This window comes from Aegilops tauschii, chromosome 4, assembly GCF_002575655.3.
Source record: "Aegilops tauschii subsp. strangulata cultivar AL8/78 chromosome 4, Aet v6.0, whole genome shotgun sequence".
Lineage (NCBI taxonomy): Eukaryota > Viridiplantae > Streptophyta > Magnoliopsida > Poales > Poaceae > Aegilops > Aegilops tauschii.
Window position 1 is genome coordinate 525,085,001 of NC_053038.3, and position 72,089 is coordinate 525,157,089.

The window sequence follows — 72,089 nt, forward strand, 5'->3', positions numbered from 1 at the left end:
CGACTTGATTCTGTCTGAGGAAAATCGATCCGACTCCGAATCCCGACTCTGACTACCTTGGATGGTGTTGGATCATCTCTTCGAATGACTTTGTTGTCTTTGCTGCTGGTTCTGGATGGGTAGTTCTTTCTTTTGTTATGCATATTCCTTGTCATTTGGTCATCCTCGTCTATGTCACTCTTACTATGTAATAGTTGCTTCTGTTTAGAATGTCATTCTCGTCTGGATCACGAGAGTCTGAGCGCTGCAGATGGGTGCGTTTGGTGGTGTAGCAAGACTTCTTATGAACTATCATGTCTTGCTATTTATGTTAGTAGTAGTCACTAGTCAGTGTTTGAATGTTGAATATCTCGTTGTTTCGAACTGTTTATTGTCTCGAACTACTGGTGGGCTAAATGAGGGCATCACCATTCTCCAGTGTTCAGAGTATATCTCCTTTTTTCAAGTTATATAATTTGAGCTCAGTGTCTTTTCGATGATTTACACTTGTTTGGGCCAGTGAGGTGTCGTTGAATATGGGCCGAGTAGTAACGCAATGCCAAACAGGTCAATTATGACTCTCAGGCCGGGCTCTCAAAAGATCCTAAAAAAAAGACCGGGCTCTCCAAAAAAGAAAGAATAAGGACTCTTAGGCCGGAATGTGGGCGCCACCGGTGTTTTCGTGCGCTTGAGCGCCGAGAGCATATTGGCGCGTGCTCGAAATTCATGCTACCTTTTCATCCCCAGTCTCCCGCCCCTCCCCCACCTCTGGAATCTCGATTCCTACTCCAGTTCCCCCAAATCCCCCTCATGTACTCCCTATACTCAAGCGCACTATCATGTTGCCGGTCAACATGGATCTCCGAGCCAGAGATCCTGAGGTCCGTCCTGCCTTCGGTCGCTGCGTGCTGTCGCTCAACAGTGGCATGGCGGCGCTTGACGACCAGTTTGCCGGCAAAGTGCTGATGGTAACCATCAACGGCGACCGGCCTCCCGTCTCGCCGGACGACCTTGTCAAAGCTCTTGGCATTGCGCACGGCATCCAAATAAGTGACTTGCTCGTCGAAGTCTGTCTGCCACCGGCTGATTTCTTCATCAGGTTCCGGACAACTTTCGACTGCAGTCGTGTGTTCGAATCTTCCCGGCGTTTGTTCTGCGATGGCGCGCTGGTGAGCTTTGATCGGTGGCACCCAGGATGGGCCTCGGTGCCCTCTGAGCTTGAGTTTTTAACAAAGCTTACCTTCCACGGCATGCCTCGACGTGCTTGGAACAGCGAGTCCATGAACGAGCTTATCAACGACCTTGGAGGTGAGCTCGTAAGTATGTTTGTTCCTCCAGACAGCTGGGCTCTGACAGTTATGGCATGGATGAAGAAGCCGTCCACCATACCGAAGGTGATTGGTGTTGAGATACCGGTGCAGGAACCGGGGTTGTACTATTCGTTGCCACCAAGGCCGTCGCGGACCACGTTAGGGATGTACCTGTATTGAGTGTCCGTGCATGTCAAAGAAGTGGTCAATCCATCAATCGAAGTCCTGCCGCCGCCGCTGGTGCCAGGGTCCGTCGACGACGTCCATTACAGGAGTCAACGTCAGACTTTCCCCGTGTTGCTCGGAACGATGGATGGCACAGGGCCTACTCCATCGCGCGGCGGAGGCCACTGCTTCTTTGGGAGAAGAGGCAGGGCTGGCTGCCTGGATGTGCTCTAATTTGAGGTAACAACTGAATCTTGTCAGATACTAGTTAAATCCGAGCTATGGGTGTGAAGCACTGATATGCCAGTACATTTGATTGTGACCTGTTCTAATTTTGTACCTGAACTTTTTTTAGAAAGGGTTGTACATCAACTTAATGTGCTAGCAGAACTTATTGTGTTGTCTGTCTGTTTTCTTTGCACAGCATTCAAGATATTTCCCCGTCATTGATAAAGACGATGAACCGTTATGTACGACTTCGTTGGTTTCAACATAGCCCTACCCGTAGCGATCCACTGCTTCCATCCTGATTGTGCCGCCTGCGTGAAATTTTTGTATGCAAGTTCAGTGTGCTATGATGTTCTATATGATTGTGTCAACTATATAAGTTTTTACTGAGCATCAGCAATGCATATGGCTGAAAGATGTATTTACGAGCATCGACCGATGGGTCTCTCTCTCTCTCTCTCACACACACACACACGCACACACACGCGTACACACACAAGTGGGACCCGTTGAATTATTTATTTGCTCGTGACAGCTTTTAATTAGGTTCCACTGTAATCTAACTTTTTTCTTAAGTTATTAATTGAGCTCAGTGACTTCAAAAAGTTGTGCAGAAGCTTTGTTTGGGCCTTTCCGGCGTTGCTGAATGTGGGCTGAGTAGCTATGTTAGGTTGTACTGTACTACACAGGCCTTTTTTTCAACATCAGCAATGCAACTGGGCCGACAGTTGTACACAATATCCAGGTCAACTTGTTATTCTCCGCCCCGTTGAGCTACAAACTTTCCTAGGAGGTATGCATTAGGCTTAACAAGAAAATGGACTTTAAGAAATAATAAATGGGATGTAATTATAATAACTGGGTAGTAACTATGCACCAAACGCGTAATTAGTTTAAAAATATATTATTTTTGGAATTTGAAAATTTTAATTTCATTACTTGTTGCGCGCGCAATATTTCGTTGGTTTTAATGTAATACAACTTTATTTTGAAATTATATTTAACCTGACTAGAAATTTCGGATAAAAATATTTCGGATCCCATCAAAATGTGGGAATTTTTTTTGAATTCTGTTTTGAGCGGTTGTTTGAAATTATTAATCGTTGCCCTAGCTAGAAGTTGGGCTATACTTTTAACAAACTGTAAATGGGCTGTAGTAAATTCCATTAGAATTAAAAAATGGGTTGTACATTCTTACAAATCGCAAATGGGCTATATGTTCTCTGCCAAATCCGAGCTGTGGGCCTACTAAGTTGACGCGTACCAAGGGCTTTGTCAACTTAGTCAATATAAACGATTCTAGCTGCAGTGATCGTACGATGTCCATCCAACGGCCGTAGTGCTTCTTCAACCTCTGGTCTTCTTGCTCCAACCGCCCAAAGCAGCGCCGGTCGTGCCGCGTGCTCCTGCCTCCCGTGGCCGGCTGTGATGCCGCGGAGGCCTCACCGCCCTGTACTACTCCCACCGCTGGCCAGGCCATCCCTCTACTCAGGCACACCCCCTGTTATTCTGCGGCGACGGCAACCTCACACTGCAGCCGAACCAGTGAACCCTCGTACTCCTCTCCGCACGGGCTTCCACTGTTGCGTCTTCCCCGGCTCCGCGCCGTCCCCTTCCTAGGCCTCGCCGTCGTCCACCGCCCTGGTGCTCTCGGTGCGGCGTGGTCAACGTGGTCAACGACCGACTTCCATCGGAAGGGTACTGTACGTGAAGAGGCTGACAGCTGGGTCCAGGCGGCCGCAAGGAAGTGCCTCCTTATTACGCGCAAAATAATTATTCCTCCACCTGACAGCACGGACCCACCGGACGGGCCACCTTATTTCGCGAAAAAAATGTTTCCCCCCTGACTGCTGGGACCCACCGGACGGGCCACCGTATTTCGCGAAAAAAACGTTCCCCCCGCTGTCAGCTCGGACCCACTGGAAGTGCCTCCTTATTACGCACAAAAAAATGAATACTCCCCCTGCTAGCTGGGACCCACCATGGTGGGAGGCTGACTTGTGGGCCTACTAAGTTGACTGGGACGGGGGCCTTTGTCAAATTTAGTCAATATGAACGATTCTAGCTCCAGTGACCGTACGATGTCCATCCAACGGCCGTAGTGCTTCTTCAACCTCTGGTCTTCTTGCTCCAGTCGCCCAAAGCAGCGCCGGTCGTGCCGCATGCTCCTGCCTCCTGTGGCCGGCTGTGCTGCCGCGGAGGCCTTACCGCCCCCTACTATTCCCACCGCTGGCCAGGCCCTGCGGCGATGGCAGCCTCACACCGCAGCCGAACCAGTGAACCCTCGTACTCCTCTCCGCGCGGGCTTCCACTGCCGCGTCTTCCCCGGCTCCGAGTCGTCCCCTTCCTAGGCCTCGCCGTCGTCCACCGCCGTGGTGCTCTCGGCGCGGCGTGGTCAACGTGGTCAAGGAACGACTTCCATCGGACGTGGACTGTACGTGGAGAGGCTGACAGTTGGATCCACGGCCGCAGCAAGGAAGTGCCTCCTTATTACGCGGAAAATAATGATTCCTCCACCTGACAGCAGGGACCCACCGGACGGGCCACCGTATTTCGTGAAAAAAATGTTTCCCCCCTGACTGCTGGGACCCACCAGCTACATCTTCGCACGCAAGGAAGTGCGTCCGGGCAAAAAAACGATTCGCCTCCCTGACTGCTGGGACCCACCAGCTACATCTTCGCACGCAAGGAAGTGCCTGACAATCGGGACCCACCTGGTCGAAGCGTACGTAGCGTTGTCATTCTGGTCGCGAACGTGTACGTACATATATACTGGTCGATGTAGAGGCGCGCGCGTGTCGTAGTAGAGGCGCGTACGTGTCGTAGTAGAGGCGCGCACGTAGCATGTACACGTACGTACATCGGCCAGTGTGCAAGAAAGAAAATACGGCCATGTATGTGTACATACGGGCGGGGTCTCGAACGCCTACTCGCACATACGTAGGGTCAGGGCTCGTGTACATGGCTGGGTCGGAACGGAGAAACAGCGTCGTCGTCGTGTTCATGGGGAGGCAACGGAATGCGTCGTGTTCATCGGGAGGCAACGCAACGCGTGGGAGCCAACCGGCTGGGTCGGAACGGAATGCGTCGTCGTGTTCATCGGGAGGGCTTGGACGGAACAGGCAATGGAAACGAGGCCTGGCGTACCGCAGAACGGAGGAAACGTCCTTGTGTTCGACCGGCCACGTTCGAAACGGGATCCTGTTCATCGGGAGGGGTCTGGCGTACCGCAAAATGGAGGAAACGGACCTCCTACGGTCGAAACGGGGGTCCTGTTGATCGGGAGGGGTGTGGCATACCGCAAAACGGACGAAACGGACTTGTGTTGGAGCGCTATGGTCGAAACGGGGGTCCTGTTCATCGGAAGGGGTGTGGCGTACCGCAAAACAAACGAAATGGACTTGTGTTGGAGCGCTACGGTCGAAACGGGGGTCCTGTTCATCGGGAGGGGTGTGGCGTACCGCAAAACGGGACTCCACGGAATACTGTTCATCTCCACCGTCGACCTCCTGCAGCCTCCACGTGCTACCGTCGACCTCCTCCAGCCTCCACGGGCTCCTGTTCATCCAGCCTCCACCGCGCGCTACTCCACCGGCTACTGTTCAACCACCCCTCCACGGGCACCCCTCCACCGTCTACTGTTCATCCAGCCCTCCACGGGGTCGTCCTGTTCATCCAGCCCTCCACACCACGGGGTCCTGTTCATCCAGAGGCAACGCCACCGCTCACTGTTCATCCAACCCCCCCCCCCCCCCCCCGCAACGCTCACTGTTCATCCAGAGAGGCAGCATCGATCGGCTTCAGTTAGCAGCAGTAGCGAAGGAATCGCTCGATCGGGTTCAGTTAACAGCCATCGATCGATCGCTCGGGTTCAGTAACGCATAGCCTGCAGTGCAATCGCTCGGGTTCAGTTAGAGCCCAACGCCTCGCTCGGGTTCAGTTAGAGCCAACGCCTCGCACACACGCGCATACGTGTACGAGAGAAACGAGCATCTCTCGGCTCCCGACTGCCCACCGTAACCGGGAACTCCCCGAAATTTTCCTCGCCCTTGCTTCTACCACGGTTTTTTCCGTCATGGACGACCCAAAGAATGTCATGCAGCTGCATCTCCGGCCCGCCCAGGACGAAAAGCCCATTTTCTGTCATGATTTTTTGTCATAGAAGTAGGAGCCCACCACATCTATGATGATACTGGGTTTTGTCACAATTATCGTCATAGAAGTGTGATATGTATGACAGAAAATATTTCGTTCGGCCCAAAATGTCACGGATGTGTCTTTTTTTGTAGTGAATAGATCTGGTATACAGCATGGCATACTTTATAAAACCTATGGCTGAGGCATAGGGAATGACTTTCATTCTCTTTCTATCTTCTGCCGTGGTCGGGCTTTGAGTCTTACTCAATTTCACACCTTGCAATACAGGCAAGAACTCCTTCATTGACCGTTCCTTTTTGAACTACTTCAAAAAATTGTCAAGGTATGTACTCATTGAAAAAACTTATCAAGCGTCTTGATCTATCTCTATAGATCTTGATGCTCAATATGTAAGCAGCTTCATCGAGGTCTTTCTTTGAAAAACTCCTTTCAAACACTCCTTTTATGCTTTCCAGAAAATTCTACATCATTTCCGATCAACAATATGTCATTCGCATATACTTATCAGAAAGGTTGTAGTGCTCCCACTCACTTTCTTGTAAATACAGGCTTCACCACAAGTCTATATAAAACTATATGCTTTGATCACACTATCAAAGAGTACATTCCAACTCCAAGATGCTTGCACCAGTCCATAAATGGATCACTGGTGCTTACACACTTTGTTAGCATCTTTCGGATTGACAAAACCTTCTGGTTGCATCATATACAACTCTTCTTTAAGAAATCCATTAAGGAATGCAGTTTTGACATCCATTTGCCAAATTTCATAAAATGCGGCAATTGCTAACATGATTCGGACAGACTTTAAGCATAGATACGAGTGAGAAACTCTCATCATACTCAACACCTTGAATCTTGTCGAAAACCTTTTGCGACAATTCTAGCTTTGTAGATAGTAACACTACTATCAGCGTCCGTCTTCCTCTTGAAGATCCATTTAATCTCAATGGCTCGCCGATCATCGGGCAAGTCAATCAAAGTCCACACTTTGTTCTCATACATTGATCCCATCTCAGATTTCATGGCCTCGAGCCATTTCGCGGAATGTTGGCTCATCATCGCTTCCTCATAGTTCGTAGGTTCGTCATGGTCTAGTAACATGACTTCCAGAACAGGATTACTGTACCACTCTGGTGCGGAACGTACTCTGGTTGACCTACGAGGTTCGGTAATAACTTGATCCGAAGCTTCATGATCATCATCATTAACTTCCTCACTAATTGGTGTAAGCATCACTTGAACTAATTTCAGCGAAGAAATACTTTCCAATTCGGGAGAAGGTACAATTACCTCATCAAGTTCTACCTTCCTCCTACTCACTTCTTTCGAGAGAAACTCCTTCTCTAGAAAGGATCCATTCTTAGCAACAAAGATCTTGCCTTCGGATCTGTGATAGAAGGTGTACCCAACAGTCTCTTTTGGGTATCCTATGAAGACACATTTCTCCGATTTGGGTTCGAGCTTATCAGGTTGAAACTTTTTCACATAAGCATCACAGCCTCAAACTTTAAGAAACGACAACTTGGGTTTCTTGCCAAACCACATTTCATAAGGTATCGTCTCAACGGATTTAGATGGTGCCCTATTTAACGTGAATGCAGCTGTCTCTAATGCATAACCCCAAAACGATAGTGGTAAATCGGTAAGAGACATCATAGATTGCACTATATCCAATAAAGTATGGTTATGACGTTCGGACACACTATTATGTTGTGGTGTTCCAGGTGGCATGAGTTTGTGAAACTATTCCACATTGTTTTAATTGAAGGCCAAACTCGTAACTCAAATATTTGCCTCTACGATCAGATCGTAGAAACTTTATTTTCTTGTTACGATGATTCTCTACTTCACTCTGAAAATCTTTGAACTTTTCAAGTGTTTCAGACTTGTGTTTCATCAAGTAGATATACACATATCTGCTCAAATCATCTGTGAAGGTCAGAAAACAATGATACCCGCCGTGAGCCTCAACACTCATTGGACCGCATATATCGGTATGTATTATTTCCAATAAGTCAGTGGCTCACTCCATTGTTCCGGAGAACGGAGTCTTAGTCATCTTGCCCATGAGGCATGGTTCGCAAGCATCAAATGATTCATAATCAAGTGATTCCAAAAGTCCATCGGCATGGAGTTTCTTCATGCGCTTTACACCAATATGACCTAAACGGCAGTGCCACAAATAAGTTGCACTATCATTATTAACTTTGCATCTTTTGGCTTCGATATTTATGAATATGTGTATCACTACGATCGAGATTCAATAAACCATTTACATTGAGTGTATGACCATAAAAGGTTTTTATTCATGTAAATAGAACAACAATTATTGCTTGACTTAAATGAATAACCGTATTGCAATAAACATAATCCAATCATATTCATGCTTAACGCAAACACCAAATAACATTTATTTTAGGTTCAACACTAATCCCGAAGGTAAAAGGAGTGTGCGATGGTGATCTTATCAACCTTGGCATCATTTCCAACACACATCGTCACCTCGCCCTTAATTAGTCTCTGTTTATTTTGCAACTGCCGTTTCGAGTTACTACTCTTAGCAACTGAACTAGTATCAAATACCGAGGGGTTGCTATAAACACTAGTAAAGTACACATCAATAACATGTATATCAAATATACCTGTGTTCATTTTGCCATCCTTCTCATCCGCACAGTATCTAGGGGCAGTTCCACTTCCAGTGACCATTTCCTTTGCAGTGGAAGCACTCGGTTTCAAGCCTGAGTCTAGCTTTGGATTTCTTCACGGGAGTGACAACTTGTTTTTCATTCTTCTTGAAGTTCCCTTTCTATTCTTTTGCCATTTTTCTTGAAACTAGTGGTCTTGTAAACCATCAACACTTGATGCTCTTTCTTGATTTCTACCTTTGCCAATTTCAACATCGCGAAGAGCTCGGGAATTACTTTCGTCATCCCTTGCATATTATAGTTCATCACGAAGTTCTAGTAACTTGGTGATAGTGACTAGAGAACTTTGTCAATTAATATCTTATCTGGAAGATTAACTCCCACTTGATTCAAGCAATTGTAGTACCCAGACAATCTGAGGACATGCTCACTGGTTGAGCCATTCTCCTCCATTTTGTAGGCAAAGTACTGTCAGAGGTCTCATACCTCTCGACACGGGCATGAGTATGAAATACCAATTTCAACTCTTGGAACATCTTATATTCTCCATGGCGTTCAAAACATTTTTGAAGTCCCGGTTCTAAGTCGTAAAGCATGGTGCACTAAACTATCAAGTAGTCATCATACTGAGCTTTGTCAAACGTTCATAACGTCTGTATCTGCTCCTGCAATAGGTCTGTCATCTAGCGGTGCATCAAGGACATAATTCTTCTGTGCAGCAATGAGGATAATCCTCAGATCACGGACCAAGTCTGCATCATTGCTACTATCATCTTTCAACTTAGTTTTCTCTAGGAACATATCATAAATAAAACGGCGAAGCTATTTGCGAGCTATTGATCTACAACATGGATATGCAAATACTATCAGGACTAAGTTCATGATAAATTTAAGTTCAATTAATCATATTACTTAAGAACTCCCACTTAGATAGACACCCCTCGAGTCATCTAAATGATCACGTGATCCATATCAACTAAACCATGTCCGATCATCACGTGAGATGGAGTAGTTTTCAATGGTGAACATCACTGTGTTGATCATATCTACTATATGATTCACGTTCGATCTTTCGGTCTCCAGTGTTCCGAGGCCATATCTGCATATGCTAGGCTCGTCAAGTATAACCCGAGTATTCTGCATGTGCAAAACTGGCTTGCACCCGTTGTATGTGAACGTAAAGCTTATCACACCTGATCATCACATGGTGTCTCAGCACGAAGAACTGTCGCAACGGTGCATACTCAGTGAGAACACTTATACCTTGAAATTTTAGTAAGGGATCATCTTATAAAGCTACCGCCGAACCAAGCAAAATAAGATGTATAAAAGATAAACATCACATGCAATTAAAATATGTGACATGATATGGCCATGATCATCTTGCGCCTTTGATCTCTATCTCCAAAGTACCGTCATGATCTCTATCGTCACCGGCATGACACCATGATCTCCATCATCTTGATCTCTATCAACGTGTCGTCACATGGTCGTCTCGCCAACTATTGCTCTTGCAACTATTGCTATCGCACAGCGATAAAGTAAAGCAATTATTTGGCGTTTGCATCTTATGCAATAAAGAGACAACCATAAGGCTTCTGCCAGTTGCCGATAACTTCAACAAAACATGATCATCTCATACAACAACTTATATCTCATCACGTCTTGACCATATCACATCACAACAAGCCCTGCAAAAACAAGTTAGACGTCCTCTACTTTGTTGTTGCAAGTTTTACGTGGCTGCTACGGGCTTAGCAAGAACCGTTCTTACCTACGCATCAAAACCACAACGATTTTTCGTCAAGTATGTGTTGTTTTAACCTTCAACAAGGACCGGGCGTAGCCACACTCGATTCAACTAAAGTTGGAGAAACTGACATCCGCCAGCCACCTGTGTGCGAAGCACGTCGGTAGAACCAGTCCTGCGTAAGCGTAAGCGTAAGCGTAATGTCGGTCCGGGCCGCTTCATCCAACAATACCGCCGAATCAAAGTATGACATGCTGGTAAGAAGTATGACTATTATCGCCCACAACTCACTTGTGTTTTACTCGTGCATATAACATCTACGCATAAACCTGGCTCGGATGCCACTGTTGGGGAACGTAGTAATGTCAACAATTTTCCTACGCACACGCAAGATCATGGTGATGCATAGCAACGAGAGGGGAGAGTGTTGTCCACGTACCCTCGTAGACCATAAGCGGAAGCGTTATGACAACGCGGTTGATGTAGTCGTACGTCTTCACGATCGACCGATCCTAGTACCGAAAGTACGGCACCTCTGCGATCTGCACACGTTCGGCTCGGTGACGTCCCACGAACTCATGATCCAGCAGAGTGTCGAGGGAGAGCTTCGTCAGCATGACGGCGTGATGATGGTGATGATGAAGCTACCGGTGCAGGGCTTCGCCTAAGCACTACGACGATATGCCCGAGGTGGATTATGGTGGGGGGCACCGCACACGGCTGGAAACAATCAACTTGTGTGTTCTAGGGTGCCCCCCTGCCCCCGTATATAAAGGAGCAAGGGGGGAGGCCGGCCGGCCTAGGACGCGCCAAGGAGAGGGGGGAGTCCTCCTCCTAGTAGGAGTAGGACTCCCCCTTTCCTAGTCCAACTAGGAATGGGAAGGGGGAAGGAAGGAGAGGGAGAGAGGGAGGGAAAGAGGGGCGCCGCCCCCCCTCCTTGTCCAATTCAGACTCCCAAGGGGGGGTGCGGCCAGCCCTAAGGCCCCCTCCTCTCTCTCTCTCAGAAGGCCCATGTTGGCCCATTAGTTCCCCCGGGGGTTTCGATAACCCCTCCCCCCCCCCACCCCCGGCACTCCGATAATTATCCGGTGACCCCTGGAACACTTCCGGTGTCTGAATATAGTCGTCCAATATATCAATCTTTATGTCTCGATCATTTCGAGACTCCTCGTCATGTCTGTGATCACATCCGGGACTCCGAACTATCTTCGGTACATCAAAACACATAAACTCATAATACCGATCGTCACCGAACGTTAAGCGTGCGGACCCTACGGGTTCGAGAACTATGTAGACATGACCGAGACACGTCTCCGGTCAATAACCAATAGCGGAACCTGGATGTTCATATTGGCTCCCACATATTCTACGAAGATCTTTATCGTTCAAACCGCATAACAACATACGTTGTTCCCTTTGTCATCGGTATGTTACTTGCCCGAGATTCGATCGTCGGTATCTCAATACCTAGTTCAATCTCGTTACCGGCAAGTCTCTTTACTCGTTTCGTAATGCATCATCCTGCAACTAACTCATTAATTACATTGCTTGCAAGGCTTATCGTGATGTGCATTACCGAGAGGGCCCAGAGATACCCCTCCGACAATCGGAGTGACAAATCCTAATCTCGATCTATGCTAACTCAACAAGTACCATCGGAGGCACCTGTAGAGCACCTTTATAATCACCCAGTTACGTTGTGACGTTTGGTAGCACACAAAGTGTTCTTCCGGTATTCGGGAGTTGCATAATCTCATAGTCAGAGGAACATGTATAGGTCATGAAGAAAGCAGTAGCAATGAAACTGTAACGATCATAATGCTAAGCTAACGAATGGGTCTTGTCCATTACATCATTCTCCTAATGATGTGATCCCGTTCATCAAATGACAACACATGTCTATGGTTAGGAAACATAACCATCTTTGATAAACGAGCTAGTCAAGTAGAGGCATACTAGGGACACTTTGTTTTGTCTATGTATTCACACATGTACTAAGTTTCTGGTTAATACAATTCTAGCATGAATAATAAACTTTTACCATGAAATAAGGAAATAAATAATAACTTTATTATTGCCTCTAGGGCATATTTCCTTCACTTCCCTGCAAGTGATTGCTTCCAGTGTCGCCACATCTCATACCCCTGGCATTACCAATGCTGAGCTGCCCAAGTAATTGCCGCTATCATCCCTGCAGATTGCTGTCGCCGTTCCTCCCCTATTATGCCGTGCAACGCCGGCATCGACATGGATTTTGGCAAAACCTGCTGGTCGTGCCTTAGCCCGAGCAGTAGTTGTAGCATTTGTATGTGCTGTTCCTCCCGTGTTGCCATTTTGTTTGCTGGTTCCAATAGTCTCCAGCTCCCCTATGAATTTCTCAACAAAACCGTGAGTGGCATATGGGCTTTGGAAAATTCCTTCATGAATTGCTTGCCGTCGAGCCCACCATATAGCCCAGAGAGTCACTGATAGCTTTACAAAGGCAGAATGCGAGAGCACTTCCATCATCATGAAGAGCCAGTGTTTGGCATTCGGTTCTGTTGAAGTACTCAATTGTTCAGATAGTTCATCATCGGCTAGGGCCCAAACACATCTTGCTGAAGCGCATTCCAACAACGAGTGCCTCCAGGAATCCGATGCTCCACACAAACCGCACGAGCTTGTCGTTGACATATTTCTATGTGATCTGACGTCCTCAGTTGGCAGAGATTGCCTCGCGAGTCTCCACAAAAACATCCGTACTTTGCCTGGTACCTTTGTCTTCCGTAACGATTTCCTCGCACTACCATCATGGTCCGTACTCGAAGACCCTGTTTCCTCAAGCCACGCCTCCCTTCTTCTTCTGGTTGAAACCAACATGGCATATGCTGACCAGACCATGAAACATCCGGTTTTTTCATAGTGCCAAGACCAGAAGTCAGCCATGTTCCTCGTGCACAGAGGTATGCTAACTATGAAAGGCACATGGTAGGAAGGGGAACGCCGCCGCGCTTTCTGACAGGCGGCCAGCCCAGTTGGTCTCGACTCTGGGATGGGCTAGGCTGCATGTACACTTGTCATGTACTTTGGGCTCTATATATAACTAACGTACGGGCCTTAACTAAACGGACCAACTTTTCTCAAAAAAAAAAAACTAAACGGACCAACTAATGGGCCTTTCGTATCTGTTCTTTTCTCCTCTTTTTTTGAAAGTTTGTATATGTTCTACGAAACAACTCCATTTTTTCACGCACAAAAGAAACGAAAAAACTCCATTTTCCTGATACGATTCTGCATTGAGGGAGAACCCTCGTGATGTGGGCAACGATTTTGCATACAGAGCTCCCTCAGGGATCTGAACCATCAAGGATACGATGCAGGTATACCTTCATGGATTAATAGAAAGGAAATGCGAACCTGACAGACAAATTGGAGAACGAAACACGCATCTTTAATGCTCTGCGTGTCACGGATGACCTTACCGTCCCATGATCAAAAGGTCATCGGTGGCAAGCAGCGTATCAAAGTTGCCTTCGAATCGAAGAGGGGGATTTTCAATTTCTATCTAGGTAGCTACTCCAGCTAATTCTTTTAAAATAATACATTTTTATATTAAATTTTAGAAATATTACGGTATAATTATATTTTTCAAAAATATTACCTAGTCGGCCTACTGTTGGCTGGTTGGATCCAGTCGGCCTACTGCTGGCCGATTGGACATTGGATCCAGTCAGCCCACTGCTGGCCGATTGGCCCCAGTCGGCCCACTGCTGGCCGATTGGCCCCAGTCGGCCCACTGCTGGCCGATTGGCGCCTAGTCTGCTTCCTCTAGGCCGACAGGTGCATGCACCCAGTTATCTGTTGGATAAATATTTGAAAAATGTTAAAAAAGTATTAAAAATGTTGATCATGCATATAAAAATGTTAATCAAGCATTTGAAAAAAACATTGAACAAATATTTGAAAATTGTTGAAAAAATATTTGAAACTGTTGAATAGGTATTTGAAAAATGTTGAAGAAGTATTTTTAAAAATGTTGATCATGTATATAAAAATGTTAATCAAGCATTTGCAAAAAATGTTGAAGAAGTATTGGAAAAAATGTTGAACAAGTATTTGAAAAAATATTGATCATGTATATAAAAATGTTGAAAAAGTATTTGAAATATGTTAAACAAGTATTTAAAAAAATTGAACAAGTATTTGAAAAAATGTTTAACATGTGTATAATATACATGATCAATATTTTTATATACATGATCAACATTTTTATATACACTTGTAAATGTGTACATGCAATACACGTTGATATTAAGTAATATATTAATTACACGTAAATATTAGGTAGGATATTATTTGCATATTAATTATGTGATTAGCATTGGCATTAATATTTGGTATGATATTAATTGCACACTAAACGTATTGAGCGCTCGTCATTGGAGCAACCTGAATCGTTGGATTGACCTGATTTGACGGCCAGGATTTGTTGGATCTGCCTCTTTGGGTCTTTTTATATTGGTATAGATGATCAACATTTTTACAAATACTTGTTCAACAGTTTTATATACATGATCAATATTTTTTCAAATACTTGTTTAACATTTTTTGCAAATGCTTGATTAACAGTTTAAAAAAAATAAGGTCAATCCACAAATGCTTGTTTAAAAATGGCACTAGGAGGGTACTAACAAAATCAAAAGTTTGTCCAAAAGTCAATCCACTGCTTGATTAACAAATGCTTGTTTAACAAAAGTCATATCCACTGAGTTGGATTACAAAAATAAGGTCACTGCAAAAAAGAATCCTAAAACAGGACAACCAAAAGCAACATCAAGACCTAGCAAAGATGGCACTAGGAGGATACTAACAAAATCAACTAGCAGGTCTACTTGATAAACACAGCAATATTCTCCATTGACTATACATGCATGTACGCATGGGAAGATAGGGTCATCACCAACAAATAACACATCCAGAAATAAAAGTTTGTTATGAGTTGCCCATATACTTGGGAATGAAGTGCTTACGCTTGCATTTGGTAAGGAGGCACACTTGCGCTTAAGAGTCGTAGATTGTCCAGCTTTGAGTTTCTGGATATCTTTGTCCCTGGCAAAGGAGTGCGTTTCATGAAGCTTACTCACAGGAGGAACCACTAACTTATTTTTCAAAGCATGTGCTTCTGCCTGTGATCTGCGAATCTCACTATCCTTATTTCTGGCCACCACCCGGCTCTCCTCTACATTCTTCTCAAGCTTGTGTGTTGCTTCAATAGCTTGTGCTCTTTCTAATTCTTTTATCTGAAGTATCTCAGCAGCGTTGTCCTTTTCTCTTGTCCTCAATTGGTTCGACACGAAATCTTTTTCAGCAAGTAATAAAGAAACTTCATTATCCTTATTTGAGCACAGGGTCTGATAACCTTGCTTCAATTTTCTTAGCTCTGCTCTTAAATCCGCCGCGGTGTGCTCATGGTCTGCAGTTTTTTCTACACAAGTTCCGACTTCCTCTAGGTGTACCTAAACATTACAAACAGACAAGCACGGATGCAGAACAATGCCTAAGAAAACCAGTGACATGCACACAAGCTGGACTGAATGCTTTTTTTTTTAGGTAATTAGGTACCTTCAGTTCCGAGTTTTCAATGTGAAAGAGAGCTTCACAGAATCTTGCATCCTCCGAATCACTCTCTAGCAGTTCTGCATTGCACAAAGAAGGCAGCAATGACATGACATCAGTAGCAACATTTTAGGTACCGCTGAAGTGCTATCTTCATTCAGCGGAAATGGTGTTCAGTTAATCGTGACAACTGACATTTAGCAGGGAAACAGACAAGGTAACAGCATGATAAATTTAACAAATCAACTCCTCAAGCAACTGGCATTTAACAGCATGATACATTTTACAAATCAACTGCTTAAGCAACACAAATTTATAGTTCCTGTAAATTTCATCCAAATATCCTCAAGAGAGGAACGAGTGAGGGGCAGAGTGTGTTCTGACCGGCGAGCTTGGGGCTATCCCCAGGAAGCAGCTCCCTGCAGGCCGCCTCCCACCGGCTCCTGCTCAGCTCCGCCTTCCCGTCGGTCCGGGAGGAGAAGACAACACAAGCCAGCGGCATCAGGCCGGCAAAGAGAAACCCTAGCTAGCTAAAAGGATAGGAGCTAGAGCAGAGTGGTCCGATGAATGAATCGCCTGGTGGGGGCGCGCCTGGTTGATCTTGTCGCGGGCGTCCCAGAACTCGTGCTGGATCCTGTTGATCGCCTCCAGCCGCGCGCGGCCGGCGGCGAGATCCTCGACCTGCGCCTCCACCCGGTCGTAGATGCGCCGCCACTCGGCCCGCCCGCCGTCCCCCGCCCCCGCGCCACTCATCCATCCAGGCCGCGCGTCTGTTGCTTCCCTCACTGTCCAAGATGCTAACTAAATCCTGAACAGCTTCGATTGGATGCCGAGACCTCAATGAATGTTGAAGAAAATCAGATCTTTGGAAAGCTCGCGGGAAAGGGAATCCAGTGATATGTCATGCGTGAGGGGAATTGGATTTCTTGCGCAGAACGGGAGTTCACACCATTGTTGGAAGATGGTGGTGGATTCCTGCAGAGGTGAGAGTGAGACCGTGAGACGTTGGGGGGAGAACAGAGCAGATTTTCTGTTACAATATATCATGCTCAAGGACCCCTAAGAAAACATTAAATTTCAAATAAGTCCTCCATATTGGCGAAACAGGACCCAAGAAATCAGATAAAAATACAGTCCGGTCTCTGAAGACACTGTCAACCTCGCCACTCTTCATTTGTGGTGGTGCGGTCGATACCGCGCCATATCCATCCACGATGACGTGTGCGGTCGCCATTCTTCTCCTCTAGGGCGTCGGCCTAAAGTTTTGCATCTCTCGTTCCACCGAAATCCACCTACTTGTGTTGATCGGCTTCTTCTAGCGCCTCCTCGGGCGGTGCTTTGGGCGGGTGCAACGCTTGACGGGGTTCACCTCGGGTTCTTTACGACGCCATCAATTTTTATTGTTTCTACATGCTGCATTTAGACAGTAAGATTTCCTGATTTAGGTGGCCATCCTCAAACCTAGGGGGTGTAAGGATCGGTGTCATGCCATGAGAGTTGTTGATGTTTTATGCACGTGTCATGGGCCATTGTTTGTGATTGGTCGTTGTCGATATTGATCTCTAGGGTTGGGAGTGGGGCACCGGTGAAAGCATTGCATGCCAATGGTCATGCCAATGACTACGACATCTTCAGGGGCCGCTTCCCTCCTTTTAGGTGTCACTACTGTTGCCCTCCTCCTTCAAACTCCATATGGGTGTATGTTGCTGGCGGCATGTGTAAGATGTTATGTTGAGTTAGTGGCGGATCTGGAGGTGCTCCTCAAAGACTTGTGCACGTTGTCAGGAGCAAACAAGCTTCTTTAGTCTAAGTGCTTAGCTTGGCTTTGCTTGTTCCTTTTGTTTTAGGTTATCCATGTGGTTCATGATTATGTACTTCATATGTAAAGTGGGTATTCCACTGGTCTATTTCTCGGTTTATCGTGTGTTTGCCAAAGAAGGCTATGTGTGACACCAGCGTATGGGTTGGTAGCAAGCCCACTAAAACATTCATAGGGTCGAACTGGAAGTGGAAGGCACCTAGTAGAGGTAGGAGGGGGTTTAGTCCCACCTCAAAAATTGACAAGAACCTAGACCATCATATAAGGAATCCCTCATGGAACACTTAATGAGATGGCAAGAGGAAGAGACATCACACATATAATGTGTGCACGAGAGGATCAGCACGACTTCTTTTTTCTTAACACGGTACAATCAAAGTCGCGTAGGGGGGAGTTAGATGCATCGAGGCGGCATCGGGGGCGGCGACCTTGATAGATTGGCACGGTCGACGACGGTGTGGGTTCGGGCCTCGGGTGGCGAAGCACTAGGTCGGGGATGAAGGCGAAACAACGATTGCGGTGGAACTCCGGTGGCGGCTGACGAGGTCAAAAGAGAAGAGCAGAGGGTTGGTCGAGCGAGGAAGGTGAGGATACGATATGAATGAATTGGTGTGGACCCTTATGGTCAGTCCTACGTGGCGGACGCATCTGAGCGAGCCCAGACATTCCCATGGCCACCCTAAATACTGGTCAAATATAGGAAGTGTCGATCAATCCGGACGTTTGAACCAAATTTGCCAAGTCCGAATGGCTGACAAGTTTTGGCCCGTCATACCATGTGTGTAGATGCTCTGACAATGTGGTGGCATCACAAGCCGCCAGAGAATCAGGATCGCTCGCCCCATGATCTACAACCACATCCGCATCACCGTCCCTCCATTGATTAGCTTAATTGATTTGTCAGAGAAGAGTGAGCCAATGATAGAGAAACACGCGGTGAAGAGTCGAAGAGAAGGTGAAACAACCAAATAGACATAGAATCTCGTACTCGTGACAAACCGTTGACCACTCTATACAGAAGTAGTAGTAGTACGAGATTTCTTTAAATGTCATCTGACATGTACCAATAGTATATCTTGATCAACATGTGTCAGACTACTCCTACTGTTTGAGCACGATTTGATTTTTTTTAAGACAGTACAACCCGTTATGGTACTTACTTTCCTATGATCTATTCGTTCGTTTCAAAATAGATGACTCAACTTTATATTAATTTCATATTAAAATTAGTATAAAATTAAGTCATCTATTTTGAAACGGATGGAGTATATTTGTAGCTATTTCTGGTAATAGGAGGCTGTCATCCAAATCAATAGACGATGCACTAACTTAAACAGGCAACGAAACCAATGGAGGTGCTGACCTGGATGCACACTCACAAGACACGCCCATATCCTCAAATCAATGCAGTACTTTTTTTTGGATTTTTTTGTGGTGGTGGGGGGATCGATCCATTGGATTAATTGGATTAATCCAATGGTTCTAGCAAAATTAACTTAATCTTTTTTTTACAAACAACTAATTTATGGGTGCTCCATGTATATGTGTATGTACTTGGATGAAGTTTGAAAAAAAAAAGTAAAAAAGTGATTCAAGAAAGAACACAAAATCGAGCTAAAATGATGATACTAGCATCAACACATCCGAGGGCAGTGACCGAACAAACATTGTCATGATCTTTTCACTAATAAAACAACAGTAAATGGTGATTCGATTTCTCCGTAACAAACTATGGGCTTTGACTGCAGTATGAGCGGGCACACGTCGTCCTTGAGCCGTCCGGTGTGGCGGAAACCGTAGGCGCGGAGCACCTGGTCATCGGCGAGGTGGAGGGCGCGACACATCCCGTTGGCGCAACTCTCGTTCCAGTAGATCTCGTTGGGCTTGCCGCCGCAGGGGTTGCAGCCGATGAAGTGCATCACAAACGGCCGGCGCCAAGACCGCTTCTACCCGCCCCTGTTCGGCCCCAGGCCACCTGCTTTCCTCATGGACGCCTTCCTCGCCGCTGCGTACATCGCGTGCTCCCCCTCAACGTACAATGCGGTGCCGCCAAAGTCGTTGGAGAATCAAGATCTGTCTCACCATGAGGGTTATTGTGAGAACAAGAGGGAATAAAGATAGAGAAAAATGTGATGAAGGGATGGCATCTAGCATATTGGGGAAAATTGTATCTTCGTAGGGGCTAAGAAAGCATTCATTTAGCAGAATATGATCTTGTATTAAGTGCCCTTCAACAAAATAATAGCTAAGTTTTATGTCACCCATTGTGCATATCAAAGCATTCCTTTTATGTGCTATGAAGAAGTGGTGTAAAATGCAGCTCGAAGACGAATTCTTAGTACTTGCTCTAGATCTACAATTTTCAAGACGCATACAAGTCAAGAAGTTTTTTGTGAAACCATTTAATGGTTATAAAACCCAGAACATATCCCAATTGGAAAATCCAACTACTTGTGGACATCGAGCCAATGAATAGCATTGTGGGTCCAGGCTCAGCAATTCGCAACAAATAATCTTATATCTGGTGTTCACTTGCTCTTGAGGCTCTTTGCACAAAATGCTCGGCGTGATGTGTTAGAGGAGCCAAGATATTGACGGAGATCTGAGTTTGAATCCTCTCACTTGCGCGTTATTTTCTTATTGTTGCACGTGCGGAAATGGTTCAACCGGTCGGTTTTCTTCCTGGTTTGCAAAAACCGTCCGATTCGATGGCATCACTCTTGCCGGTTGGCAGGACGGTCCACATAGGCACATAGCTTAAGAAACCACAAGGAACACCGCTTGTGGTTTTTTTCTTTTTGGACCCGACCGGTCCGGTCTGGGCTTTAAAACTATGGAATGGGTTGACCCAGGAGCTGAAGGTGACGAGGCCCTCGAGAACAAGGACAATGTGGTGGCACCAAAGCCGGCGGAGAATGAGGATCTCCCGCGCCATGATCTGCAACCACATCCCTATCACCGTCCCTCCTCCATTTGATTAGCTTAATTAATTCGTAATCGCGAGAAGAAGAGTGAACCAATGATAGAGAGACACGTGGTGAAGAGAAGGTAAGATAATAAGCATAGAATCTCGTACTTACTCCGGACAATCGGCCGACTATCTTATATTCAAATCAAAGGTAAGTACGAATCTGATCTCCTTAAATGCCATCTGACATGTACGAATAGGATATCTTGGTCAACACGTGTCAGCCTACTCTTAAATAAGGGTCTGTGAACACGATTTGATTTGTTGGCACGTACAAGTACTACTTCCTATGGATCTGGATGTAGTACAATTGTCAACACGCATCGTCAAGAACTATACTCTTGGTAATCTTGATATCACTGTCATTTACTCCCTCCGTTCCTAAATATAAGTCTTTGTAGAAATTCTACTAGGTGGACTACATACGGAGCAAAATGGATGAATCTATACTTAAAATGCATCTATATACATCCGTATGTGGTTCATAGTAAAATCTCTACAAAGACTTATATTTAGGAACGGAGGGAGTACATACCAGATTTGCTGTTACCCGAGCAACTAGAAAATTTGTTCGATTCTCGACGGGGTAGGAGGAAGAAGAAAACAGTAGTGCGAATATTGAAACAAGAATCTGGAGCAGTTAAGAGAATCTGATTTTGGATTTCAATCCAGCATTTGCGGCAAAATCGACCCATGCAAAACATTTTGGATTTGGTTTTGATTGCAAACATCCCCGAGCAATTAAGAGCCCTTATGCTATCAGAACGTAACACCTCCGTGTAACAATTTGGGTAGTCATTCGAAAAAGGAAAACGACTGAATTAGTTTACTCCCTCCGACCAAAATTATTTGTCGCATAAATGAACGTATATAGACATATTTCTGGTCAAGTAATTCAGTGCAGATGGAGTATTTCTTTTGAACAACTGATTTATTGGTGCTCCCTGAATATACACTTGGATGAAGTTTGAAAAAAAGAAAGCAAGAAAAAGAAAGAGGGGGTCAAGCAAGGACCCACAATCAAGCTAAAAGGATGCACCGCCACATCCAGTGACAGTGACCCGGATGCAGAGCAAGCAACGTACACTGCCATGTCATCATCTTTTCATTTCACCACTAATAAAACAGTACAAAATGGTGATCTGATTTTGCTGTCTGTAAGAACGAAACTGCACGCTTGGTTTGACTAGACTAGACTAGGAGCGGGCGCACGTCGTCCTTGAGCGGCCCGGCGTGGCGGAAGCCGTAGGCGCGGAGCACCTGGTCGTCGGCGAGGTTGAGCGCGCGGCGCATCCCCTCGGCGCAGCTCTCGTTGGAGTAGATCTCGTTGGGCCTGCCGCCGCAGGGGTTGCAGCCGGTGAAGTGCGTCACGAAGGGCCGGCGCCAGTAGGACGCCTTCTGCCCGCCCCCGTCGGGCCCCGGGACGCCGCCGGCCTTCTTCCTCAGGGCCGCGTTCCTCGCCGCCGCGTACAGCGCGTGCTCCCCCTCCGCGTGCCGCCGCCGGAGCGCGGGGCCGAAGCGCCGCTCCGCCGCCCGGTACCGCGCCGCGACGCCGTCGAGCCTGTCCACGATCTCCGCCCAGTAGCCCTGGAAGTAGTACTCGTGCTCCAGGTACGTCCTGGCGCCCCATTTTTTCGGGTTCTTGAGGAGGAGGTAAGCGAGCGCGGACTGGTCGTCGGACTCGGCGTCGGGCTTGTCGCTGAGTGTGGCCTTGAGGGTCTTGCCCCAGCGCGCGTACTCCGGCGAGGCCGGGCCCATGCTGGCCCAGGCGTCCATGAAGTCGAGCGACCACTGGCAGTTCCGGATGAGGAAGACGCCGGCGTTGAGGCCGACCCAGGACCGGGCCTCGTACACCTCCCTGTCCCAGCCGTGGACGACCAGGTTGTACTCCTTATACCTGGTGGCGAGCGGGGGCGCGAAGTCCATGTCGGTGATGACGGCGTCGGCGTCGAGCCACCAGACCCACTCGGCCTCCGGGTGGGCGAGCATGGCGGCGCGCACCACGGGGATCTTGGCCCAGTATGCCACCATCCGGGGCTGCAGCAGCGCCGTGTTGTAGAGCAGCTCGATGCCGTGGAGCCGCGCGTAGTCCACCTTGTTCTTGAGGAAGCGCAGCAGCATGTGGTCGCCGCCGTCGCCAGCGCACGGGTAGGACTGGGAGCCGGAGAGCATGACGACGCGCTCCCCGGGGCCGCGGCGCGCGCGGAGGCCGAAAGGGTAGTGCAGGCGCAGCCACTCGGCCCGCTTCGCGTCCCAGCCGGCCACCCGCCGGTCCACGGCGTAGGACAGCTTCGGGTCGTCGTAGAACGTGCGCGGCGCCGCGGCGACCCTGGCGTACAGGCCGTCGGAGGAGGAGTCGGCCTCCTGCGGCTGCTGCGGGAAGGAGGTGGGGAAGGGGAGGGAGGGGCCGGCGACGAGGTTGGGCACGGGCGCGGGCGCGAGCAGGGAGGAGAAGCAGAGGAGGAGGAGCACGGCCGCCACGGCGCCCGCGGCGAAGACGAGCGCGTCGTGGATGCGCGCGGCGAGCACGACGTGGCCGTGCGGCCTGTGCGCCGGGGACGCGGCGCCCTTGCCCGCCGCCCCCGTGACGCAGAACGGCGCGGTCTCCGACGCCATGGTCCGTCGCAGTTCCCTCGAGGGCCGCGCGGGTGTGGCGTGTCTTTAAGCCCGAAAGCAGAGCTGGAAAAGCAAGGTCTGGCCTGTCCTCAGTGAGGAGTGAGGAGCGAGGAGTGTGAGCCGACGGGAAACGAGGGTGGCGGCAGGCGGGAAAGGTGATAGCGTGGGGGATCGGGTTCGGGGGTTGGACCGGGGAATGGCAGGGTGGAACGGGAGCGCGGGGCCGCGGATTCTGGTGTGGGGATGGATCTATCTCTTCTCTCCTCCGGGTCGTGTCGGCCGCCGGCGCCGGGCGCGGTGAGCTGGCCGCGTGGGGCTTGGGCCTTCTTTGGGGTTTGTTTTCTTTCCGTGAAGTAAGTTTTTTGGACCACTCCGGACAGTGTGTATTGCTATATTCAATGTAGATAGATTGGAATCGAATTGCAGAGGAGATGCGTGCACACCTCCCCTCGGATCACGCCATTAATGCGCATGCAGACCCGCGCCTAATTGTAGCCTAGTATGTGTATATTTTGGAGATGCATTTCTGATACGCACGTATATGCCTTATTTATAAACAGAGATTTCTGATCTACACCAAATTAAACCAAAACCAGATATATGTGACTTGGCCAACCTGTGAGCTATATTAGTCGTCCTACTTGTGGTGAAACCAGTCCATCAGAGTTCAAGTCCTAAACTTGACACTGATACTCGTTGTTTTGGATTTACTAGACAATTGCCCGTGCGTTGCAACGGGGTATAAACCTTATAGTTGATTAGCCCGTGACTGCACGTCTATCATTATATTGATGCGTTAAAATCTTAGTAAGATTTTGTATGCAATCGCCATGATTTACATGCCATTTTGTTGTTAAGCACTTATTTGCTAAGAATTTAATGATTTACTAAATAAAATATGTTTTTGTTTGGTAAGTTAATAAAATATGAGACAATTGATTTTATTTTAGAAAGAATTGATGGGAGAACAATTAGAGATATGAGAAAAAAAATCAAAAAGGAAAAGAAAATAGCGAGACGTATATAAGGAAAGTTGGACGAAAGAGAGGTGAAATGGGAACCTTACGTTTTTTTTAAGTAGTAGAGATTTTAGTCTTTCCGATGATGCACGTTTATTAAAAGGCGACGTCCCGTCGACTGTGAAGGGTCACTGTAGCGACTTCGTCAATCTTAAAATATCGTGCCGACGTAGTTCTTTGCTTAAAAAGGCCTATATATTGTCTACGTGTTGCAGTTGCAATAGGGCGCATGTATGCAATCATAATGATTTATTTGGTTATTCTTGATGTGAATACATATTAAAAAAATGAAGGCGAGATACATGCGCCCTTCATTAATGAGACACTCATTGAGGCCACAAAACTCTAACATCAGAGGCACCCCCATCTCCCAGCGCCAATATGACAACCGAAGGTGAGAAGACAAAAAGAAGCACTAGCGCCAGCTGTTGTTCTTCCTCATACCCCAATTTCTCTCCAATGAATTATGGTTGACGACATCGGTTTGTTGGCATCCAAGCCTAAACTAGGTCATATCATATAGGCCCAATGTGGAGCCTATGCTATTATCTCAAATTGAACAGGTAAATAGATTTCTGAATGAGTTACGTAAGAGGATGAAGCCAAGTCCCCTTATACCCTGGGCGACACATGTGTTACAATGGGCGGGACAAAAGTCCAAGCAGAGCCCATGTAGGCCCAATGTTGTGCCCATGCTGAAAAGAACGAGGTTTCTCTTTCTTTTTCTCCATCCGAACATTTCAAAAAAAAAAAAATTCTAACCGCACGATGGAGGAGTCCGCAACAACAAGGCAGATCAACAAAGCTAAGCTAAGTATATGTATGGTATGAAACGCAAGTTGATCCTGGGGCCACAAATTTCCTCACCAGAATTAGGCATATGCATGCCCACTAAACAAGTTATATAAGTACTCCTAATCTCTAATTAGCTGTAAGATATATACTCAATCGCGGTCCAGTCGTAGCTACCTATAAATTAAATATCCACCTCTTCGATTCGAAGGCAACTTTGATACGCTGCTTGTCACTGATGACCTTTTGATCATGACAGTAAGGTCATCTGTGACACGCAGAGCATTAAAGATGGGTGTTTCGTTCTCCAATTTGTCTGTCACGTTCGCATTTCCTTTCGAATACATCAAGGTATACCTGCATCATATTCTTGGCGGTTTTCGGTCCTGAGGGAGCTCTGTATGCAGAATCGGTGCCCATATCATGAGGGGCGTCCCTAGATGCATAAGAGCATCATGAGGGGCGTCTCCGAATTTTGTTTATTTATTTATTTTTCGCACGTGTTTTCGGCTTTTTAAACGGTTTTTTCGACTTTTTGGTTTTTCATCGGTCTTCCTTAGCTTTTGGACAAAAAAAATTTTGGGCAAAAAAACACATCTTTTTTCTTTCGCAAGAGGCACGGCCATGCCTCTTAGAAAAAAATAATATTTTTTGTTTTTCTTTCTTTCGAGATGCATGGTTGTGCTTTCGCGAGAGGCGCGGTCGTGCCTCTCGGAAACGAAAAAAAATGTTTTTTTGTTTTTTTTTCTTTCGCGAGAGGAACGGCCGTGCCTCTTTCGAGAAGGAAAAAAACGTGCTTTCGGTTCGGTTTTTTTTGTTTTGTCTTTTTTTGAAAAAAAATCGTCAAAACCTATCAACATAAGGTCTATTTTTGAATATCTCAACGCGAGGAATCCAATGATGAAAATAAAACGTTTTGAATAAATGCATGTATGAAAAAAAAGTAAAAACTCACAGGTTGCGACAAGTGGCACGCTTACAATGCGCCACTTGTCGCAACCCGAGGAGGTGGGAGTGATCTTTAAAAGAAGTACTCCTTAATTAATGATTTCGGACGAAGTCAAAAGAGTCAAATGAGGCATCAACCAATGGAATAGTGCCATTCCCTTTTCCCCCTACATGCCGACTTGATTAACTAAGCGGCCTTGCCTGGGCCTGGAGGCGCAGCACGTGGGCCGACATGGCACGGCCCGCTTACTAATCGTGGCCTGGGCCAATAAGCATGGGCCGGGCCGGCCCGTTTGGCCAGCTCTGCAACACTTCCCTCCACGAATCAATACACTAGAGTGTCCGCCCTCATTCTCAAAAAAAAAAAAAGAAGAAGAAGAAGAAGACCAGAGCAGTGTCCGCCACCCTCCTCTCGCTCCCGCCGCCATGGATATGGATGGATGAGCTTGCTTCTCCCCCAGAAACTCCATCCCCCCCACGCGTATCGCTCTATCGGAATCCCCGTCCCGGTGGCTTCCCGTCGACCCAACCCTCGTCCACATGCATTGAATTGACCTCGTCCGCTCTCCGCTGACCTCCCAAGGATTCACTCTGCTAGCACACGAGAGTGAGGACAGCCCACCGCGCGTTCGTCTCCATGAGCGGTGGCGGCGGTTGCTCGGGGGCGGCCTCGTCGGAGGGCCTCTCCGGGGATGGCGGGGGCACCGCGTGGCGGCGCATCTACGACCGGGTCGAGGAGCTCGCCGCCGACCGCGCGCGCGTGGAGGCCCTCAACAAGACCCAGCGCGAGCTGTCGGATGCCCGCCTCCTCCAGGTGATTTCCTTTCCTCTCCTCTAGGGTTTCTATTTATTTATTTATTTGGGCTTATTTAGTGTGTCTGCTGCTAATGCTTGTTACTGCGTCGGCGATGAAGGCCAAGGAGAGCAGGAAGAGGTGGAAGGCGGCCTACATTGACCGCCTACTTCCGGGTGCTAATCAGAAGCTCGTCGGTAATTTCTCCATCTCTGACCAAGGAAGGGGTTTGTGTAGCTTTATTTATGCCTGCTAACTGACGATTTTGTTGGGCATTCAGGCTAGAATCGAAGGAAGCACTGAATTTCTGTCAAGTTATATATGTTGCTGCTGATATCATTACCGTTCCGTGTGTACAATGTACAACTCCGACAGAATGACGCAGATTCCAGGGATTGTGTAGATCTGGTAGGCGCCGATAACTCAGTACCAACGGTATGTACAGAAACATCAGCTCCATTGAACCCAGCTTGTGCATGTCATTTATTTTCTTAGTCTCTGTTTTGCATTCATCCCCTGTTTTGCAATAATGTGGATACAGCCCAAGGAAGCTACCGGTCAAAACAATGCTGATCAGGTGGATATACCAGGAGATTTAACAGCAGAGCTAAGGAAATTAAAGCACGCTTACGAGACCCTGAGCTCAAACAGGGAAAAGGAAGCTTCTGCACAACTTGCGGTAAAGGATTTTCTGTGGAACCAGTTGAGGACAATGGACAGGGATCACATGGCGCTTCTTCGGATAAAAGAAGTGGAGGCGGCACAAGCTACTGAAGCAGCACAAAAGCGTCAGCAGAGCATAGAGGAGCTGCAAGTGGCGGCTCGGAAGAAGGATGATGAGATTGCCAGGTTGAGAGCACAAGTAGTTGTTGCAGAAAACAAGGTACTGATTCACTATTGAGGGCGTGCTACTAGAAACGAAAATTTACTTATCAAAAGTATCCATCTTCAAGATTGGTCTAGTGACCGCTTATGGTGTGGCGCATCCACAACAGACCTGTCTTGCTATATGTACATATATAGCAAATGGACACATTCGTGTTTATAAGTAAACCTGCTCGATTAATTCAGTACTCTAAATTTAATTCATTGCCTCATGACGTATGTCATGTGATTTACCGATATGCATAGGCGATATACTCTAGTTTTTCTTTATTGATCAAGAATCATATTTCCCTGTGTACCACTGTATATTTTCTTTGCCCAAAAGGTATAAGCAATTAGGCATCATGATTCTTGATAGGCTGCACACATGAGTCTTGTGTTTCTGGAAACAAGGACTGATAATAAAGTTAGGAATTGGGTTTCTTTTTGATATCTTCTTATATCTATACAGGACCACCCGTTTATGGGGATTGCTGATAGACCAGAGCTTATTTTTGTAACAGGTTACTAGTCAAAAGCGCAGGCGACTGGGATGTACGTTCAAGGTCACTCTCCCTCACTCACCTTTTCTGACTGCCCACTCCATCTTTGCTCGGTGCATCTGATATCCACCATTCTTGTTACTGATCTCCTCTATATCTAGTTGATTTTACTGCTTAATTTGTCGCTAAACAATTTTTGCAGCGCCATCTTTTTTAGAATTGAGTAGATTTAAGATCCTTATATGCTATTCTAGGGTTTCTGCTGCATAACTTGATTTTTGTTTTTCATCTGCGTGGACCCCCTTTGTTGACACACTCATCGATGTGGTAGCCTTCTGCATGAAGTATAGTTTGTTTAACGGAAGAGGTTATAGTGGTGATCAGCCTTTGATAATTATATGACCTCAAAGTCTTCCTGCCGTGTTTTCAGTACTTCACATTGCCCCATACAGAGCTGGTTTGCCCAGTGACGTGTGTAAGTTTCAAATTCGTGACACTTTACTGGCCAATGATAAACTTACAGGACAGAATTTAAAATCATATTGCACTTCTGTTGATGCTCCGTGCTTGTATGTTCAAGATATTCTGGTTCACAATACAGCTGCCGGACTCCAATACTATCTAGTAGAGTCCACCATACATATCCATGACATGGGTGATCTCTAGAATGTATTTATTAGGTAGTATTAGTAATAAGTTTGTGTATTTACCAATTGTGGATTAATTTGAAGGGATGGCATATAATATGTGTGGCTGACCTGATAGGATTTATCAGATCTTAGGATTGCTTATATTAACTTATATATGGAAAAAAGGTCGCCATGTTTCATTTCTACATAAAAGGAGAAACATAACTGATCTGCTGGATTCTGAGTAGTACCACCCGACTCTACTAGGACTAAGTATGTCTTCATCAGTATATCTATCACATTAATGTTAGATAGTCGATTTTCTCAAAGAAAATAAAATCTATGAAGGACACACTACACAGATCATGACACAAAGATGTCCCTAGTTGACACAAAGATAGCCAGGACTAAGTATGAGCTCGTAATGTTTATGTTTGCCATTCAATCTTTGTGCTATGAGTTGTGTATGCGTTCCTAGTTCTGATCTGAACAAGATGTCCCTGTGCAAGTGCAACACTAACTGTTATCCCCGTAGAACCTGTTGATTTGTTGCAGTCAATGTGTAGGTTTCTGTTTTTGGTTCTACTATCTGTTGGGATTGCTACTGTTGTTTTCATTTACTGTTTGGTGGCTTTAATAAACGCCTTATGTCTAAGATGCTAATGTTCGGTGCCCTCGTTCAACCGATGCAGATCTTTGTGAAGATCCCGACCCTCGATGGCAAGACCATCGCGCTCGAGGTTTCTGATTCAGATACGATCTTCAGTGTGAAGGCTAAGATTCAAGACAAAGAGGGCATCCCTGCTGGCCAGCAGAGACTCATGTACATAAATACACTGCTGGTGGGCAGCTGCGCTCTCAAGGACCAGAACATCCAGATCCAGGAGGAGGACATTCTTGACCTTGTTATCCGAGGTATGCATATCTTCGTGAAGGTGCGCGCTGGCAAGAGCGCCGTCGAGACCGTCACTCTTGAGGTTGAGAGCTCGGACACTCTTCAGAGTGAAGAGTGTCAAGGCGAAGATTTTCGACCAGACGTGTATGCCCCCAGGCGGGCATCGCCTCTTCTTGTCTGGCAAGCTGCTGGAGGACAGCTGCACCTTGGCTGACTACAACATCGAAAATGATTCCATCCTTGATTCTGACGTTCGCTCCCCCTGGCCGAGCGAAAGGTTGCGCTTGTCGGTCAAGACACCGACAAGCATGTCTTCGAGCATGTGTGCATGCGCTCGGAGACGGTCCACGATCTCAAGGCAAAGGTTTATGTTGAGTTGGGCATTCCCCTAACGAGCAGCGCCTCTTGTCGGGTGGGGTCGACGGAGTCCCGCTTGAGGACGGGGAACCCCTGTTAAGGGAGGGCACCCTCTATCTGCAGGTCTTCTGACTTGCTGCTGGTGGTCGACCGGTGATATGGATGCTCGATATTCAGAATACCCCCAGTTGTCTTCTAATGATGTTATGTCTGAAGGACTGGTGACAATGGCATGGCACAAGGATGGTCTTGGTACTAGTTTTTATACTGGTCATCCAATCTTACACCACTGTGTCTGATCTGAACAAGATGTCTTGCCCGCGCAACACCGTACGTAGAACATGCTGATTTTCGACTCATTCAAGCTCAACAAATGCACATGTTTGTCAAGATTCTCAGTAAAGCAAGACCATGAGATCACTCTTGCCGTGTGAGGGCTATGTATGTACGATTCAGGACAAGGAAGGCATGCACCAGACCAGACCAGATAGTTGAATGTGTCACATGGACCGTATCCTTGGCGCGCTTCTTGTAGGCATGGCGCTTGTTAGCCACCGCGTCATGCACCGGAGGATCTAGAGCAGCCACCGGAGGCGGAGCAAGGCCAGGAGGCCAGGAGGCCATGGGCGGTGCGGCAAGAACTTAGAGCAAATGGATAGAGTTTCAGTTTCAGACTTGTTCAGCTCGGTGTCTCCTCATCATCATTCTGTGAGGCTATCTCCAGATTCTAGTTTGTAATGCTCCAGGTAAAGGTAACTAATTAAGATGAGAGACCCCAGTTTTCAGAGCAACCATTTACTCAACTCAAGGTAGACTGAAACTGCATGATCAAATTTCAAAGAAACTGTTTTCAAATTCTCTTCCTGAAACAAACCCAACATAACATCTTAAGCTAGCGACACCATAATTACTGACTCATATAACGATACCTTAAGCGTCACACTGAAGTTATGAAGTACTTTCACCCGCAAAGAAGAAGAAGAAGAAGAAGAAGAAGAAGAAGAAGAAATTATCAAGTACTTTTACTTTCATACAAGCATAGATTCTTTCCTTCCTGCAAGTTCAGAGAAACCCCACGTACATACGCAGGCCTCCAAGTGACTGTTGTTACCAGCCTAAAAACTAACAGTTCACTCATTTTATATTACACCCTGCACTGCATTGCACCAAAATATATGATCCCACTACCCTGCTAAACCAGCTCTTCAACTTCAACCTCTACCTCTGCCCAGCTTTTTTTTTTTTGCTAAAGGGGGAATGCCCAACTCAGAGTAAATCCACGCTTTGATATTGTCGACGGTCTCTGTGTGCATACACGCCATGCTCAATGACGTCCTTAGAGCAACTCCAACGCGCCGACCCATTTGGTCCGCGTGCGTACGTTTGGGTCGTGGCGGACAGACTGTTCATGACTTACAAAATAGTTTATTCATAGAATGTTCGCTGATTTCATGACTTACAAAATAGTTTATTCATAGAATGTTCGCTGATTCAAAAAATAATCATGCATTTAAAAAAAATCAAGTATCTAAACCCAAGTATAGTACAACAATGAGAGGCATTTTGCAGCAAGTTGCCGATGCATTGTGGCATCGGCATACTTCTTCACTTTCCACGGCTCCATTTCTGGGACTTACTTGCAGTCGCCATGGTCCGCAGGATGTCCAGCGGCCTCCAGTCGGTGTCGGACGTGAAGGTCGGCCGCTGCTTCCGCTCCAGGTTGCAGCACCTCAGCGCCAGCCGAAGGAGCCGCTCTGCCTGCACCCTCGGCCAGCTGCCGGCAGATGCATCCAGCAGACCATATGGCGTCCATCTTGAGCGCCTCCTGCACCTGCTCCACGATGTTGACACTATTAGGAAAAGGCATGCTAGTGACGCACCTGTTTTGGCTACTAATGGCGCACTACAGGTGCGTCACTAGCATCACGCCATTAGTAATTAATATTAATGGCGCACTCCCTGGTGCGTCATTAGTATTTGGTAATGGCGCACTACAGATTAGTCTCCGAATACAATTCATCATATTAGTTTTTAAATTCAAAAGACCGAACAAAGTTAGAACATTACAAGTCTCGAGACCGCGAGTAGCGAGTTTGTCTTCACATTACAAGTCGATATCGATCATCTAAACTACCATCACATAGAAGAGAGCTGCGGTCATCACGATTAGCATCATCGCGATGAAACTGGTCTTCATCCGGTTCCTCCTCTCTCCCGCTAGATAGCGCGCGTATCTAGCTTCCGCCTCCGCCCTAGTGGTGTACCCTTTGTAATTGTTACCGCTGAAACGATGAACCTGTCTCCGACACTCCTCCCAGTCGTCGTAGACTCCGGGAACCTTACCCTTGTACACGACATACGATGGCATCTCTATGCACTAGCTAAACAAAACGTTAGTAGCAATTCACAGACAATACATAAGCAATATATAAGTATGCAATAAAAGGATCGGAAGAGAAAAGCAACACATTAATAGCACGATTCATGGTCCTACTAATAAATAGTATCGATTACATATAAGTTGAACGACTGTCCAAACCAAAGAGACATACAAGTTCATTAAAGTTTAATATTACAACATGAGCCAATCGACATTTCATAACTACATAGCATCACTACTTTCGACTCGACTCAGGGACCGGAGCGTGGATGAAGCCGCCGTCTTTCGTGATGGTCATGAAATCGCGGGTGTTGTCAGCCTGCATTTGTAGCGTTGTTTCTATCTCACTGTTGGACGGTTGATATCTGAGATAGAACTGCCCCGAGGTACGAAGGACATCTTGATGGATGATTTCCGCAAACTCCGACTAGATGCGAAAGAATTCTTGTCTGATGTCCGCGTCCTCGATTGCCGACAAGCGTGCGGCCCAATCTTTGAGATTATTTGGTAGCAGAAGGTGATTATGGTCCCGTACGATCGCCCGCATGTGATTGAGGGCGTAGTAGGCATCCTTCTGACCGCCAGGCGGCTACTTGACGCAGGGGAACATCGTATTGTGGGTGAACACGTGCTTGCCGTACCTACGAACTGGCCTGCTGAAGGTGCCTCCAGATTTGGCGTAGCCGGGGAGAACATCATCAAGAACTTTCTTGATATTTGTGTAGTCTTTCTTCGACTGACGACCCGGGTCGAAATACGTGGCCATAGAATATTTCGGGCTTAAGAGGATGAGTGTGCAATGTGTGTCACTGCACAAAACACGGAATGTTAGAAAAAAAAAGAACGATCGAAATCTAAGAAATCATATGTTACGGGGTGGTGAGGGGATGACTTACTCGGGAAAGTAAGGCCGAGGAAGTTATCCTTATCTGGGTTTGCCAGAATGACGCCTTCGAGGTATGAACTCGCGACTTGCCGGTCCCCAGCGCTGCCCAAGATCTTGGCACGCATGTAGAAGGGGTCGACTATCACAATGTCCGGGGTCTTGTCTCTAATGATCCGCATCTCCATACTCAACGAAAATAGCCGAACGAAGGTGTAGTGCAGCGGATGAAGGTTAAACATAGCGAAGATGTCATCAAACCGCAGGACTATCGTACCCCCGATGGCGCTATCCACAAAGCCCTTGCCCTCTGGCACCTTGGCCACGAAAACCGGGTATGCCACATCATTCTCGGAGAGACGCCGCTTCTCCAAAGAAAGAACACTGTCATGCAGACTCCGCATAGCACCGGTTGCAGCATTGAGCAGATTAGTCGGTAGCATCGCCCTACCCGCCACATGCACCCTCCTCGAGATATCCTTAGGTGAAGGTGGCCCGTCCTGAGCACGGATTGTACTCGGTGCCGGCTGGCTCGCACCGCCCTTGTTATTCTTTCGTTTCCGTCCCTTCTTCCTCATCCGCTGTAATGGGATCGAGTTCTGCTCAGAGACCGCCTTCTTGAGTGTGTTGGGGCTGATAATATTCCGCATCTCGGCTATCTGAGGCTCGGTGAAGGCGGCAGCTGGAGGCGTCTCCTGAGAACTGAACGCCAGACGACGCCTGTTGCAATTGGGTTTCTCCGCGGTACCAGCTAGATCGCGGTCGTCTTTTTCAGGGTTGGGTTCTTGAGAAGGAGGCCCGAAGAATTCGTCACCGTACCCATGTTCGGCAAAGTACTTATCGACGTTGGTAAATGTATCGTCGTCGTTGTTGTCGTCGTCCGGATCCTGTGCCATATGCATGTCCGGATCCTGTGCCATAGGGATGTCCGGCATGCCCGGTAGCGTTGCGGCGGTCTTGCCATGGCTTGGTGCCGGCACGACTGGCGGTGTTGTCTGTGGGGTGGTGTCCCCCGCCCCCAAACGAACCTGGCTCTTTGGCCAAAGCAGGGGCTAGCTTACGCATGCGCTGAGGGTCATCACATCATCTTCGTCGGCCCCAGCGGGTCGAATCGGAGGTAACAACTCGTCGCAGCCTGGCAGCACCCGAACCAGTTCAACCCTATACACGGTGGGTGGCATCGGATTACCGTGGAACACGGGGTTGCCCGGTTGTACGATTCTGCCCTTGGCGACATCGATCAACTCGCCGCCCACGAAGTGCAGGAGAGTGCATGGAACGTCGGCGGCGCCCTGCGAAAACATGTAGGGCGTCAGGGATGCCCAGCCAAAGGCAAGGAGATGAAGTCATCGGCAGAGAGGCTTAGTTACCGTGATGGCGTCGAGCTCGGCTAATGTCGAGGCACCGCCAACGGCGGGCGTGCAACTGACGGAGGGGCCGCTTGCTGCCGAGGTGCCGGCCGGCGTACACCCGGGTGCATTAAGCTCCAATGCCCGTGCCGGCGCCGGAGACATCAATACCGCCTCCGCCGGAGACACCAATGGCGCCGCATGCGCGTTGTGCGAGTTGCTGGCCGTGAAGCTGGGAACCGGGGGCGGCCCCTGTTGGCCGCCCGCAATCCACGTCTGCAGCCCCTGAATCAAGGTAGGCACAATGGCGGTGAGCGTCGTTCCCAGTTGTTGTTGCACTTGCTCTTGGACAATCTCCGGAATCCGCGCCACTTGTGCCTTGAGTTCTTGAACCTCGCGCGAGTGGCTTTCCGAGCTGGTCTTTTTCTCCTTTCGCCCACTAGCGTTATAGTATGACGACCATTTTGTGGACAAGCCTTTGCCGGCCACACGACCAACTGACGACGGCTTACTGAGCTTATCCTTGTTTTTCATTACGTTCAACGCCCTATTTAGAGTGCTGTCCCAAGGGGAGCTCTGAGACGACCCCGCGCTACTGCTTTCAGTCTCCTGTGGAAGGAATGTGAACCGTTTAGAAATTAGGCTTCATTAATTAGAATGCAACCATATGGAGCTAATTACGCGGGGGTGTATTCCTTACCAGAACACGCTCAAGCGCCTTGGTCTTCGGATCCGTGGTAATCCTCCTTTGTTACCGGGTCCTCCTTGTACCGGGCCCTGACATAGTTCCTGGTCTGCTTGTCACGGTATTTCTCGAAGCGGGGCGGTAGGCCTTGCTCGGCACGCTCCGCGTCCTCCTTGTCCCATATAGGTTCCGCCCCTCTGTAACCGCCGGGACCGAGTTTGTGGACCCCTAAGTTCAAGTCCCGCATCTCTTTCCCCCACTGACTTGATTCCTCGGATGCGCCGCTCTCGCACTTGATCTTGAACTCCTTGTAGTCATCTTCGCTGATCGAAGGATCTTTCGCCTTGATCTTCTCATAACTATCACCTTTGTTAATCATTCTCTTCACCGCGCTTCTCCAAGTAGACAGGGCTGTGCTCATCTTCATGAGGGCGGCACTGTTCACTTTATTCCCTGAGAGGCGTGTGTTTGCAAAGTCAGAGGGGAACTTGTATCGTTCGTGCAGCTTCGTGAAGAGGAGGTTGCGCAAATTCCCTCGGTCCTTATGCCTTAGGTTCTTGGTGTTGATCGAGACGGTGCTCCGAAGAATGCACCCGAGCTGAACCGAGTACCCCTTGACTAATTCTTTGGGCGCCGTTGGATCCCCGTTGGAGTTCACTTCAGTAAATTCCTCCTTGACGGTGCCGAGCACGTTCGGGCGCCGGTCCTTCCATTGCCTCTTCGGTTGGCTGCCATCTGTGCGTGCGCTGCCATCATCAGTGGTGGCATCCTCGGTGGCACCATCAGTGGTGTCATCCCCGACGCCACTAGGGGTTGTGTAGTCAGGATCGGTGTCTTTCGCGGCGTCCTCATAGCGGTGAGGTTCTTCCTCCATCTCCTGGGACAGCTCCCAGAATGCCTTGTCGCCCGAACCGTCGGCCTCATCGTTGTGGGCCATGTTTCGCTCTAAATAGGAAAAAAGTTTGGTCAAAAAGTTGGTTATTGTCAAGGAACAAGATCATGGTCTCATCATTTAGGGTTTGTCGACACCGAGGCATCATCGTTGTGGGCCATGTTTCGCTCTAAATAGGAAAAAAGTTTGGTCAAAAAGTTGGTTATTGTCAAGGAACAAGATCATGGTCTCATCATTTAGGGTTTGTCGACACCGAGGCATCCTAAAAGCTAAGCTTTTATCATTTAGGGTTTGTTGACGTCGAGGCACCCTAAAAGCCTAAGCTTTCATCATTTAGGTTTTTATCGACACCGAGGCACCCTAAAAGCCAAGGTTTTATAATTTAGGGTTTGTCGACGCTAAGGCACCCTAAATGCTAAGTTAAGTTTTCATCATTTAGGGTTTATCGATGCCGAGGCACCCTAGGTTGACTGATATATATGGGTATCTTCTAATAATATACCCTATCAAGAAAAGGGAAGGAGAATTCTAAGTTGGGCCTAATCACTTGGCTCTATTGCCACCTATGGTTTAATGCAGCAAGAATAAAGGGGAAGTTGATCCTACTTAATTAAGTACTAAGATACCCCGGCCCATGCATTAGTCGCAAGTACCCCATATGTCCTATTTTTAGCAAAGTCATGCTAAAATTCACGGAAAATTTCAGCATGACCTTTGCTGAAAATAGGACATATGGAGTACCCGAATTTGCCGGAACGGAAGTTAATCGACATTCCAGCAAACTCAAGGGCCTCTCGGGGTACCTGCAAAATCATCACGACACGATGGTCGGAGACAAAACACAGCAAACTAGCAAAGTTACTGACCTGTTTACAGAAATTGTTTTCTGTAAAAGATTTACAAGTCTTTCTCAATGTGATCAATTGATGGATCAACATGCCAGCCAGCCAGGCAGGTGATTGTCACTCAAATTAAGCTGGGCTTAGACTGACTGAAGCATCTGTCTTCCTCCCTTTCTTTTTCTCTCTTCCTTTCACATTAACTTTACTTTCCAAAGGAAATAAAAATACAATGCATACATACATACTAAAGCAGGTAGATAGATAGATAGATAGATAGATAGATGAGCATCTTCAGTTTACAAGAATGAATATAAACAAGCAAAGAATGCATGCATGCATATCAAAAGTTGGCATCTACTGCTACTACTACTGCTTGCCTTTGCTGCTTTATCAGCCCATGCCCATGCCCATGCAAGTCACTGCATATGCATCCCACTGCAGCACAAGCCTTGACAAATCTACCAAGCCTGCCTAAAGCATGTCTGCATGATGGGTATCACACTATCAATTACTACCAGTTAATTACTAGTCATGCCAAATAAGATACTCCTCCTCATCATCATATAAAAAAAATGACCAATCAGCACATGCATCAATATGCTCCTCTCCTCTGCTATTACTTCTCTGCTGCTAAAACATAACCACAACAATAATAACAACTAGTGACCACCAACCAATAGCAGTCTCATTCACCACACAATTCAACCAGACAACACAGACAGACTTTCAGGGATGGTTTGATCAACCTAGAGAGTCTCTCTTTAACAGTAGCAAAATGGTTTGATCATTTTACATGCGATGTTCAGTAAATCAGATAAAAGCTAATTCTGCACCATTTTATACAACTTCTTTGGCAAGCAAGTACTTGCAAGTAACAACCTAGAGCAGGATATCCACTACAATTTTTACGACAACAGATTAGATGGTGGCATGGTTCTTCCTCCCGCGTGATGGGCATTCCTAACAGCTAATACTCAAAAACATACAAGATGCACTACACTCCAAAGCCTCCAAGGCAAGAATTGAATGAACAGTTGCTTATAGGCCTCTACTGATCAGCCCATAAAAGGTCAGGTAAAGCTCTATCCCAATTCCCCATGCACACAATGGAATTATGGAACAAGCCCTTAACCTCAAAAGAAAAAGATTTATGTGTAGTTTGTACCAAATTTCAATACTTCCACAGCTGATTTGTTTGTTTTTGTTTCTATAGGTGTTAGGTTATGAGGGTTACAACTAGTTACAAATCTTAACAGATACTTATCGTCTTGGGATGCAAAGAATGAAGTTAAATTGGTCTTTCTAATTGAGCAAAAGGTCTGGAGGGTTAGAGCAGATTGAGACCACCGAGTTATGGTAGAGCTGGTGTGCACTTTCTGTAGGTACTGTCAGGGAGATGGCCAGTTAATCCGCAAAATTTCTCTATTTGAGAGATTGTGTCGGCTGCGAGTTCGTGCAGATTTTGCTTCTATCATGCATAGTTAAAACTTATCTGCTCACATATGTTCAGTTGCTGCAGATGAAGCATGGGTATTGCAGTAAATATGTCAACAGTATAAAGTGAACAATTGATTCAGTAACCCCACTTTTTATTTGACAGATCTACATGCCTACAAAAATACAAGCAGTGTTCCTTTCTTCTGATGAAAATACGTGATTCTTGTCCCATATCTCTGATAAAAACTTGATCAGAAGGGGAGAGAGGCGAGAGAAGAGGTCACCTTGGCAACAGGGGAACCAAATCCAAAGAAATTGAACCCGCAGTAGCTAATCCACGGCCCCGTTTCTTCACCCAACACAACCAGATTAGATGGGCGCAATCTCTTGCACAAACTGCACACACGCACGCATGAGATGCGGGAGACGAAGAAGAAAACTAGAAAGGGAAGAAGAGAAGGGGAAGATGGATTCGTACCTCTTCTTCTTCTTCTTCTTGAGGAGGAGAGGCTGCAGACTTGAGTCCAGGCGGCAGCCTGGATTGGGGGGAGCAGCCTGCGGCGAGGGATCCGCGCGACGGAGGGGGCGAGGTGGAGGGAGGGAGGAGGTGGCGTGGCGGAGGTCCGGTTCGTCAAGGTGGGTCTGGGCCTGCTTCGGTGCTCGACGGTGTGGAGACGGAGACGCGTCGGGGTGGGGTCGGAGGGGGAGGAAGGGGAGGATGGGGAGAGGGAGGCGGCGGGGGCGCGTGGGCGGCTGCGGTGCAGTGGGTCGGGGCAGCGGCGGCGGCGGCGCAGTGGGTTGGCGCAGTGGGTGGGGGGGGGCTGATAGAGATGTGATCGATTAGGGGAAAGGGGATTTGGGATTTTAGTGGGGGGGGGAGGGTTAGCAATGGCGCACCCCCTAGCGGTGCGCCATTAGTAATTTTTTTGGATAGCAATGGCGCACCCCCTAGAGGTGCGCCATTAGTAATCTTTTTTTTGGATAGCAATGGCGCACCCCCTAGCGGTGCGCCATTAGTATTTTTTTTAGGATTTTTTGTTGCCTAGCGGAGGGCCGACAACGGCGTCTTGAACCCTAGGTCTCGCTCGGGGGGGGGGGGAGGGAGGGGGTGGGTGGTGCGCTCGGCCGATTCTGTTCGGGGGAACCGAGCGAGGAGACAGGGGAGGGTGCGGGGGGTCGTCTGCGGGTGGAGCGGGGGAGGGTTAAAAATATTCATGAATTCAAAAAGTGCCCATGAAATTTAAAAATATTCATGAGTTCAAAAAATATTAACAAATTCAATACTTTTTGTGAGTTAGAAATTCAATACCATAATAAACATAAATAAATATTCATGAGGACACTAGAACAGAGGAAATATCATTTCAATAGGTCGAAATACAATCGAGAAATGAAGGCTACAATTTAAATACAATCAATCTTAGCTAGCTATCTGTTCACAATCTTCTTGCCCTTATTTTTCGTAAATGGAGTTCTTCTCTTGAACGGACGTCCTTTAGGTAGGGTGGTCCTGCTTCTTCTTGTGGTGTATGCTGGTACTTCATCGTCGTCGTCATGTTCCATCTTCGGGTCGCCGTACTTGTCGAAGTCTTGCTCATTGCCGACTCCATCCATTCCGATGATCTTCCTTTTGCCTCTCCTCACGATAACACGACTGGGCTTTGACGGGTCGGTAATGAAGAAGCATTGGTCCACTTGGGAAGCCAGTACCCATGGTTCATTTTTCGCGGTGACGTTTGCGCCCACGGTCTTGGATTTGGCTTCTGGTATAACCATGGTGGTGAAATACCGATCTTCTTTTAGGACGCTCTTGGCCCATCTGACTACTTGATATTTTAAGTGAGAGATCACCCTAATAAAAGCGACTACCGCGCAATCAAGAAGGGTGCATCATAAGGGATAAACATCTCAGGCAATTCATAATAGCATGATATGGTATAGCCCTTTCTGACGGAGAAGTATTTCATTTCTTCGTCTTCGGCATTCGCGTCGGTGTTCACCTTCGCGAAGATTGCCACCACCTTGTTGATGCACCAGATAATATTGCTATCTCTATAGCTAACAAAATAATGCATTACAACAAGGTTGACACGCAGGTCATTAAAGTGCAATCATATGGCTCCAGCCATCATGCCGAATCATGACACGCAGGTCATGTTAATCAAATTACATCATATAGTCATCTCATACATAATCGAATTAGTATGAGCACTGCTATACCACATCACATGCACATCCTGCAAAACCAAGTTAGACGCCTCTAATAGGTTTATGCAAAATTTTATTTTACGTGGCTTCTAAGGTTTTGACTTAAACCGCAGCTACCAACGTTTTATCATCAAGTATGATTATTCAAGTTGCTACATTAACATCTCGGGGTGTATGAAACACGAGATAATTAAATCTCGAGCCCCATACTAAACTTCGTCATACGCATGACCCCCATGCAGATAATATCTGCAATGCCCTTTCATCTGCGAATTTCATCTTTCTTTTGACTACGGCAGAACCCAAAGAACTGATAGCACTTCCATGATCAATCAGGATCACGGATTGCCAGAACTTTGTCAAATTCCACCATGCTGTCTCGAGATTGAGCAAACGCAAATTCTAGGGAAGCAACAAGAACCTCGGGTAACAGATTTCATCTGTCACCCGCATAAATAATTTTCAGCAATAGATCTCATCTACTACCTAATTATATTATGCAATACGCATACATCTCCATGTATTCTAGATCGAAACCTGCATCTACGCATAGCACGGCTCTTGATGCCACTGTAGGGGAACGCAGCAGAAAACAAAAATTTTCCGACCTACGCACCAGCCCAGGACCACTATGGAGACTGCATACATGGTTTGATCTTTTTCGTTACCGACTCGTAGTGCAGCGGGAAGTAGAGTCGATGACGATCGGCGGTGCAGATCCCCGCAGCTAGGATTTACAACCTCCCAACCGCGAGGATGTATACCCTCATCTGCTCCTCAGACAGCCCTCCAGGAGGCGGTCGAACAGCCCCCCGGACGGTGTCGCGGACAGCCCTTCGGGAGGACCTTCGAAACTCGAACGGTCACTCGGACAGCCCTTCGGGAGGACCTTCGAAACTCGGACGGTCACACGGACAGCCCTTCGGGAGGCACTCACGAACTAAGACCGAAACTACGATCTCTCTACAGAGTTGCACACATACGGTGTCATCTATCCGGCAGGGCTTCGCCGTCCAGAACTAGTTCCTGCCGGAACCCAGACAGCCTTACGGCTCTACGAAACTCTTTTCGTGGGAGGGAGAGAAGAAGCCAGATAATGCATGGCATGTGTATGAGAGCAAGGGATGAGTGTGGAGGGCTGCCCCTCCACCTCTATTTATAGGAAATCCCAAGGGGGTAGGGTAGTTTCACAAAAAACCCAAAATGCACATGAATGAAGTCCTTCCACAAGGACCTAGGAGTGAAACCAAGGAACAAGAGGGTCCCCAAGGGGGGATACCCCATGTGGCCGGCCACACCCTCATGAGGGGCCCAAAAAATGGCTCCTATCCATCCATGTCATCCCCAAGATCTTTTGGAGCAAAGCCCCAAAAGGTGGCTTTCCATAAAGTAACCATAAAGCTGATTTTCACTATTCACGACGACATTTTTCAGCGTCTGATCGAACTGAAAATATTTATGTGGGCTAAGAACATTTCCAGTACCCACTAAAATGATTTTCAACGCGTTCCGAAACAATTCCGGTTTTAGTGATTTTCATCTGCGAAACGCATCTGATGTGGCTCCGGCAGCTCCAGAACATTTCCGGTTTTTATCTCAGAAAATTCCAAAAAGCTTCCAGAATGATTCTGGCATCCTCCAAGAATTATCAGGCATGTGCCGAAACCAATTTGACTTAATGGTGTATCCCGAAACAACTTTTCGGTATCATCGAAACTTATCCGATGACCTCTCTCTGCGGTACGATTCCGCTGTCCGAAACTTTTCGGTGTCCGAAACTTTTTCGGTGATTTTCTCTCAGACTCCCTGTCTAGTATTCAGCAGATAGATGACCCTTAAGTGTGTGACCCTATAGGTTCGGTGAAGTATAGACATGACCCGGAACCCCTTCCGATCAATGATCAACATCGGAGCCGTGGACACCCATATTGACCCCTATACCCACACGAATAAATATTCGAGTGAACCTCCAGTTGCCGTGTGCTATTCCTGTTGCTTCGCGATATGTTACAAATACCCGAGGTGAGACATGTTGGCATTCCCGTGGATCAACAACTTGTCCACTATGCTAGTTACCTCGTTACCGGTATTGTTCTCTTTTCTCGTTATCGTGTTCCGGCATCCCCGTGATCAAATCACAAAGTGTCTGGCCAGACGATGATGGATACCGTAACACCGAGAGGGCCCAGAGATATCTCTCCATCGTCGGAGGAGCAAATCCCAATCTTGAGCTATCAAGTTACTTGACACACTTTTCCATGAACCCGTAAGCCGCCGTAATAGCCACCCAATTACGGATGACGTTTAACAAACCCCAAAGTTCATGAAGCAAGCATGAAGAAACTCGATACTCTCATGGTCTAAGGAATCATGCAAACGTTAACCATCTCTGTGTTATGTACCAATAAACTTGTGACGAATGAATCTCATAGCATAACATCATGCCGGGTCGATTCAACACAAATGTTCTCTTAACATTATGCCCTCAAGGTTGCTGACATAGACATGCCCATGACCAGGAAAACATAACCATCATGCAACACTTGAGCTAGTCTTAGAGGCCAGACTAGGAATACATTTTACCGTTTATTATTCCACACGTGCATATGAGTCTTCCTCCGAGCCTCGTGGTTATTGCAGACTCGAGAACCATAGCAGTTATAGCATGGAACATAAACATAATTATGAACTCGGAGATAAATAATATCATGTATTATTGCCTCTAGGGCATATCTCCTACAGACTCCCACTTGCACTAGAGTCAATAATCTAGTTAATGCTAATGCACTTTACACCTGTGGCACACCGGTGTAAATATGCTTCGCTTGTGGTATAGCCTGATGTCCAACGGATCTGACGACTTCAGTTCCGTGTGTATCTTTGCATGTCCTCGCGTTTTCACGTTTTCACAAAAATTCATATTTTGTGTGGACTTGGCTTTGTATGTATGTGAATCACAGGTCGAACCTGGATTCCTCAGACTGAGTTATGGAGCAACTACCTGCAGTAGTGTCCCATTGTCAAAAGCCATCTTGGAGCTATACTAAGTTCATGAATGAACTATATGATTCAACATCTTCTTTGTCGCTTCTAAAGCGTCAACATACTTAGCCCTTGTTATAGAATTCGCCACAGTAACTAGTTTGAACAAGTTCCAACTAACTGTGCCACCACATTGTGTGTTACACAAAACCCTTAACTTAAATCGAAAATCGCACGGTGAAAAGATGAAGACTATCGATGTAACATTTTACAACGAACTCTTCATGATCTCCGCTTGCAAGAAAACATATCATCAGTACTTACTCTAGTACTCAATGACATCTTTCACTGTTGTCCCACGATCAGTACTTTGATCACTTTAGTATCCATACTCGCAACACCTTGGGAGTATCGGACATATCTGGTTGTTCTACATACCATGGAATACATGATTAATCCAACCACAAAAGTGTGTGGAATCTGCATCATGTATTTTACTCATCAGTGTTTTGGGACACCGAGTCTTGCAAAAACTCCTTCCATGTGACTTTGGCAAGAATCACTCCTTGGCGTTTTAAATGCTAAAAGGTTTTAGCATCTTGTCAATATGTATTCATTGCTTAGCCCCATTAGGTAAATCTATCTCCATAGATCATCATGCCTAATATTGAGGCTATTTAGCCTAAGCACTTCATCGAAAAACTATTTTCAAATGAAGTCCTAATTCGTGTCAAGAAATTTATTTCCAATTACCAATGTGCCAAGCACATAAGGTTTTTAGAAATATTATTACGCTCCCACTTACTTTCTTGAATTACAAGCATCTTCGTTACCCATTGATGAAGTCAAAACCCCTTTGACCATTTCATCAAAACACGAAGATTCCAACTCCATTTTGCTCTCTTCTGTCCATTGCTGGAACTCTGAAGTTTGCATACCTACTAGCATCCTCTGGATCGACAAGTTACTTTGGACTGTATCATATACAAGTCCTAGCTTTCATTTCCATCAGATGGAAATCCTTTTATCATCCATGTTTCATATCTCATGATTGAAATATGTATTAATTGCTAGTTCAACCCGAACCGACTTTAAGCATCGCTACGATGAAAACAACCTCATCGTAGTCAACTCTTGAACTTGTTATTTCAACAAGTCGAGCTTTATGGATAAAACATTTTTATCCATATCAGTTTTAAGTTCCATAAATATTCGTTAGACTCTAAGTCTTCCGAAAGGTGTATCAAGGTTTTAATCTTGAATCACTTATATGGAAACCAACTTGGGTTGTATTGGCATTTAGCCAATTCCGGAGTCAGGGCCCATCAACGCTTCCTTGTGTATCGTAGGTATAATGTTGTCTAACAACAATATCTCGTTTGCGCACCTGAGAGGTTTGCACGAGCCTTGCCTACGTGGTTCAGCTGCAAGTTCGACCGAAGTTCATACATTTTATTGTAGAGACTTCCGTATCAGTCGCAGTAGGAAACTCTGGAATTACTTCCAAGGTCTCTTTCCTTTGATCTGATGACTTAGATACTGTTTATCTCGTCGAGTTGCACTATTCTCCCACTCACCTTTTTGAAAGAACCATTCTCTTTAAAAGCACACCGTTTCGCGGCAAAACTATTTGCCTCGGTATAGTGAGGGAGGAATACCCAACATTTTGGTATAACCTACAAAGTAGCACTTGTCTGATTTGGAATAGGTTTGTAACCTTTTACACAAGCCCCATATTCCAAATGTTAAGAAAAGATATAACATGGTCGGGCGTACCATACCATGGCTTCATTTCAACAGACCCGATGTAACTCTTTTCAGTGTAAAAGCCGCAGTATCTAAAGCATCACTTTAAAAGGGATAATGGCAAATTTATTTATGTCATCTTTGACCTTACCATGTCATAAATGGTTTGATTACATCTCCACGGACTTTCCACTTGCAGTGGTGTTCCGGGAGGTGCAAGTTATGAAACCCCTTTCACAACTCATCAGACATTCGCTAAACATGTAACTCAAATATTCCTTTGTGCAATCAAATTGCAGAAACATAATTTTCTTGTTACAATAACTTCTACTTCGTTTTTGAGAACCTTTCGAATGATTTCAAAAGATCCAGACTTACGTCTCATCAAGTAAATATCCATATATCTACTTGAGTCATTTCTGAAGATAAATAAATCCACCACTAACAACACTTATCGGACTACACACATCAAATGTATGATCACTAATAAGTTTGTTGTTCGTTCCTTATGTCCTGTGAACGGTATTTTAGTCACTTCACTTTTCGGAGGAAAGTTGCAAGTGTCAGATGATTCAAAATCAAAAAGACTTCAAAATCCATCATAATGGAATTTTCCATGCGGGTTTCTCCAATGTGACCAAATGTAGTGCCACACTTGTGTGGTATTCTTTTAGTCTTGCGACATTTAGCGTCAGTGTTATGGATGTATCATATTACCCTCAATATTCATAACATACGTCCCATCGATAATGGAAGTATGGCCCTTATGTTATTCATAATACTTAACAACAATTGTTGTTTTTATGAACAACTCTTTTGCAACAAACATTGTGCAATGGGCTAGAGTGTATGAAACTCTAAAATGAATTATGAAAAGTAAACCCAGAGGTATTGTATTATTATCAATATTCATAACATACATCTCATTCATAATGAAAGTATGGCCCTTGTGTTATTCATAACATCGAACATAAAAAGTTCTCTTATGAACAACCTTCTTGCAAGATGCCTTATGCAATGGGATAGAGTTTGTAAAACTCTAAATGAATTATGAAAATAAATACAGACGGCAATACACCGATGGAAGGTATAGTAACATTTACTATGTTCCATGTGTATACCTTAACCTCATTTCTAGCTAGTCTTTCATGCCATAGTAGTTCTTACATCGAGTTGCAACAGACTGCAATCGAGCGGGCATTTTTGTGATGAACTCACAATACCCAAGAATTAGTGATTAACATGTTTAACCATAATTCGCAAGAACTATATCTTTGACCAGCCTTCTATACATCAAAAACTTGTATGACATTCATACATGAGCTAGATATTCCAGTCTTCTTTCTTTTTGCCTTTATACTTCTAGCAGTTTAACTTTTAGTATTTCTCCTACTCTCAGAAGAAGCACCCAACTTAAGAGTGGCATTAGCCCCGGACTTCCTAGGCGTGTAAGTCATACTAACACCCTTTGGACACTTCCTTTATCTTTAAGTTGTTGTTTTATTCACCTTTCATTATATGACAGGCGTTCTTCTGGATCCCTTTCCCAACAGTCAAATGCATAGTAAACACTTTTACTAATACTTGCAAACAAACATTACTTTGTTTGTATCTGAAAATAATTTTCAGTTCCATGAATATCATATAACTATCCCAACTTTCGAAGTTTGGGTTTCATGGAAGAAAACATATTGCACTTGACTGAAACGGAATTATAGCTTTTGGATCAAAGGACGAGAGTCACATGATCCATAGCTTTAGCGGGAGGATACGGAAAGCATGCGATAGGACAAAGTCCTTCTCGGCACTTTTGAGGACAATCCTCATATTACGTTACCAATCGTAAAGTTTTAACCAGATATTTAACAGTTATTCAATTTTAATAGGGAAGGTGGAAACGCGAACCATTATTCTACAACTATTTTGCAAGAAACACTTAGACAGTGTTCATAATTAATTGCACTGAGAATTAAACATGTTAATTCAACAGTGCGCTCCCACTCAAATCAATATCTCTCACAATTAATTTTGAGTGATACAAGATCCAGACTTCAATTCATCGCCATAGAATCATCATCTCATAACGGGAATTTTAATCGGTAGGCCAACTTGCCGATCACATCTCTATGTGACTCTTGCTCATCTTTCGATGCATGTGTTCCGAGCTCAGGACGATCCTGCCATGAACGTCAAGACAACCAAGTGATCTTGCTGCGAGGTCTGACCTCACCCGCCTCACACTTCTCTAGTCGTTCGTACCCATGCATCCATGGCGCACCCCGAAAAGATAGGTGCCGTGACGGTGCTACACTTGGGAGAACACTAACTACTTGATATTTTAAGTGAGAGATCACCCTAATAAAAGCGACTACCGCGCAATCAAGAAGGGTGCATCATAAGGGATAAACATCTCAGGCAATTCATAATAGCATGATATGGTATAGCCCTTTCTGACGGAGAAGTATTTCATTTCTTCGTCTTCGGCATTCGCGTCGGTGTTCACCTTCGCGAAGATTGCCACCACCTTGTTGATGCACCAGATAATATTGCTATCTCTATAGCTAACAAAATAATGCATTACAACAAGGTTGACACGCAGGTCATTAAAGTGCAATCATATGGCTCCAGCCATCATGCCGAATCATGACACGCAGGTCATGTTAATCAAATTACATCATATAGTCATCTCATACATAATCGAATTAGTATGAGCACTGCTATACCACATCACATGCACATCCTGCAAAACCAAGTTAGACGCCTCTAATAGGTTTATGCAAAATTTTATTTTACGTGGCTTCTAAGGTTTTGACTTAAACCGCAGCTACCAACGTTTTATCATCAAGTATGATTATTCAAGTTGCTACATTAACATCTCGGGGTGTATGAAACACGAGATAATTAAATCTCGAGCCCCATACTAAACTTCGTCATACGCATGACCCCCATGCAGATAATATCTGCAATGCCCTTTCATCTGCGAATTTCATCTTTCTTTTGACTACGGCAGAACCCAAAGAACTGATAGCACTTCCATGATCAATCAGGATCACGGATTGCCAGAACTTTGTCAAATTCCACCATGCTGTCTCGAGATTGAGCAAACGCAAATTCTAGGGAAGCAACAAGAACCTCGGGTAACAGATTTCATCTGTCACCCGCATAAATAATTTTCAGTAATAGATCTCATCTACTACCTAATTATATTATGCAATACGCATACATCTCCATGTATTCTAGATCGAAACCTGCATCTACGCATAGCACGGCTCTTGATGCCACTGTAGGGGAACGCAGCAGAAAACAAAAAATTTCCGACCTACGCACCAGCCCAGGACCACTATGGAGACTGCATACATGGTTTGATCTTTTTCGTTACCGACTCGTAGTGCAGCGGGAAGTAGAGTCGATGACGATCGGCGGTGCAGATCCCCGCAGCTAGGATTTACAACCTCCCAACCGCGAGGATGTATACCCTCATCTGCTCCTCAGACAGCCCTCCAGGAGGCGGTCGAACAGCCCCCCGGACGGTGTCGCGGACAGCCCTTCGGGAGGACCTTCGAAACCCGAACGGTCACTCGGACAGCCCTTCGGGAGGACCTTCGAAACTCGGACGGTCACACGGACAGCCCTTCGGGAGGCACTCACGAACTAAGACCGAAACTACGATCTCTCTACAGAGTTGCACACATACGGTGTCATCTATCCGGCAGGGCTTCGCCGTCCAGAACTAGTTCCTGCCGGAACCCAGACAGCCTTACGGCTCTACGAAACTCTTTTCGTGGGAGGGAGAGAAGAAGCCAGATAATGCATGGCATGTGTATGAGAGCAAGGGATGAGTGTGGAGGGCTGCCCCTCCACCTCTATTTATAGGAAATCCCAAGGGGGTAGGGTAGTTTCACAAAAAACCCAAAATGCACATGAATGAAGTCCTTCCACAAGGACCTAGGAGTGAAACCAAGGAACAAGAGGGTCCCCAAGGGGGGATACCCCATGTGGCCGGCCACACCCTCATGAGGGGCCCAAAAAATGGCTCCTATCCATCCATGTCATCCCCAAGATCTTTTGGAGCAAAGCCCCAAAAGGTGGCTTTCCATAAAGTAACCATAAAGCTGATTTTCACTATTCACGACGACATTTTTCAGCGTCTGATCGAACTGAAAATATTTATGTGGGCTAAGAACATTTCCAGTACCCACTAAAATGATTTTCAACGCGTTCCGAAACAATTCCGGTTTTAGTGATTTTCATCTGCGAAACGCATCTGATGTGGCTCCGGCAGCTCCAGAACATTTCCGGTTTTTATCTCAGAAAATTCCAAAAAGCTTCCAGAATGATTCTGGCATCCTCCAAGAATTATCAGGCATGTGCCGAAACCAATTTGACTTAATGGTGTATCCCGAAACAACTTTTCGGTATCATCGAAACTTATCCGATGACCTCTCTCTGCGGTACGATTCCGCTGTCCGAAACTTTTCGGTGTCCGAAACTTTTTCGGTGATTTTCTCTCAGACTCCCTGTCTAGTATTCAGCAGATAGATGACCCTTAAGTGTGTGACCCTATAGGTTCGGTGAAGTATAGACATGACCCGGAACCCCTTCCGATCAATGATCAACATCGGAGCCGTGGACACCCATATTGACCCCTATACCCACACGAATAAATATTCGAGTGAACCTCCAGTTGCCGTGTGCTATTCCTGTTGCTTCGCGATATGTTACAAATACCCGAGGTGAGACATGTTGGCATTCCCGTGGATCAACAACTTGTCCACTATGCTAGTTACCTCGTTACCGGTATTGTTCTCTTTTCTCGTTATCGTGTTCCGGCATCCCCGTGATCAAATCACAAAGTGTCTGGCCAGACGATGATGGATACCGTAACACCGAGAGGGCCCAGAGATATCTCTCCATCGTCGGAGGAGCAAATCCCAATCTTGAGCTATCAAGTTACTTGACACACTTTTCCATGAACCCGTAAGCCGCCGTAATAGCCACCCAATTACGGATGACGTTTAACAAACCCCAAAGTTCATGAAGCAAGCATGAAGAAACTCGATACTCTCATGGTCTAAGGAATCATGCAAACGTTAACCATCTCTGTGTTATGTACCAATAAACTTGTGACGAATGAATCTCATAGCATAACATCATGCCGGGTCGATTCAACACAAATGTTCTCTTAACATTATGCCCTCAAGGTTGCTGACATAGACATGCCCATGATCAGGAAAACATAACCATCATGCAACACTTGAGCTAGTCTTAGAGGCCAGACTAGGAATACATTTTACCGTTTATTATTCCACACGTGCATATGAGTCTTCCTCCGAGCCTCGTGGTTATTGCAGACTCGAGAACCATAGCAGTTATAGCATGGAACATAAACATAATTATGAACTCGGAGATAAATAATATCATGTATTATTGCCTCTAGGGCATATCTCCTACAGACTCCCACTTGCACTAGAGTCAATAATCTAGTTAATGCTAATGCACTTTACACCTGTGGCACACCGGTGTAAATATGCTTCGCTTGTGGTATAGCCTGATGTCCAACGGATCTGACGACTTCAGTTCCGTGTGTATCTTTGCATGTCCTCGCGTTTTCACGTTTTCACAAAAATTCATATTTTGTGTGGACTTGGCTTTGTAAGTATGTGAATCACAGGTCGAACCTGGATTCCTCAGACTGAGTTATGGAGCAACTACCTGCAGTAGTGTCCCATTGTCAAAAGCCATCTTGGAACTATACTAAGTTCATGAATGAACTATATGATTCAACATCTTCTTTGTCGCTTCTAAAGCGTCAACATACTTAGCCCTTGTTATAGAATTCGCCACAGTAACTAGTTTGAACAGGTTCCAACTAACTGTGCCACCACATTGTGTGTTACACAAAACCCTTAACTTAAATCGAAAATCGCACGGTGAAAAGATGAAGACTATCGATGTAACATTTTACAACGAACTCTTCATGATCTCCGCTTGCAAGAAAACATATCATCAGTACTTACTCTAGTACTCAATGACATCTTTCACTGTTGTCCCACGATCAGTACTTTGATCACTTTAGTATCCATACTCGCAACACCTTGGGAGTATCGGACATATCTGGTTGTTCTACATACCATGGAATACATGATTAATCCAACCACAAAAGTGTGTGGAATCTGCATCATGTATTTTACTCATCAGTGTTTTGGGACACCGAGTCTTGCAAAAACTCCTTCCATGTGACTTTGGCAAGAATCACTCCTTGGCGTTTTAAATGCTAAAAGGTTTTAGCATCTTGTCAATATGTATTCATTGCTTAGCCCCATTAGGTAAATCTATCTCCATAGATCATCATGCCTAATATTGAGGCTATTTAGCCTAAGCACTTCATCGAAAAACTATTTTCAAATGAAGTCCTAATTCGTGTCAAGAAATTTATTTCCAATTACCAATGTGCCAAGCACATAAGGTTTTTAGAAATATTATTACGCTCCCACTTACTTTCTTGAATTACAAGCATCTTCGTTACCCATTGATGAAGTCAAAACCCCTTTGACCATTTCATCAAAACACGAAGATTCCAACTCCATTTTGCTCTCTTCTGTCCATTGCTGGAACTCTGAAGTTTGCATACCTACTAGCATCCTCTGGATCGACAAGTTACTTTGGACTGTATCATATACGAGTCCTAGCTTTCATTTCCATCAGATGGAAATCCTTTTATCATCCATGTTTCATATCTCATGATTGAAATATGTATTAATTGCTAGTTCAACCCGAACCGACTTTAAGCATCGCTACGATGAAAACAACCTCATCGTAGTCAACTCTTGAACTTGTTATTTCAACAAGTCGAGCTTTATGGATAAAACATTTTTATCCATATCAGTTTTAAGTTCCATAAATATTCGTTAGACTCTAAGTCTTCCGAAAGGTGTATCAAGGTTTTAATCTTGAATCACTTATATGGAAACCAACTTGGGTTGTATTGGCATTTAGCCAATTCCGGAGTCAGGGCCCATCAACGCTTCCTTGTGTATCGTAGAATGCGGGCGGGAAGTACATCTCAAGCTCGCATAGTATCACCACGATCTCTTCCTGTAGCCTTCTGAGTTTCCTCATGCCAACCTACTTCCGAGAGATGACGTCGAAAAAGTTGAATAGGCCAAATAGCGTTTCACGGACGTGCGCGTCCATGATCCCATGGATTGCAACTGGAAGTATCTGCGTCATCAGCACGTGACAGTCGTGAGACTTCATCCCGCTGAACTTCTGCTTCGCTGAGTCTAGGTATCTGCTTATCTTCCCCGTGTAACCATAAGGAAGTTTTACTCCTACGAGGCAGGTGAAAAACTGATCGATCTCCTCCTGACTTAGAGTGAAGCACGCAGGAGGGAAGTCATTTCCGGTCTTCTTGGCCTTTTTGCCTTTGCGACGACTTTCCGTGTCTTGCTTCGCCTCATCATCATCATCATCATTAGCGTGAAGCTCCTCCCTGATGCCCATTGATTTCAAGTCTGCCCTTGCTTTCGGCCCATCTTTGGTCCTCTCTGGCATGTTGAGCAGGGTACCAAGCAGACTCTCGCACACGTTCTCCATGATATGCATGACATCAAGGCTGTGAGGCACACGGTGGATCTTCCAGTACGGCAAGTCCCAGAAAACAGACCTCGTTTTCCATACTTTCAGCAGCGGCTCTGGCGCCTTTCGCTTCTTTCCCAGCTCTGGCGCCTTTTGCTTCTTTCCCGGCAGTGGGCAATCTTTCCAATTTTTCAACAGCTCGTCTATTTCCTCGCCGCTCCTCGTACGCGGGCGTCTTCGGGTTTCAGTTTCACCATCGAAAAGATCCTTGCGTTTCCTCCATGAGTCATCATCGCGAAGCCACCTTCGATGTCCCATGAACACGGTTTTCGAAGACCCGGGATCTCTATCTAGCTGGCAATACGTTGTGTCATCCATGCACCTGACGCATCCAGAAAATCCGTGGACCACCTACCCCGCGACATATCCGTAACCGAGATAGTCCTGCACCGTCGTGAGCAGTGCGGCTCTCATAGGGAAATATTCTTTCTCTGCGGCGTCCCACGTATTGGCTGGCGTTTTCCACAGCGTGTCTAGCTCCTCTTTCAGCAGCCCCAGATACAGATTGATGTCGTTCCCTGGTTGTTTCGGCCCTTCAATTAGGATACTCATGTGAATGTACTTCCTCTTCATGCACAACCAGGGGGGAAGGTTGTACATCCATACAAACACAGGCCAGGTGCTATGTGTGCTTCTCTGGCTGCCAAATGGATTGACTCCATCGGTGCTCGCGCCCAGCACGATGTTCCTTGGATCGTTCCCAAATTCTGGGTGTTCGAAGTTGAACGCTTGCCACTAGCTCCCATCCTTAGGGTGACTCAGCATCTTGTCTTTTTTATTTATCTCCGGATCATTTGCGTCATCTTCTCGCTTCTTCTTCTCCCTATCCGCGTGCCAACGCAGGAGCTTTGCTACCTTAGGGTCCGCGAAATACCGCTGCAGACGAGGAGTGATCGGAAAGTACCACACCACTTTTCGAGGAGCTTTCTTCCTCTTCTTGTATCGAGTGACGCCGCACACCGGACATATGGTAGACTCCGTGTGCTCGTCCCGATAAATGATGCAATTGTTCATGCACACATGGTATTTCACGTGCGGTAAATCCAGAGGACACATGATTTTCTTCGCCTCCTCGAAACTGGTCGGGCACTTGTTCCCCTTGGGAAGACGTTCGTGCCAGAATGACATGTTCTCGTCGAAGCCTGCGTCGATCATTTTGTGTTTTACCTTCATCTCCAGAGCCATGAGCATTACTTTCAGGCGTGTATCCTCGGGCCTGCATCCTTCATACAATGGAGTAACCGCGTCTATCTCCAGTTGATCCAGCTTGGCTTTCTCTCGGGCGGCAGCTCTTGCGTTATAAGTCTGCTTGAGAAGCAGCTCTTGAATATGAGGGTCCTGCACCCAGCCCATCGATGGTCCATCGTCGTCTGCTCCGGCATCTTCATCTTCATGATCATGCCCTTCGTCTGCTCCGGCATCTTCCTCATCACCATGTCCGACATCTTTTACATGATGACTGTGTACTGCATCTACTTCGTGATCATGTCCTGGAGATTCTTCGTCTTCTCGCCCGCCCTCGCCGCGGTTGTCTTGCTGCCCTTCCTCATTTCTTGCCCGGCCCCCATGGACGACTTCATAATCATCTTCATCACCTTGCCACCGATAGCCATCCATGAAACCACGCAAGAGCAGGTGGCCCCGCACCTGTATGGAATCCGGGTCCATAAGGCTCCTCAGCTTGCATCTTCGACACAGACATCTTATCTCCGTCTCGTTCTTTTGAAGCATCTCGGCCTTCGCGGAGCTCAAAAACCTATTCACGATGCCTTCGGTCATCGTGCGGACCATGGTCGCCTGCGGGGTAGAGCAAAACGATATTTTAGAACCAAGAAAAAATTTGGCATGACTTTGCCTAAAAATAGGACCAAAAAGAATGCATAGTGCCAAAATTCTCGCCGAAACGGAAATGAATCAACATTCCGGCAAAATATTGGCAACTATCGCATTTCAAATACCGGTACCTGCAAACACAAACATATATGCAACACCACAAACATATGCAACACCACAAACATACATAGATCTAGCTAGGCCATAAAAAGTGCATGTGCACGTTGTTGGAGGGAGAAAAAAGTAGATCTACAACATAAAGAAAGCTTTCCCCTTACTTACCTATCAAAGAAAGGTAATTTAATCACTTAATTTGGATGAATCTATGGTGCAAATGAGGTGAGGAGGAGGAGGCAGCCGAGACAAGATTGGAGGAGGAGGTGGAGAGAAGGAAGTGGGGAAAGTGAGTGTGTAGGTGGCTGTCCAAAATATCTAGCTGGTCCCAGGTTACTAATGGCGCACCACCCACAAATGCGCCATTAGTAACCCTGGTTACTAATGGCGCACCAGCTGGCGGTGCGCCATTAGTAGTTTTGCAAAAAAAGAAAAATGATAGTAGTGGCGCACGGGGTGACTGGTGCGCCATTACTAGTTAAAACTAGTAATGGCGCACTGTGCCCTGGTGCGCCATTAGTATTTTTGGAAAAAAAATTGTTAGTAGCGGCGCACCATGGTTGTGGTGCACCATTAGTGTCTATCACACTAATGGCGCACCAACACATGGTGCGCCACTGCTATATAGTAGTGGCGCACCGCATGTCTGGTGCGCCATTAGTGTCCATATTATCTATAGCCCTTTTCCTAGTAGTGTGAAGTCGAGCAGCCCCGTGAGCACCTGCAGGATCACCAGGCCGAACGCGTAGACGTCCGACTCCGTGGTGAGCTCGCCAGTCATGAAGAAGATTGGGTCCATATACCCCATCGTGCCCATCGGGTTCGTCCGCCGGCAGATTGTGTCCTCCTCCAACGGTTACATCTGCACAATGCGCGCCGTGCCGAAGTCCCCTAGCCGGCTCACGTTCCGTGCACCGAGGAGGATGTTCATTAGCTTCAGGTCCGCGTGGATGATGGCGTGGGGGCGGCGGCAGTGGAGGTGTGCTAGCGCGGAATGCTGCTCGGCGAGGATCCTGGTACGGTCCTTCCATGGAAGCCCCTTGGTGAGCCCATCCATGAGCGTGCCATTGGGGAGGTGCTCGTAAATAAGGATACACTAGCAATGTGCCCGTGCGTTGCAACGAATCCAAAGCAGAATAACACATATTCACAAATTTATAAGAAAACAGTCTAGTTTTGATATACATATATCACTAAAAATATCTTATGTTTCACATAAAATATATTCCTTGGACTGTTTTAATGAGGCAAGGGAGGAATGTGGTTGGTTTAATTTCAAGATACCAAGGGGTTTTCTATAAATTGGAGCAGAGAGTGGGGTATTGTTGCAAAAGTCCACAACTTACTTCACGGTCGTTAGATGCAGATCTAATGGTTAGAAATTGTTAGAGTTATATTAGTAATGTCCTTTGGTCTTTTGCATTCTAGTCTCTTGACATCCTCTTTACTCATATATATGTTGGCTTTGCCCTCCTAATATTATTAAGTTGTTCTCCTCTCAACATGGTATTAGAGCTCTAGGCTTATTTTTACCGATCCAATCTCCTATCAGCCTGTTCTGCTTCTCTGCTCCCACGGGCGTCCACACATCGATCCATAGTTGCATGTTCGATCCAATCTACACTTGGAGTCGTTGCTGCTCCTTTCCACGAATTCATTTCCTTTGCTCCGCCGCCGATCCAGTTTGCCAGATCACGCCGGTGCTCCTGGCGCCAGTCGCCGTCTCGTCTGCACCCTACCGCTCGAGGTCTGGCATCCCCCGCCGGCCTTCGGCTCTTCCAGGTCAGGCTGCCGCCACCGCCGCGTCTCGGGCTGGTTATCGAGGTCCGGCCGCCGCCACCATGTCTCTGGCTAGTGCTCGAGGTCCGGCCGCCGCTGCCGCGTCTCTGATTGGCGCTCGGGTCCGGTCGCCGCCGCCGTCGCGTCTTTGACTGGCACTCTGGTCCCACCGCTGCCGCCGACCTTTGTCTTACCCACGTCGGGTCGCCGCCGCCGCTTTGCTCCTGAACGCCGCATTGTTCGCAATTCTGGTGTACGACCGCTGCAGGAGCTGCTTCTATGGTTCTCTCAATTCATCCGTCGGTTGTGTGGATTAATAAAAAGAAGACAGAGAGCACCATGTCTTCGTGGTCGCTGGGCTATGTGGCCATTCCGCGCTGCCTGGTGATATTTGATGGAGCTAACTATACTGAGTTTGCTGCTTTTATGAGCATTCATATGCGTGGCCTTCGTCTCTAGGGAGTTCTTTCCGGCGAGGTTCCCTGTCCTCAGCGGTCAGTTCCTCCTGTGGCTCCTAACCCACTGCCACCTCCACCGGCTCTTGCCACAGATGCTTCTGATGATGATAGTGCTGTAGCCCAAGTTGCTGCTGTTGATGCGGTTGCTGCTTATGACCAGCAGGTCGTGGTTTATTCGGATGCTCTTTCCGTTTATCGTGATGATCTGGCTGCTTACACTCAGTGGTGTGGTGATGATTCTCGTGCCGCGGCTGTCCTCACTTCCAGTGTTCTACCACAGTTTGCTTCTGAGTTTATGGGCCTCTGTACTGTGTTTGAGATGTGGACTGATGTCTACTACGCAACTTTATTCTTGTAGACTCGTGTTGGGCCTCCAAGCGGAGAGTTTTGTAGGACAATAGCAATTTTCCCTCAAGTGGATGACCTAAGATTTATCAATCCGTAGGAGGTGTAGGATGAAGATGGTTTCTCTCAAACAACCATGCAACCAAATAATAAAAAGTCTCTTGTGTCCCCAACACATCCAATACAATGGCAAATTGTATAGGTGCACTAGTTTGGCGAAGAGATGGTGATAAAAGTGTAATATTGATGGTAGAAATATATTTTTATAATCTGAATAAATAAAATCAGCGAGGTAACAAATAGTAAACGGGCACAAAAACGGTATTGCAATACTTGAAAATGAGGCCTAAGGTCCGTACTTTCGCTAGTGCAATCTCTCAACAATGCTAATATACTTGAATCATATAACCATCCCTCAAAGTGCAACAAAGAATCACTCCAAAGTTTCTATCTAGCGGAGAACATAAGAAAAAATTGTTTGTAGGGTACGAAACCACCTCAAAGCTATTCTTTCCGTTCGATCTATTCAAGAGTTCGTACTAAAATAACACAAAGCTATTCTTTCCGTTCGATCTATCCTAGAGTTCGTACTAAAATAACACAAAAGCAAATTCATATTCATAATACTCAATCCAACACAAAGAACTACAAGGAGACCCCAAAGTTTCTATTGGAGAAAAGATAATAAAAACGTTCATCAACCCCTATGCATAGATTATCCCAATGTCACCGCGAGAATCCGCGAGTTGAATGCCAAGACACATATCAAGTGAATCAATATGATACCCCATTGTCACCTCAAGTATTCATGCCGCAGGACATACACCTCCTCATCGTGGTGGCCATAGGATGATGAAGATGGCCACTGGTGATGATCTCCCTGTAGGAGATATGCCCTAGAGGCAATAATAAATGATATTATTTATCTCCGAGTTCATAATTATGTTCATGTTCCATGCTATAACTGCAATGATTCTCGAGTCTGCAATATCCACGAGGCTCGGAGGAAGACTCATATGCACGTGTGGAATAATAAACGGTAAGAAGCATTCCTAGTCTGGCCTCTAAGACTAGCTCAAGTGTTGCATGATGGTTCTGTTTTTCTGATCATGGGCATGTCTATGCCAGCAATTTTGAGGGCACAATGTTAAGAGAACATTTGTGTTGAATCGACCCGGATTGATGTTATGCTATGAGATACATTCGTCACAAGTTAATGGTTTATAACACAGAGATAGCTAATGTTTGCATAATTCCTTAGACCATGAGAGTATCGAGTTTCTTCATGCTTGCTTCATGAACTTTGGGGTTTGTTAAACGTCATCCGTAACTGGATGGCTATTTAGGCGGCTTACGGGTTCATGGGAAAGTATGTTAATTAACTTGATAGCTCGAGATTGGGATTTGCTCCTCCGACGATGGAGAGATATACTCGGGCCCTCTCGGTATTACGGTATCCATCATCGTCTGGCCAGACACAGTGTGATTTGATCACTAGGATGCCGGAACACGGAAACGAGAAAAGAGAACAAAACCGGTAACGAGGTAACTTGCATGGTGGACAAATTGTTCGTCCACCGGGATGCAACAAATCTCACCTTGGGTGTTTGTGACATATCGCGAAGCAACAGGAATAGCACACGGCAACTGGAGGTTCACTCGAATATTTATTCATGTGGGTATAGGGGTCAATATGGGTGTCCACGGCTCCGATGTTGATCATTGATCGGAAGGGGTTCCGGGTCATGTCTATACTTCACCGAACCTATAGGGTCACACGCTTAAGGGTCATCTATCTGCTGAATACTAGACAGGGAGTCTGAGAGAAAATCACCGAAAAAGTTTCGGACACCGAAAAGTTTCGGACAGCGGAATCATACCGTAGAGAGAGGTCATCGGATAAGTTTCGATGATACCGAAAAGTTGTTTCGGGATACACCATGAAGTCAAATTGGTTTCGGCACATGCCTGATAATTTTTGGAGGATGCCAGAATCATTCTGGAAGCTTTTTGGAATTTTCTGAGATAAAAACCGGAAATGTTCCGGAGCTGCCGGAGCCACTTCAGATGCGTTTCGCAGATGAAAATCACTAAAACCGGAATTCTTTCGGAACGCATTGAAAATCATTTTAGTGGGTACTAGAAATGTTCTTAGCCCACATAAATATTTTCAGTTCGATCAGACGCTGAAAAATGTCGTCGTGAATAGTGAAAATCAGCTTTATGGTTACTTTATGGAAAGCCACCTTTTGGGGCTTTGCTCCAAAAGATCTTGGGGATGACATGGATGGATATGAGCCATTTTTTGGGCCCCTCATGGGGGTGTGGCCGGCCACATGGGGTATCCCCCCTTGGGGACCCTCTTGTTCATTGGTTTCACTCCTAGGTCCTTGTGGAAGGACTTCATTCATGTGCATTTTGGGTTTTTTATGAAACTACCCTACCCCCTTGGGATTTCCTATAAATAGAGGTGGAGGGGCAGCCCTCCACACTCATCCCTTGCTCTCATACACATGCCATGCATTAGCCGTAAGGCTGTCTGGGTTCCGGCAGGAACTAGTTCTGGATGGCGAAGCCCTGCCGGATAGATGACACCGTATGTGTGCAACTTTGTAGAGAGATCGTAGTTTTGGTCTTAGTTCGTGAGTGCCTCCCGAAGGGCTGTCCGTGTGACCGTCCGTGTTTCGAAGGTCCTCCCGAAGGGCTGTTAGAGTGACCGTTCGAGTTTCAAAGGTCCTCCCGAAGGGCTGTCCGCGACACCGTCCGCAGGGGGGGGGGGGTTGTTCGACCGCCTCGCGGAGGGCTGTCTGAGGAGCAGATGAGGGTATACATCCTCACGGTTGGGAGGTTGTAAATCCTAGCTGCGGGGATCTGCACCGCCGCTCGTCATCGACTCTACTTCCCGCTGCGCTACGAGTCGGTAACGAAAAAGATCAAACCATGTATGCAGTCTCCATAGTGGTCCTGGGCTGGTGCGTAGGTCGGAAATTTTTTGTTTTCTGTCGCGTTCCCCTACAGTCGTATCAGAGCCAGGTTATGCGTAAATGCAGGTTGCGATCTAGAATATATAGAGGTGTATGGGTATTGCATAATATAATTAGGTAGTAGATGAGATCTATTGCTGAAAATTATTTATGCGGGTGACAGATGAAATCTGTTACCCGACGTTCTTGTTGCTTCCCTAGAATTTGCGTTTGCTCAATCTCGAGACAACATGGTGGAATTTGACAAAGTTCTGGCAATCCGTGATCCTGATTGATCATGGAAGTGCTATCAGTTCTTTGGGTTCTGCCGTAGTCAAAAGAAAGATGAAATTCGCAGATGGAAGGGCATTGCAGAAATGATCTACACGGGGGTCATGCATATGACGAAGTTTATTATGGGGCTCGAGATTTAATTATCTCGTGTTTCATACATCTCGAGATGTTAATCTAGCAACTTGAATAATCATACTTGATGATAAAACGTTGGTAGCTGCGGTTTAAGTCAAAACCTTAGAAGCCACGAAAAATAAAATTTTGCATAAACCGATTAGAGGCGTCTAACTTGGTTTTGCAGGATATGCATGTGATGTGGTATAGCAATGCTCATATGACTATATGATGTAATTAACATGACCTGCGTGTCATGATTCGGCATGATGGCTGGAGCCATATGATTGTCACTTTAATGACCTGCGCGTCAACCTTAAGTAATGCACTTATTTTATTAGCTATAGAGATAGCAATATTATCTGGTGCATCAACAGGGTGGTGGCAATCTTCGTGAAGGTGAACATCGACGCGAATGCCGAAGACGAAGAAATGAAATACTTCTCCGTCAGAAAGGGCTATACCATAGCATGCTATTATGAATTGCCTGAGATGTTTATCCCTTATGATGCACCCTTCTTGATTGCGCGGTAGTCGCTTTTTATTAGGGTGATCTCTCACTTAAAATATCAAAGTAGTTAGTGTTCACCCAAGTGTAGCACCGTCTGAAATTCATATCTTTTTGGGGTGCGCCATGTACACATGAGCACGAACGAATCGAGAGGAATGAGGCGGGTGAGGTCAGACCTCGCAGCAAGATCACTTGGTTGTCTTTGACGTTCAGGCAAGAGAGTCCTGAGCTCGGAACATGCCCATCGAAAGATGAACAAGAATCACATAGAGATGTGATCGGCAAGTTGGCCTACCGATTGAAATTTGTGTCATCAGTGATGAACCCGTCAATGGCATCGAAGATCTTGAATCACTCTAAATCAATTATGAGAGATATTGATTTGAGTGGGAGCGCGTTGTTGAATTAACATGTTTAATTCTCAGTGCAATTAATTATGAACACTGTCTAAGTGTTTCTTGCAAAATAGTTGTAGAATAATGGCTCGCGTTTCCACCTTCCCTGTTAAAATTGAATAGCGTTAAATATCTGGTTAAAACTTTACGATTGGTAACGTAATGTGAGGATTGTCCTCAAAAGTGCCGAGAAGGACTTTGTCCTATCGCATGCTTTCCGTATCCTCCCGCTAATGCTATGGATCATGTGACTCTCGTCCTTCGATCCAAAAGGTAGAATTCTGTTACGGTCAAGTGGAATATGTTTGCTTCCATGAAACCCAAACTTCGAAAGTTGGGATAGTTATATGATATTCATGGAACTGAAAATTATTTTCAGATACAAACAAAGCAATGTTTGTTTGCAAGTATTAGTAAAAGTGTTTACTATGCATTTGATTGTTGGGAAAGGGATCCAGAAGAATGCCTGTCATATAATGAAAGGTGAATAAAACAACAACTTAAAGAGAAAGGAAGTGTCCAAAGGGTGTTAGTATGACTTACACGCCTAGGAAGTCCGGGGCTAACGCCACTCTTAAGTTGGGTGCTTCTTTTGCGAGTAGGAGAAATACTAAAAGTTAAACTGTTAGAAGTATAAAGGCAGAAAGAAAGATGTCTGGAATATCCAGCTCATGTATGAATGTCATACAAGTTTTTGATGTATAGTAGGCTGGTCAAAGATATAGTTCTTGGGAATTATGGTTAAACATGTTAATCACTAATTCTTGGGTATTGTGAGTTAATCACAAAGATACCCGCTCGATTGCATTCAATTGCGAATCACTGTAAGAGCTACTATGGCCTAAAAAGACTAGCCAGAAATGAGGTTAAGGTATACACAGGAAACATAGTAAATGTTACTATACCTTCCATCGATGTATTGCCGTCTGTATTTATTTTCATAATTCATTTAGAGTTTTACAAACTCTAGCCCATTGCATAAGGTATCTTGCAAGAAGGTTGTTCATAAGAGAACTTTTTATGTTCGATGTTATGAATAACACAAGGGCCATACTTTCATTATGAATGAGATGTATGTTATGAATATTGATAATAATACAATACCTCTGGGTTTACTTTCATAATTCATTTTAGAGTTTCATACACTCTAGCCCATTGCCCAATGTTTGTTGCAAAAGAGTTGTTCATAAAAAAAACAATTGTTGTTAAGTATTATGAATAACATGAAGGGCCATGCTTCCATCCAAGATGGCATGTATGTTATGAATATTGATGGTAATATGATACATCCATAACACTGATGCTAAATGTTGCAAGACTAAAAGAATACCACACAAGTGTGGCACTACATTTGGTCACATTGGAGAAACCCGCATGGAAAATTCCATTATGATGGATTTTGAAGTCTTTTTGATTTTGAATCATCTGACACTTGCAACTTTCCTCCGAAAAGTGAAGTGACTAAAATACCGTTCACAGGCCATAAGGAACGAACAACAAACTTATTAGTGATCATAAATTTGATGTGTGTAGTCCGATAAGTGTTGTTAGTGGTGGATTTATTTATCTTCAGAAATGACTCAAGTAGATATATGGATATTTACTTGATGAGACGTAAGTCTGGATCTTTTGAAATCATTCGAAAGGTTTTCAAAAATGAAGTAGAAGTTATTGTAAGAAGAAAATTATGTTTCTGCAATTTGATTGCACAAAGGAATATTTGAGTTACATGTTTAGCGAATGTCTGATGAGTTGTGAAAGGGGTTTCATAACTTGCACCTCCCGGAACACCACTTCAAGTGGAAAGTCCGTGAAGATGTAATCGAACCATTTATGACATGGTAAGATCAAAGATGACATAAATAAATTTGCCATTATCCCTTTTAAAGAGTGATGCTTTAGAGACTACAGCTTTTACACTGAAAAGAGCTTCATCAGTCTGTTGAAATGAAGCCATGGTATGGTACACCCAACCATGTTGTATCTTTTCTTAACATTTGGAATATGGGGCTTGTGTAAAAGGTTACAAACCTATTCCAAATCAGACAAGTGCTACTTTGTAGGTTATCCCAAGTCATTGGGTATTCCTCCCTCACTATACCGAGGCAAATAGGTTTGCCACAAAGAACGGTATGCTTTAAAAGATAATGGTTCTTTCTAAAAGGTGAGTGGGAGAATAGTGCAACTCGACGAGATAAACAATATCTTCATCAGATCAAAGGAAAGAGACCTTGGAAGAAATTCCAGAGTTTCCTACTGCGACTGATACGGAAGTCTCTACAATAAAATGTATGAACTTCGGTCGAACTAGCAGCTGAACCACGTAGGCAAGGCTCGTCCAAACCTCTCAGGTGCGCAAACGAGATATTGTTGTTAGACAACATTATACCTACGATACACAAGGAAGCGTTGATGGGCCCTGACTCCGGAATTGGCTAAATGCCAATACGCATACAACCCGAGTTAGTTTCCATATAAGTGATTCAAGATTAAAACCTTGATACACCTTTCGGAAGACTTAGAGTCTAAGGAATATTTATGGAACTCAAAACTGATACGGATAAAAATGTTTTATCCATAAAGCTCGACTTGTTGAAATAACAAGTTCAAGAGTTGACTACGATGAGGTTCTTTTCATCATAGCGATGCTTAAAGTCGGTTCGGGTTGAACTAGCAACTAATACATATTTCAATCATGAGATATGAAACATGGATGACAATAGGATTTCCATCTGATGGAAATGAAACCAAGGACTTGCATGTATTACAGTCCAAGGCATTTTGTCTATCCAGAGGATGCTAGTAAGGGTGCAAACTTCAGAGTTCCAGCGATGGACAGAAGAGAGCAAAATGGAGTTGGAATCTTCGTGCTTTGATGAAATGGTCAAAGGGGTTTGACTTCATCAATTGGTAACGAAGATGCTTGTAATTCAAGAAAGTAAGTGGGAGCGTAATAATATTTCTAAAAACCTTGTGTGCTTGACACATTGTTAATTGGAAATAAATTTCTTGACACGAATTAGGACTTCATTTGAAATTAGTTTTTGATGAAGTGCTTAGGCTAAATAGCCTCAATATTAGGCATAATGATCTATGGAGATAGATTTACCTAATAGGGCTAAGCAATGAATACATATTGACAAGGTGCTAAAACCTTTTAGCTTTGAAAACCGCCAAGGAGTGATTCTTGCCGGAGTCACATGGAAGAGTTTTTTCCAAGACTCGGTGTCCCAAAACACCGATGAGCAAAATACATGATGCAGATTCCACACACTTTTGTGTTTGGATTAATCATGTATTCCATGGTATGTAAAATAACCAGATATGTCCGATACTCCCAAGGTGTTGCGAGTATGGATACTAAAGTGATCAAAGTACTGATCGTGGGACAACAGTGAAAGATGTCATTGAGTGCTAGAGTAAGTACTGATGATATGTTTTCTTGCAAGCGGAGATCATGAAGAGTTCGTTGTAAAATGTTACATCGATACAGTCTTCATCTTTTCTCCATGCGATTTTTGATTTAAGTTAAGGGTTTTGTGTAATACACAATATGGTGGCACGGTAGGTGGAAATTGTTCCCAACAGGATACTGTGGCGAATTCTATAACAAATGACTAAGTATGTTGGCGCTTTAGAAGTGACAAAAGAAGATGTTGAATCATATAGTTCATTCATGAACTTAGTATGGTTCCAAGATGGCTTTTGTCAATGGGACACTACTGCAGGTAGTTGCTCCATAACTCAGTCTGAGGAATCCAGGTTCGACCTATGATTCACATACATACAACGCCAAGTCCACACAAAATATGAATTTTGTGAAAGCATGAAAATGCGAGGATATGCAGAGATACACACGGAGCTGAAATTGTCAGATCCGATGGACATCAGGCTATACCACATGCGAAGCATTTTTACACCAGTATGCCATAGGTGTAAAGTGCATTAGCATTAACTAGATCATTGACTCTAGTGCAAGTGGGAGTCTGTAGGAGATATGCCCTAGAGGCAATAATAAATGTTATTATTTATCTCTGAGTTCATAATTATGTTTATGTTCCATGCTATAACTGCAATGATTCTCGAGTCTGCAATATCCACGAGGCTCGGAGGAAGACTCATATGCACATGTGGAATAATAAACGGTAAGAAGTATTCCTAGTCTGGCCTCTAAGACTGGCTCAAGTGTTGCATGATGGTTCTGTTTTCCTGATCATGGGCATGTCTATGCCAGCAATTTTGAGGGCACAATGTTAAGAGAACATTTGTGTTGAATCGACCCGGATTGATGTTATGCTATGAGATACATTCGTCACAAGTTAATGGTTTATAACACAGAGATAGTTAATGTTTGCATAATTCCTTAAACCATGAGAGTATCGAGTTTCTTCATGCTTGCTTCATGAACTTTGGGGTTTGTTAAACGTCATCCATAACTGGATGGCTATTACGGCGGCTTACGGGTTCATGGGAAAGTATGTTAATTAACTTGATAGCTTGAGATTAGGATTTGCTCCTCCGACGATGGAGAGATATACTCGGGCCCTCTCGGTATTACGGTATCCATCATCGTCTGGCCAGACACAGTGTGATTTGATCACTGGGATGCCGGAACACGGAAACAAGAAAAGAGAACAAAACCGGTAACGAGGTAACTTGCATGGTGGACAAATTGTTTGTCCATGGGGATGCAACAAATCTCACCTCGGGTGTTTGTGACATATCGCGAAGCAACAGGAATAGCACACGGCAACTGGAGGTTCACTCGAATATTTATTCGTGTGGGTATAGGGGTTAATATGGGTGTCCACGGCTCCGATGTTGATCATTGATCGGAAGGGGTTCCGGGTCATGTCTATACTTCACCGAACCTATAGGGTCACACGCTTAAGGGTCATCTATCTGCTGAATACTAGACAGGGAGTCTGAGAGAAAATCACGGAAAAAGTTTCGGACACCGAAAAGTTTCGGACAGCGGAATCGTACCGCAGAGAGAGGTCATCGGATAAATTTCGATGATACCGAAAAGTTGTTTCGGGATACACCATTAAGTCAAATTGGTTTCGGCACATGCCTGATAATTCTTGGAGGATGCCAGAATCATTCTGGAAGCTTTTTGGAATTTTCTGAGATAAAAACCGGAAATGTTCCGGAGCTGCCGGAGCCACTTCAGATGCGTTTCGCAGATGAAAATAACTAAATCCGGAATTGTTTCGAAACGCGTTGAAAATCATTTTAGTGGGTACTGGAGATGTTCTTAGCCCACATAAATATTTTCAGTTCGATCATACGCTGAAAAATGTCGTCGTGAATAGTGAAAATCAGCTTTTTGGTTACTTTATGGAAAGCCACCTTTTGGGGCTTTGCTCCAAAAGATCTTGGGGATGACATGGATGGATATGAGCCATTTTTTCGGCCCCTCATGGGGGTGTGACCGGCCACATGGGGTAACCCCCCTTGGGGAGCCTCTTGTTCATTGGTTTCACTCCTAGGTCCTTGTGGAAGGACTTCATTCATGTGCATTTTGGGTTTTTTGTGAAACTACCCTACCCCCTTGGGATTTCCTATAAATAGAGGTGGAGGGGCAGCCCTCCACACCCATCCCTTGCGCTCATACACATGCCATGCATTATCTGGCTTCTTCTCTCCCTCCCACGGAAAGAGTTTCGTAGAGCCGTAAGGCTGTCTGGGTTCCGGCAAGAACTAGTTCTGGACGGCGAAGCCCTGCCGGATAGATGACACGTATGTGTGCAACTTTGTAGAGAGATCATAGTTTCGGTCTTAGTTCGTGAGTGCCCCCCGAAGGGCTGTCCGTGTGACCATCCGAGTTTCGAAGGTCCTCCCGAAGGGCTGTCCGAGTGACCGTTCGAGTTTCAAAGGTCCTCCCAAGGGCTGTCCGCGACACCGTCCGGGGGGGGGGGGGGGGTTGTTCGACCGCCTCCCAGAGGGCTGTCTGAGGAGCAGATGAGGGTATACATCCTCGCGGTTGGGAGGTTGTAAATCCTAGCTGCGGGGATCTGCACCGCCGATCGTCATCGACTCTACTTCCCGCTGCGCTACGAGTCGGTAACGAAAAAGATCAAACCATGTATGCAGTCTCCATAGTGGTCCTGGGCTGGTGCGTAGGTCGGAAATTTTTTGTTTTCTGTCGCGTTCCCCTACACTCCCCCTCCGGCAGGGTGCCGGAACGGGGTCTAGATTTGTTTTCATGGATACAGAGGCTTGCGGCGGCGGAACTTCCGATCTAGGTTCACCCCGAGTTTTTTTTTTTGAATATTTAGGATTTTATAGGGCAAAGGGGGGGTGCGGGAGGCCACCGAGGTGGGCACAACCCACCTGGGAGCGCCTGCCCCCCCCCAGGCGTTCCCTGGTGGGTTGTGCCCCCCTCGGGGCACCCCCAGGTCCTTCTCTGGCCCACAAAAAGTTTCGCGGTGTTTGGACTCCGTTTGATATTGATTTCCTGCGATGTAAAAAACAAGCAAAAAGCAGCAACTGGCACTAGGCACTAGTTCAATAGGTTAGTCCCAAAAAATGATATAAAGTTGCTATAAAATGATTGTAAAACATCCAAGAATGATAATATATCAGCATGAATAGTTCATAAATTATAGATACGTTGGAGACGTATCAGTATCAAATGATAAAAGAAATAATTTATGAAGTGTGAATGCTAGCAAAGTGCATAAGTTTGATCAATGATAATTTCAATCACTTCTCCTAGAATCATGACAACAACTCTTTCTTGTAAAATTTCTCATGTTTAAGTAGTAACCAATTCACATGTTAAGGTTCAAACAATGAACTCTCTTGAAACTCAACAACCTATGTTCTCAGTCACCAAGCAATTGCCACTAGTACAAAACAGGGCTTTCGTCACAGGGCAATATTCACATTAGTCCCGGTTCAGTCACGAACCGGGACTAATGTGAGCATTGGTCCCGGTTCGTGCGGCTAAGGCATTAGTCCCGGTTCACCTGGGCCCTTTAGTCCCGGTTGGTGCAACGAACCGGGACTAAAGGGTGCGATGCCCATTAGTACCGGTTGGTGGCACCAACAGGGACTAAAGGTTAGTCCTTTAGTCCCGGTTGGTGCCACCAACCGGGACCAAAGGACATGTGCTGCCCGCGTCGCGGCCAAAGTTTAGTCCCACCTCGCTAGTTGAGAGAGCTCGACAGTGGTTTATAAGCGCTGCTGCGCCCACCCTCTCGAGCTCCTCTCAATTGCAGGCTTTCGGGCCTAACCGTACACTGTGTGCCTGTGGGCCTACTAGGCCACCTGCGGGCCTGAATCCTGGCCCATGGTTGGGTTTCTAGTCGTATTCAGGCCGTGGTGGCCCAGTAGATGGCACTTTTTTTTTCTTTGTTGCTTTATTTATTTTATTTTGTTTCTACTTACAACAAAATACTTACTGTTGCTATTTTATTTATTTTATTAAATTTTATTTTTTAATTCTTTTTGCTTTTAGGTCACAAAAATTATAAACTTTCTGTTAGTGCCATTAGTTTTCAAATTTGAATTCTTTGATTTTGTTATTACTGTGTTTTATGATTCTATTAAAAAGCAGATTTTGTTATTTTAGTTTCTAACAAAAAAATCTTTATGATAATGCTTTTTGCTATTAAAATGTCTAACAAAAGAAAATGATGGAAATGTCAAAAAAAAAGTTTCCCATGTGATATGTGGTCTAGTTGTTGGGAAAATTAACAAATATGAATTTCGACTTTATTTGCAAGATCTCTCTGGAATTTCTTAAAATGGGCATAACTTTTGTATACGAACTCGGATGAAAAAGTTTTTTATATGAAAAATCATCTACTCGAAAAGTTACATCCGAATTTAACTGGGGGAACCCCGTTAAACATTTTCAAAATCCTCAAAAACCTAACAGAAAAAAGATACGAGGCTTTTAAGATCTGGAGAGGCAAAAAATTTCAAAAAATTTCAAATTGTGGTCAAACTGTGGTCAAACAATGGTCAAACTAATTATTCTAGAATATTAGTGTTACTAAATAATTATTTTAGTTTTTTTGAATTTTGGTCAAATCTGGTCAAACTGTGGTCAAACAGTGGTCAAACAATGGTCAAACTAATTATTCCAGAAATATTAGTGTTACTAAATAATTTTTTTAAACAATAGTTTCAAACTCAAACAGTGAAATGTGTCACTTCATGCTCAAGCTAAATTCCTGAGGGTTAATAGAATTGACATCTTACTATTGTCAGGAAAACAACAAGTGCAGACTTGGAAACGAGGGAGAATAGAACCCGGAAGTTAAGCGTGCTCAGGCTGGAGTAGTGAGAGGATGGGTGACCGTCCGGGAAGTTAGATGATTTGGAATGATGAGGGGTGATTAGACATTAGAGGATAAATTGAGCAGTGATGAGGGGTGGTGATTAGAGATTAGAGGTTAAAATAATTCAGAAAGTTGAAAATAAAAAAAAATTCGCAATTTTTTTTTAAAAAAATATCATAAAATTTCCTTTAGTCCCGGTTGGTAAGCTCCAGGCTGCGTCCACGTGGACGGCCTTTAGTCCCGGTTCGTGTAAGAACCGGGACTAAAGGGGGGAGGCATTAGTAATGACCCTTTAGTCCCGGTTCGAAAACCGGGACTAAAGGCCCTTACCAACCGGGACAAAAGCCCCCTTTTCTACTAGTGTGCAATTCAACTTATTCAACGGAGTTTAAGTAAGAGCTCCACATACTCAACCATCTTATAGTCTTCTATGATTGCTAACACTCACCGCATACACATGAGCAAAATGTTTCAACCAGACACATAGAAAGATAGGGGCTTATTGTTTTGCCTCCCAACGTATTCACCTCAAGGGTGATGTCAACAATAATAACTCATGCTACCCATCACTAGTACAGCAAGGTGCTATACAAACGGTTTTTAACCCCTTTCCGCGACGGCATTTGGAACCGTCGCCAAGTGAGTGTGGGCAATAGGGGGGTCCTTCCCACATGACCCAGAAACCGTCGGGGATATGCCCTCCTGGCACACACGCTCGGCAAAATGAGGTCGTGTGCGACCGACAAGCACTCAAATACAGAAATATGTACAGTAGTGCTAAAAAATACAATTATACAAGCGAAATCATTTCCGGTCGTAAGTACATCCCACACAGTCAGTCACCGCTAAACGTTTCCGTTCGTATATACATCCCACACAGTCGATCCAAGGAAAACGTTTCTGTTCGCAAGTACATCACACACAATTTTCCCAGTTAAATCGTTTGTGATAGCGTTTTCATTGCACACGGTATTAACAATTTTATCATTTGCGTTATTGAATGCATCACACACGGTGCCTAGAAGAAAGTGTGTGTCAAGGGCTCTCCATCACACACAGTTTTTATGTGGTAAACGTTTGCGCTAGGTGGCCTAACGCAAACAGTTTTCAAGAGGATGTCGTGTGTGATTGTTCGTTAATCTAACACGGTTTTTCCTAAAAACTGTATGCGTTACTGAATGCATCGCACACGGTGTTTTTTCAATAACCGTTTGCAATAGAAAAACCCAATTAGCAGGCTAATTATCCGATTATTAATAATCCATTTATTAATCTAATTGATATTTCATATTAAGCACACAATATATTTCATTTTCATAATTGAAATACATCAGAGCACAACATCATATAGCTTCAGCACTCAGCTACCCCATTACACAACTACACCAGCATCAAGTTTCACACGCAACATCTATAACCTTTCAAAATTAGCATCATAGACGGTACATAGACATATGCATCTCATCTGGAAAACTTCTGAAGCGAAAGGCGAATATTGAGCCTTCATTCATGTTGAAGGTCTTTGCAACTTTAGGCCAGTGCCTGTGGATGATTGACCGTCCGTCCTTCGTGCTCTTCAGGAACACTTCAATATTGAACCGTGGGTGTTGTATGAAAACCTTCCTCGCCTCCTGACCATAGAGGTGGGTTGAGAGGTAATCATCAATGAACTGCTTTGGAAAGGCCTGAAAACAAGGACGTGCACAAATATCTTCTCTATATTGGAAATGGGGCAAAGGAATAAAAAAAGGCAAGGTATAATAGTTAGTACCATCTTGTAGTGAACTGATGTCTTCTTCATTGTGCAGACAAAGATCTTTTTTTTGTCGCTAATTTCTTTATCCTAACAATCTTTCCGAGTTTCTTGATTTGATTGATATTCATGGACAACTCATTTCCCCATATGCA

General features: G+C 45.5%; 2 protein-coding genes and 1 pseudogene across 2 annotated transcripts; 1 reads left to right on the forward strand and 2 right to left on the reverse strand.

Moving 5' to 3' along the window:
- Positions 1–21,535: 21,535 nt before the first annotated feature.
- LOC109768240 (probable glycosyltransferase 6) lies at positions 21,536–24,244 on the reverse strand. The gene has a single exon (XM_020326985.4). The coding sequence runs from the start codon at positions 23,237–23,239 to the stop codon at positions 21,815–21,817; it is 1,425 nt and encodes a 474-aa protein (XP_020182574.1). The 5' UTR covers positions 23,240–24,244; the 3' UTR covers positions 21,536–21,814.
- Positions 24,245–24,315: 71 nt separating this feature from the next.
- LOC120961963 (uncharacterized) lies at positions 24,316–30,830 on the forward strand. Its single transcript, XM_040387742.3, has 6 exons — positions 24,316–26,812; positions 26,913–26,988; positions 27,072–27,226; positions 27,333–27,674; positions 28,180–28,221; positions 29,480–30,830. The coding sequence occupies exons 3-6, from the start codon at positions 27,113–27,115 to the stop codon at positions 29,894–29,896; spliced, it is 915 nt and encodes a 304-aa protein (XP_040243676.3). The 5' UTR covers positions 24,316–26,812; positions 26,913–26,988; positions 27,072–27,112; the 3' UTR covers positions 29,897–30,830.
- A 469-nt stretch (positions 30,831–31,299) lies between these two features.
- Positions 31,300–56,626, reverse strand: LOC123493753 (U-box domain-containing protein 70-like; annotated as a pseudogene).
- Between the last annotated feature and the right edge of the window lie 15,463 nt (positions 56,627–72,089).

Excerpts from the sequence above, each read along its gene's own strand:
- LOC109768240 (XM_020326985.4), bottom strand. The coding sequence starts at position 23,239 with ATGGCGTCGGAGACCGCGCCGTTCTGCGTCACGGGGGCGGCGGGCAAG.
- LOC120961963 (XM_040387742.3), top strand. The coding sequence starts at position 27,113 with ATGTTGCTGCTGATATCATTACCGTTCCGTGTGTACAATGTACAACTC. Across the intron at positions 27,227-27,332 it reads CCGATAACTCAGTACCAACG|CCCAAGGAAGCTACCGGTCA; the intron begins GTATGTACAGAA and ends ATGTGGATACAG. Across the intron at positions 28,222-29,479 it reads GACTGGGATGTACGTTCAAG|ATCTTTGTGAAGATCCCGAC; the intron begins GTCACTCTCCCT and ends CAACCGATGCAG.